At 38.7% G+C, this 72,089-nt stretch overlaps 1 protein-coding gene across 6 annotated transcripts; it reads left to right on the top strand.

Moving 5' to 3' along the window:
- Positions 1-21,703: 21,703 nt before the first annotated feature.
- LOC143032132 (glycoprotein-N-acetylgalactosamine 3-beta-galactosyltransferase 1-like) lies at positions 21,704-62,177 on the top strand. 6 transcript variants are annotated; one of them, XM_076196592.1, is made up of 8 exons: positions 21,714-22,040; positions 29,687-29,822; positions 35,990-36,303; positions 40,204-40,370; positions 42,283-42,439; positions 53,463-53,605; positions 55,621-55,808; positions 56,033-62,177. In XM_076196592.1, exons 1-7 carry the CDS (start codon positions 21,929-21,931, stop codon positions 55,777-55,779), a joined length of 1,188 nt encoding a protein of 395 aa, XP_076052707.1. In that variant the 5' UTR covers positions 21,714-21,928; the 3' UTR covers positions 55,780-55,808; positions 56,033-62,177. The 6 variants fall into 6 exon arrangements, with proteins under 6 accessions (XP_076052721.1, XP_076052707.1, XP_076052744.1 ...); XM_076196614.1 differs by having other exon boundaries at positions 21,718-22,115; XM_076196600.1 differs by having other exon boundaries at positions 21,719-22,040; positions 29,690-29,822.
- Positions 62,178-72,089: the final 9,912 nt, after the last annotated feature.

Genomic DNA, 72,089 nt, shown 5'->3' with positions numbered 1-72,089 from the left:
TGGTGACCATATCGTTGCTGCATATTCTAATCTTGGTCTTATCAGGGTGATTAGGATTTTCCTCACCATTTCTTCATCCAGGTATGTAAATGCCACTTTGATTGTTCTTATTAAATTATAAGTTTCTCCAAAAATCTTATTTATATGTTTCCCAGGTGACATATTATTCATAACAATGACTCCCAGGTCCTTCTCATTTTCTACTTTTTTTATTCCTTCTTCTCCCAAATTATATGATCCTGTTATTCTGTTTTTGCTTTTTCCAAATTCCATTATACTACACTTTTTTGTATTGAACTCCATCTCCCACTTCCTACTCCATTCTTGTACTTTATTTAGATCCCTCTGTAGTGATTCACAATCTTCTTCAGTTTTCACTCTTTTCAGTAGTTTTGCATCATCTGCAAAGAAGCTCATATAGCTTTCAATTCCTTCATCCATATCATTAATATATATAGCAAACATTATTGGGGCCAGAACTGTTCCCTGCGGGACACCGCTTATTACTTCATTCCATTTTGAGTGCTGATCTCTTATCACTACTCTCATTTTTCTTTCTTGCAAAAAGTCTTCCATCCAATTTAGCAATTTACCTTGTATTCCTCCTTCATATTCTAATTTCTTAAGCAACTTCTTATGTGGTACTTTGTCAAAAGCTTTTTTTAGGTCTAGAAATGCACAATCAGCCCATCCATCTCTTTCTTGTATTATATCTATTAGCCTTGAATAGAAACATATTAAATTGGTGACGCATGATCGTCCTTGTCTGAATCCAAATTGCCTTGGATTTAGTACGTTGTTTTTTTCCAAGTATTTTACCCATCTACTTTTGATAATTCTTTCACAAATTTTTGCTATTGTACTTGTTAGAGAGACTGGTCTATAGTTGGTAGGTTCTTCTTTATTTCCTCCTTTATATATAGGTACTATATTTGCTTTTTTCCAATCTTCTGGAACTTTTCCTTCTTTTAAGGAACTGCTTATTATGCTATGTATTTTGTCTGCCAGTTCATTCCTGCATTCTTTCAGAATCCAGTTTGCTATTTCATCTGGCCCATGCGATTTTCTGACATCAAAATTACCCAAGTGTGTCAATATTTCATTCTTTGTTACTTCTATTTCTTCCATAGGGGGGACTTTTTCTTTCCACTCAATCTCTTCAGGTTGTATATTTTCCCTTGTAAACACTGATTTAAAATGTTTGTTCATAATTTCTGCCATTTCCATTTCCTCAGTGTATTCAACTCCTCCTTGTCTCAATTTCTCCAAGTCTTGTTTGTTTTTCAGTTTATTGTTTACAAATCTGTAGAATAGTTTTGGTTGATCTTTACACTTTTCTATAACATCTTTTTCATATTTTCTTTTTTTCTCTCTGCACTTTTGTACATATTCATTTCTATAACCAGTATATATTTTCCATTTTTCAGGTCTTCTGTCTTTTTTCCATCTGGTCCAGGCTTTGTCTCTTTTGTCTTTTAACTCCCTACAACTTTTGTTGTACCAGCATTTTACATATTCTTTTTCTTGTTTTTGTCTTGGGACATACTTTTCCACTCCTTTTTTGTAAATTTTTGTCAAAATATTCCATTTCTCTTCCACTGATGTTTCTTCTTTGTATATTTCTTCCCAGTTTTCTTGTTGGAAGAATTCTCTTATTTTATCAAAGTTTGTTTTTTCATACATCATTCTTCCTTTTCTATATTGTTCATTTCTTTTCATATTTTTTCTTCATTAAGTTCCAGTTCAATCAATATGTGGTCACTTTTACCTATTGGTGTTTTATATTCAATCTTGTCCACTATTCTAGGTTCAGATGTAATTATTAAGTCTAGCCTCGATGGTTCTTCTTCATTTCTATACCTAGTGTTCTCTTGTATCCATTGTGTCATTGAATGGTCAGTAATCATCTCAAGTAGAGCATTTCCCCATGAGTCATCACCACTCTTTACTGTCATTTCTTCCCAGCAGATTTCTTTGCAATTAAAGTCGCCCATCATAACTATTCTTCCTCCGTCTTCCATTATTTTAGTTAATGCTATCTTTGTGTCCTCTAGCATACTTTTATATTCACTCTCCTCCCATGAGGCTGTTTTCGGAGGCACATAATTGATCACAAATTTTCTGCTCTTCTTATCTCTGTCTTCCACTTCTATCATAATCATCTCTACTGTATTCTTTCCATATATGACACCTTTCACGTTTATATCCTTCTTAGTCAGGATCATAACTCCACCCCCTTGCTTTTTCTCTCTGTTTCTAATCCAATAATTGTATGCATCATGTCCTACACTGTTGGGTGGTAGTGGGCCTTTTAATTTTGTTTCTACAATTCCCATTATGTCCGGTTCTTTTTCTTTCAAATAATCATTCAGCTCATTCAATCCTGTTATTAATCCATCTATATTTGTGTAAGACACTCTTAGTTTTCTGCCAATTCCATTGTGTTCTCTGTTTCCCTTATGTTTTTCTTTTGTATGTCGAACTTCCTTAGTTTCATGTTCACTACTCTCCAATAGAATCTCTCTTTCTCTGACTCCGTTCTGTTCTCGTTTTTTGTCTTAGCTTCCAGTCTTTTCTGCTTTTCTTCCTCTCTTTCCTCTTTATTCATTTCTCTTTTTATCCATATCTTTTTGTGTTGTTCACTTGTTGCTAGTTTCCCTGTTTTGGATAAGATATTCTCTGCCGTTGTTTGTGACTTGAATTTAATCTTAATTGGTCTGGTCTTGTCTGTGCTATACTTTCCGAGTCTAAATTTCTCTTCGATTTGTTTCATAATTTCTGGTTCATCTTCCTGAACTGATTCTAGTAATTGGCTTACTTTTTCATTTTCCTCTTTGATTCTTGTGGTTCTATCTGTGTTGTGTTTCTCTTCCATTCCTAATATAATTATACATTTCTTCTTGTCTGCTAAATCCCTTACTATATTCTCCTTTTGTCTCATCACTTTAATAACTGAGTCTTCAGTATGTTCTTTCAATTGCTGTTTGACTATGTCAGTGAATGAAATCTTATTTCCTTCTTGGGTTTGCTTCCAATTTTTACTTTCTTTAGCTATTGTTTCTCTGTTTTCTTTACTATTCTTCTTCAATTCCTCATTCTCTCCCCCGTTACCTCTCTTAACTGTCTTTTTAGTTCTTCTATTTCATCAGTTAAGTTTTTATTCGCCTTTTCCAGTTCTTCCAATCATTCAACCCTTTTTAAAATGGTGTTCATATGACCTAACCTACTCTCCAAGTCCTCGATCACCTTATCAACCTTCTTCTCTAGTCTTGTCAGTCGGGGGGGGTTTGTGTCCCCCCCACTCTCTTTAAATCCCTTGAAAATATTCTCATCACTTTCTGCTATATTGCTCCTATCTATACCTCTAATCTTCACATTCCTATTAGACATGTTATCATCCAACTCGTCTTGGGGTCGTTTGTCTACCTTACGGCGGCCCGTCAGGGCCATTTCCTCCACCTCCTCATTACCTTCCATTTCCCCAGCAATCCCTCCCCCTCTCCTCTTTCCTTACTTTCCCACTACCCCACGAGCAATTTCCCCCCCCCCCTGCAAATACAAAAAAGGCACTTCTCTTTGCGTTGGTATCCACAATCTGCACTTTTCTTCAGAGCGTTCTTCAAGCCGTCCGTTCGTTGAAAGTGTGTGTGTGTGTGTGTGTGTGTGTGTGTGTGTGTGTGTGCACGCGCGCATGTTTGTATGTATGTGTGTGTGTGTGTATTTACCTAGTTGTATTTACCTAGTTGTATTTTACGGGAAGGGGAGCTATGCTCGTGGGGTCCCGTCTTCATATCTCATTTTATCTAAACTATTTTTAAATTCATGTATTGTTTTTGCACACACCACTTTCTCATCTAACTTGTTCCAACTGTCTATTACTCTGTGAGGAAAGCTGTTCTTTTTCAAATCTCTTCTATAGCTGTCTTTTTTTATTTTCTTTCCGTGTCCTCTTGTATTTCTGTCATCCCATTTTATCAGATTCTCTCTATCAGTAATTTCTATGCCTTTCATGATTCTGTAAATAGCTATCAAATCTCCTCTCTCTCTTCTTTGCTCTAGTGTCTGTAGTTTAAGTTTTTGTAGTCTCTCTTCAGATGATAGTTTTGAGAGTGTTGGTGCTAGTTTTGTGATTGCTCTTTGTATTCTTTCAAGTTTTTTTTATACATTTTTTTGTACTTGGTGACCATATCGTTGCTGCATATTCCAATCTTGGTCTTATCAGGGTGATTAGGATTTTCCTCACCATTTCTTCATCCAGGTATGTAAATGCCACTTTGATTGTTCTTATTAAATTATAAGTTTCTCCAAAAATCTTATTTATATGTTTCTCAGGTGACATATTATTCATAACAATGACTCCCAGGTCCTTCTCATTTTCTACTTTTTTTATTCCTTCTTCTCCCAAATTATATGATCCTGTTATTCTGTTTTTGCTTTTTCCAAATTCCATTATACTACACTTTTTTGTATTGAACTCCATCTCCCACTTCCTACTCCATTCTTGTACTTTATTTAGATCTCTCTGTAGTGATTCACAATCTTCTTCAGTTTTCACTCTTTTCAGTAGTTTTGCATCATCTGCAAAGAAGCTCATATAGCTTTCAATTCCTTCATCCATATCATTAATATATATAGCAAACATTATTGGGGCCAGAACTGTTCCCTGCGGGACACCGCTTATTACTTCATTCCATTTTGAGTGCTGATCTCTTATCACTACTCTCATTTTTCTTTCTTGCAAAAAGTCTTCCATCCAATTTAGCAATTTACCTTGTATTCCTCCTTCATATTCTAATTTCTTAAGCAACTTCTTATGTGGTACTTTGTCAAAAGCTTTTTTTAGGTCTAGAAATGCACAATCAGCCCATCCATCTCTTTCTTGTATTATATCTATTAGCCTTGAATAGAAACATATTAAATTGGTGACGCATGATCGTCCTTGTCTGAATCCAAATTGCCTTGGATTTAGTACGTTGTTTTTTTCCAAGTATTTTACCCATCTACTTTTGATAATTCTTTCACAAATTTTTGCTATTGTACTTGTTAGAGAGACTGGTCTATAGTTGGTAGGTTCTTCTTTATTTCCTCCTTTATATATAGGTACTATATTTGCTTTTTTCCAATCTTCTGGAACTTTTCCTTCTTTTAAGGAACTGCTTATTATGCTATGTATTTTGTCTGCCAGTTCATTCCTGCATTCTTTCAGAATCCAGTTTGCTATTTCATCTGGCCCATGCGATTTTCTGACATCAAAATTACCCAAGTGTGTCAATATTTCATTCTTTGTTACTTCTATTTCTTCCATAGGGGGGACTTTTTCTTTACACTCAATCTCTTCAGGTTGTATATTTTCCCTTGTAAACACTGATTTAAAATGTTTGTTCATAATTTCTGCCATTTCCATTTCCTCAGTGTATTCAACTCCTCCTTGTCTTAATTTCTCCAAGTCTTGTTTGTTTTTCAGTTTATTGTTTACAAATCTGTAGAATAGTTTTGGTTGATCTTTACACTTTTCTATAACATCTTTTTCATATTTTATTTTTTCCTCTCTGCACTTTTGTACATATTCATTTCTATAACCAGTATATATTTTCCATTTTTCAGGTCTTCTGTCTTTTTTCCATCTGGTCCAGGCTTTGTCTCTTTTGTCTTTTAACTCCCTACAACTTTTGTTGTACCAGCATTTTACATATTCTTTTTCTTGTTTTTGTCTTGGGACATACTTTTCCACTCCTTTTTTGTAAATTTTTGTCAAAATATTCCATTTCTCTTCCACTGGTGTTTCTTCTTTGTATATTTCTTCCCAGTTTTCTTGTTGGAAGAATTCTCTTATTTTATCAAAGTTTGTTTTTTCATACATCATTCTTCCTTTTCTATATTGTTCATTTCTTTTGATATATTTTTCTTCATTAAGTTCCAGTTCAATCAATATGTGGTCACTTTTACCTATTGGTGTTTTATATTCAATCTTGTCCACTATTCTAGGTTCAGATGTAATTATTAAGTCTAGCCTCGATGGTTCTTCTTCTTCATTTCTATACCTAGTGTTCTCTTGTATCCATTGTGTCATTGAATGGTCAGTAATCATCTCAAGTAGAGCATTTCCCCATGAGTCATCACCACTCTTTACTGTCATTTCTTCCCAGCAGATTTCTTTGCAATTAAAGTCGCCCATCATAACTATTCTTCCTCCGTCTTCCATTATTTTAGTTAATGCTATCTTTGTGTCCTCTAACATACTTTTATATTCACTCTCCTCCCATGAGGCTGTTTTCGGAGGCACATAATTGATCACAAATTTTCTGCTCTTCTTATCTCTGTCTTCCACTTCTATCATAATCATCTCTACTGTATTCTTTCCATATATGACACCTTTCACGTTTATATCCTTCTTAGTCAGGAACATAACTCCACCCCCTTGCTTTTTCTCTCTGTTTCTAATCCAATAATTGTATGCATCATGTCCTACACTGTTGGGTGGTAGTGGGCCTTTTAATTTTGTTTCTACAATTCCCATTATGTCCGGTTCTTTTTCTTTCAAATAATCATTCAGCTCATTCAATCCTGTTATTAATCCATCTATATTTGTGTAAGACACTCTTAGTTTTCTGCCAATTCCATTGTGTTCTCTGTTTCCCTTATGTTTTTCTTTTGTATGTCGAACTTCCTTAGTTTCATGTTCACTACTCTCCAATAGAATCTCTCTTTCTCTGACTCCGTTCTGTTCTCGTTTTTTGCCTTAGCTTCCAGTCTTTTCTGCTTTTCTTCCTCTCTTTCCTCTTTATTCATTTCTCTTTTTATCCATATCTTTTTGTATTGTTCACTTGTTGCTAGTTTCCCTGTTTTGGATAAGATATTCTCTGCCGTTGTTTGTGACTTGAATTTAATCTTAATTGGTCTGGTCTTGTCTGTGCTATACTTTCCGAGTCTAAATTTCTCTTCGATTTGTTTCATAATTTCTGGTTCATCTTCCTGAACTGATTCTAGTAATTGGCTTACTTTTTTCATTTTCCTCTTTGATTCTTGTGGTTCTATCTGTGTTGTGTTTCTCTTCCATTCCTAATATAATTATACATTTCTTCTTGTCTGCTAAATCCCTTACTATGTATTGTTTTTGCACACACCACTTTCTCATCTAACTTGTTCCAACTGTCTATTACTCTGTGAAGAAAGCTGTTCTTTTTCACATCTCTTCTATGGCTGTCTTTCTTGATTTTCTCTCCATACCCTCTTGTATTTCTATAATCCCATTTTATCAGATTCTCTCTATCAATAATTTCTATGCCTTTCATGATTCTGTAAATAGCTATCAAATCTCCTCTCTCTCTTCTTTGCTCTAGTGTCTGTAGTTCAAGTTTTGCTAGTCTCTCTTCATATGATAGTTTTGAGAGTGTTGGTGCCAGTTTTGCAATTGCTCTTTGTATTCTTTCAAGATTTTTTATACATTTTGTTGTAATGGGTGACCACATCGTTGCTGCATATTCCAATCTTGGTCTTATCAGAGTGATTAGGATTTTCTTCACCATTTCTTCATCCAGGTATGTAAATGCCACTTTAATTGTTCTTATCAAATTATAAGTTTCTCCAAAAATCTTATTTATATGTTTCTCAGGTGACATATTATTCATAACAATGACTCCCAGGTCCTTCTCATTTTCTACTTTTTTTATTCTTTCTTCTCCCAATTTATATGATCCTGTTATTCTGTTTTTGTTTTTTCCAAATTCCATTATACTACACTTTTTAGTGTTGAACTCCATCTCCCACTTCGTACTCCATTCCTGTACTTTATTTAGATCACTCAGTAGTAATTCACAATCTTCTTCCGTGTTCACTTTTTTTAATAGTTTTGCATCACCTGCAAAGAAGCTCATATAGCTTTCAATTTCTTCATCCATATCATTAATATATATAGCAAACATTATCGGTGCCAGAACTGTTCCTTGTGGAACACCGCTTATTACGTCATCCCATTTTGAGTGTTTGTCTCTTATCACTACTCTCATTTTTCTTTCTTGCAAAAAGTCTTCCATCCATTTAAGCAGTTTGCCCTGTATTCCTCTTTCTGTTTCTAATTTCTTAAGCAACTTCTTATGTGGTACTTTGTCAAAAGCTTTTTTTAGGTCTAGAAATGCACAATCAGCCCATCCATCTCTTTCTTGTATTATATCTATTAGCCTTGAATAGAAACATATTAAATTGGTGACGCATGATCGTCCTTGTCTGAATCCAAATTGCCTTGGATTTAGCACGCTGTTTTTCTTTTCTAAATATTTTACCCATTTACTTTTGATTATTCTTTCCCAAATTTTTGCTATTGTACTTGTTAGAGAGACTGGTCTATAGTTGGTAGGGTCTTCTTTACAAAGGATTACAAAGGATTACAAAGGCGGAGCATGCCGACAGGAGACCTTTTGATCCATATCTAGGTCGGATGCCAAAAAAGAAAAAAAAGAAAAAAAAATCATATTAATAATAAATAAAAACTATAATAATGTAGATAACAAATAAAATACATAAATAAATGCATAGGTATAGTTGAATAACAAATAAACAGGTAAATAGTAAATGATAATAAATTGACATATAACTAATATTAAATGAAAATCAGACGGACAAATTATAACAAAACAAAAACAAATAATATAACATAAATTATAATCATTACAGCATCTTACTTAGGTATTTATCTAAATGATTCTTAAAGCTTCGAACTGAACTACATTGCACTACCTGTGCAGGAAGTTTATTCCATTCATTAACTACACGGTTGGCAAAGTTGTTTCTACCTACTTCCAAATTGAATCTATTTCCGGACGGTTTGAGACCATTGTTTCTTGTCTGATTCTCATTCAATGTGAAGATTTGGTCACTTTTGATGTTGTCAATTCCCTTTAGAATTTTAAAGACCTGTATCAAGTCACCTCTGAGTCTACGCTTTTTTAGGGAAAACAGATTCATTTGTTTAAGTCGATTTTTGTATGATATATTTTTTATACTTGGAGTCAGTTTTGTGGCTCGCCGTTGTACTTTTTCCAATCTGTCAATGTCTTTAATGAGATTCGGTGACCATACGGAAACAGCATATTCCAAATGTGGACGAACTAACGATTTATATAGCTTGTTAATGAGTGATGGACTTTTGAAATCAAAAGATCGCGCAATCAATCCCAGAATCTTATTTGCTTTCTCAGAGGCTGAAATACACTACTTGGATGATTTGAGGTCGTTACTGATAATTACGCCGAGATCTTTTTCACTATCCACTTTTGTTAACGAATTTCCAAATAACTTGTGATCGTACTTACTGTTATTTTTACCTATGTGCATTACCTTGCATTTACTTGTGTTAAATTTCATTAGCCACTTTTCAGACCATTGCTGTAATTTATCTAAATCTTCTTGAATATCTAATTGGTTTGAGTGATCATTTGCCACTCCGCACAGTTTTGTATCATCAGCAAATTTGGAAACAGTAGATTTTAGTCCATGGTCTATATCATTTATATATACTATGAATAGAAGTGGCCCAAGAACGGAACCCTGAGGAACTCCACTTGCAACACTTTTCCATCCAGAAGTTTTTCCATTTAAAACAACTCTCTGTTTTCGACCTTTCAACCAATTACTAGTCCAACCTAATAGGCTACCACTTATTCCATGCAAAGCTAATTTAGTAAGTAGTCTTTCGTGTGGGACGGTATCAAAAGCTTTTGCAAAGTCTAGATATATTAAATCTATATTGTTTCTTTTGTCAATTATTACTCCTTTATATCTAGTTACTATATTTGCTTTTTTCCAATCTTCTGGAACTTTTCCTTCTTTCAAGAAACTGATTATTATGCTATTTTTTTTTTTTTTTTTTTTTTTTTTTTTTGTCTACCAGTTCATTTCTGCATTCTTTCAAAATCCAGTTTGCTGTTTCATCTGGTCCATGCGATTTTCTAACATTAAGATTACTCAAGTGTTTCATTATTTCATTCTTTGTTACTTCTATTTCTTTCATAGGGGGGACTTTCTCTTTCCATTCGATCTCTTCCGGTTGTATATTCTCCCTTGTAAACACTGATTTAAAATGCTTGTTCATAATTTCCGCCATTTCTATTTCCTCTGTGTATTCAACTCCTCCTTGTCTTAATTTCTCCAAATCTTGTTTGTTTTTCAGTTTGTTGTTTACAAATCTGTAGAATAGTTTTGGTTGATCTTTACATTTTTCTATGACATCTTTTTCATATTTTCTCTTTTCCTCTCTGCACACTTGTACATATTCATTTCTATAACAAGTATATATTTTCCATTTTTCAGGTCTTTTGTCTTTCTTCCATTTGGTCCAAGCTTTGTCTCTTTTGTCTTTTAATACTCTACAACTTTTGTTGTACCAGCACTTTACATATTCTTTTTCTTGTTTTTGTCTTGGGACATACTTTTCCACTCCTTTTTTTATAAATTTTTGTCAAAATATTCCATTTCTCTTCTACTGTTGTACCGTCTTTGTGTATTCTTTCCCATTTTTCATTTTGAAAGAATGCTCTTATTTTATCAAAATTTGTTTTTTCATGCATCAATCTTCCTTTTCTATATTGCTCATTTCTTTTCATGTATTTTTCTCATTTAGTTCTAGTTCTATCAATATGTGGTCACTTTTACTTATTGGTGCCTAGTATTCTATCTTTTCCACTATTTCAGGTTCTGATGTGATTATTAGGTCTAGTCTCGATGGTTCTTCTTCATTGCTATACCTAGTGTTCTCTTTAATCCATTGTGCCATTGTGTGGTCAATAATCATCTCAGGTAGAACATTTCCCCATGAGTCTTCTCCACCCTTTACGGTCATCTCTTCCCAGCAGATTTCTTTGCAATTAAAGTCGCCCATCATAACTATTCTCCCTCCATCTTCCATTATCTTGTTTAATGTTATTCTTGTGTCTTCTAACATACTTTTATGTTCACTCTCTTCCCACGAGGCTGTTTTTGGGGGCACGTAGTTTATTACAAAATTTCTGCTCTTCTTATCTCTGTCTTCTACTTCTATCATAATCATCTCTACTCTATTCTTTTCATATGTGACACACCTCACGTTTATATCCATCTTAGTCAGGAACATAACTCCACCCCTTGTTTTATCTCTCTGTTTCTAATCCAATAATTAATTGCATTGTGTCCTATGCTGTTGGATGGTATTGGGCCTTTTAATTTTGTCCCTACAATTCCCATTATGTTCGGCTCTTTTTCCTTCAGATACTCGTTCAATTCATTCAGTCCTGTTATTAATCAATATATATTTGTGTAGGACACTCTTAACTTTCTGATATTTCCATTGTATTCTCTGTTTCTTTTTTGTTTCTGTTATGGTCCATTTCCTCAATTTCATATTCACTACTCTCCAGTAGAATTCTTCTTTTTCTGACTCCGTTCTGGTCTCGTTTTTTTTTTTTTTTTTTTTTTAGCTTCTTGTCTTTTCCTTTTTTCTTCCTCTCTTTCCTCTTTATTCATTTCTCTTTTTATCCATACCTTTTTATATTGTTCACTTGCTGCTAGCTTCCCTGTTTTTGCTAAGATATTCTCTGTTGTTGTTTGTGATCTGAACTTAATCTTAATTGGTCTAGTCTTATCTGTACTATATTTTCCGAGCCTAAACATCTCTTCGATTTGTTTCATTATTTCAGGTTCATCTTCCTGAACTAATTCTAGTAAACTGCTTACTTTTTCTTTTCCCTCTCTGATTCTTGAAGTTCTATCTAGGTTATGTTTCTCTTCCATTCCCAATATAATTATACATTTCTTTTTATCTGCTAAGTCTCTTACTATATTCTCCTTCTGTCTCATCACTTTGATAACTGAGTCTTCAGTTTGTTATTTCATTTGTTGTTTATTTATATCAGTAAATGCAACTTTACTGTTTTCCTGGATTTTTCTCCAGCCCTGTGCTTCTTTTACTATGGCCTCTTTATTGTCTTTATTGTTCCTTTTTAATTCTTCATTCTCCTCTTTTACTTCTTTTAACTGTCTTTGTAATTCTTCTATTTCATTAGTTAAATTTTTGTTCGCCTTCTTTAGTTCTTCCAATCTTTCAACTCTCTGCGCAATGTTGGTTACGTTACCAAACCTATCTTCCCAATGTTCGATCATCTTATCAAGTTTCTCCTCTAGTCTTGTCAATCGGGGGAGGTCGGTATCTCCCCCACCCTCATTAAATCCCTGGAAATTATTATCCTCACCTTCCATTGTGCTGCTCTTATCTATATTTCTAATCTTTACAATTTTGTTAATCCTTCGTTTGTTTACAAGACGTCTGGCCTCTTGGGCCAAGTCCTCCCCTTCCACATTTCCTTCCATTTCCCTCAGTAATCCCTCCCCTTCCCCTTTTTCCTCACTTTCCTACGACACCACGAGTTATCCCCTTCCCTGTAAATACAATAGGTACTTCCTTTGCATTGAGGTCCACGAATATTTCACTTTTTCTTCAGAACTCTAATCTTGGCCGTTCATCCGACAAAGGTGTGTGTGTGTGTGTGTGTGTGTGTGTGTATTTACCTAGTTGTACCTAGTTGTATTTTACGGGAAGGGGAGCTATGCTCGTGGGGTCCCGTCTTCATTTCTCATTTTATCTAAACTATTTTTAAATTCATGTATTGTTTTTGCACACACCACTTTCTCATCTAACTTGTTCCAACTGTCTATTACTCTGTGAGGAAAGCTGTTCTTTTTCAAATCTCTTCTATAGCTGTCTTTTTTTATTTTCTTTCCGTGTCCTCTTGTATTTCTGTCATCCCATTTTATCAGATTCTCTCTATCAGTAATTTCTATGCCTTTCATGATTCTGTAAATAGCTATCAAATCTCCTCTCTCTCTTCTTTGCTCTAGTGTCTGTAGTTCAAGTTTTTGTAGTCTCTCTTCATATGATAGTTTTGAGAGTGTTGGTGCCAGTTTTGTAATTGCTCTTTGTATTCTTTCAAGTTTTTTTTTATAAATTTTTTTGTACTTGGTGACCATATCGTTGCTGCATATTCCAATCTTGGTCTTATCAGGGTGATTAGGATTTTCCTCACCATTTCTTCATCCAGGTATGTAAATGCCACTTTGATTGTTCTTATTAGATTATAAGTTTCTCCAAAAATCTTATTTATATGTTTCTCAGGTGACATATTATTCATAACAATGACTCCCAGGTCCTTCTCATTTTCTACTTTTTTTATTCCTTCTTCTCCCAAATTATATGATCCTGTTATTCTGTTTTTGCTTTTTCCAAATTCCATTATACTACACTTTTTTGTATTGAACTCCATCTCCCACTTCCTACTCCATTCCTGTACTTTATTTAGATCTCTCTGTAGTGATTCACAATCTTCTTCAGTTTTCACTCTTTTCAGTAGTTTTGCATCGTCTGCAAAGAAGCTCATATAGCTTTCAATTCCTTCATCCATATCATTAATATATATAGCAAACATTATTGGGGACAGAACTGTTCCCTGCGGGACACCGCTTATTACTTCATTCCATTTTGAGTGCTGGTTTCTTATCACTACTCTCATTTTTCTTTCTTGCAAAAAGTCTTCCATCCAATTTAGTAATTTACCTTGTATTCCTCCTTCAGATTCTAGTTTCTTAAGCAACTTCGTATGTGGTACTTTGTCAAAAGCTTTTTTTAGGTCTAGAAATGCACAATCAGCCCATCCATCTCTTTCTTGTATTATATCTATTAGCCTTGAATAGAAACATATTAAATTGGTGACGCATGATCGTCCTTGTCTGAATCCAAATTGCCTTGGATTTAGTACGTTGTTTTTTTCCAAGTATTTTACCCATCTACTTTTGATAATTCTTTCACAAATTTTTGCTATTGTACTTGTTAGAGAGACTGGTCTATAGTTGGTAGGTTCTTCTTTATTTCCTCCTTTATATATAGGTACTATATTTGCTTTTTTCCAATCTTCTGGAACTTTTCCTTCTTTTAAGGAACTGCTTATTATGCTATGTATTTTGTCTGCCAGTTCATTCCTGCATTCTTTCAGAATCCAGTTTGCTATTTCATCTGGTCCATGCGATTTTCTGACATCAAGATTACTCAAGTGTATCAATATTTCATTCTTTGATACTTCTATTTCTTCTATAGGGGGGACTTTCTCTTTCCATTCAATCTCTTCAGGTTGTATGTTCTCCCTTGTAAACACTGATTTAAAATGTTTGTTCATAATTTCCGCCATTTCCATTTCCTCAGTGTATTCAACTCCCCCTTGTCTTAATTTCTCCAAGTCCTGTTTGTTTTTCAGTTTATTGTTTACAAATCTGTAGAATAGTTTTGGTTGATCTTTACATTTTTCTATGACGTCTTTTTCATATTTTCTCTTTTCCTCTCTGCACGATTGTACATATTCATTTCTATAACCGGTATATATTTTCCATTTTTCAGGTCTTCTGTCTTTTTTCCATCTGGTCCAGGCTTTGTCTCTTTTGTCTTTTAACTCCCTACAACTTTTGTTGTACCAGCATTTTACATATTCTTTTTCTTGTTTTTGTCTTGGGACATACTTTCCCACTCCTTTTTTGTAAATTTTTGTCAAAATATTCCATTTCTTTTCCACTGATGTTTCTTCTTTGTATATTTCTTCCCAGTTTTCTTGTTGAAAGAATTCTCTTATTTTATCAAAGTTTGTTTTTTCATACATCATTCTTCCTTTTCTATATTGTTCATTTCTTTTCATATATTTTTCTTCATTAAGTTCCAGTTCAATCAATATGTGGTCACTTTTACCTATTGGTGTTTTATATTCAATCTTATCCACTATTCTAGGTTCAGATGTAATTAATAAGTCTAGTCTCGATGGTTCTTCTTCATTTCTATACCTAGTGTTCTCCTGTATCCATTGTGTCATTGTGTGGTCAATAATCATCTCAAGTAGAGCGTTTCCCCATGAGTCGTCTCCACCCTTTACTGTCATTTCTTCCCAGCAGATTTCTTTGCAATTAAAGTCGCCCATCATAACTATTCTTCCTCCATCTTCCAATATTTTATTTAATGTTATCTTTGTGTCCTCTAACATACTTTTATGTTCACTCTCCTCCCATGAGGCTGTTTTTGGAGGCACATAATTTATCACAAATTTTCTGCTCTTCTTATCTCTGTCTTCCACTTCTATCATAATCATCTCTACTGTATTCTTTCCATATATGACACCTTTCACGTTTATATCCTTCTTAGTCAGGAACATAACTCCACCCCCTTGCTTTTTCTCTCTGTTTCTAATCCAATAATTGTATGCATCATGTCCTACACTATTTGGTGGTAGTGGGCCTTATAATTTTGTTTCTACAATTCGCATTATGTCCGGTTCTTTTTCTTTCAAATAATCATTCAGCTCATTCAATCCTGTTATTAATCCATCTATATTTGTGTAAGATGCTCTTAGTTTTCTGCCACTTCCATTGTGTTCTCTGTTTCCCTTATGTTTTTCTTTTGTATGTCGAACTGCTTTATTTTCATGTTCACTACTCTCCAATAGAATCTCTCTTTCTCTGACTCCGTTCTTTCCTCGTTTTTTGCCTTAGCTTCAAGTCTTTTCTGCTTTTCTGCCTCTCTTTCCTCCTTATTCATTTCTCTTTTTATCCATACCTTTTTATATTGATCACTTGTTGCTAGTTTCCCTGTTTTGGATAGAATTTTCTCTGCCGTTGTTTGTGACCTGAATTTAATCTTAATTGGTCTGGTCTTATCTGTACTATATTTTCCAAGTCTGAATTTTTCCTCAATTTCCTTCATAATTTCTGGTTCATCTTCCTGGACTAATTTTAATAAACTGCTTACTCTTTCATTTTCCTCATTGATTCTTGAGGTTCTATCTGGGTTATGTTTCTCTTCCATTCCTAATATAATTATACATTTCTTTTTGTCAGCTAATTCTCTTACTATATTCTCCTTCTGTCTCATCACTTTAATAACTGAGTCTTCATTATGTTCTTTCAATTGCTGTTTGACTATGTCAGTGAATGAAACCTTATTCCCTTCTTGGGTTGTTCTCCAATTTTTAGCTTCTTTAGCTATTGTCTCTGTTTTCATTACTATTCTTCTTCAATTTCTCATTCTCCTCCTTTACATTTCTTAACTGTCTTTTTAGGCCCTCTATTTCATCAGTTAAGTTTCTGTTTGCCTTCTCTAGTTCTTCCAACCTTTCAACTCTCTGGAAAATGGAGTCAACATTACCTAACCTACGTTCCAAGTCCTCGATCACCTTATCAACTCTCTCCTCTAGTCTTATCAGTCGGGGGGGGGGGGTTGTGTCCCCCCCACCCTCTTTAAATCCCTGGAACATATTCTCGTCACTTTCTACTGTATTGCTCCTCTCTATACTTCTAATCTTTACATTTTTATTAGCCATTTCGTCGTCACTGAGTTGGTCCGGTGGTCGTTTCATGTTGACCTTACGCTTGTCTGCTTGGGCCAAGTCCTCCACTTCCTCATTTCCTTCAATTTCCCCAGCAATCCCTCCCCTTCTCCTCTTTTCCTACTTACTCACTGCCCCACGAGCAATTCCCCCCCCCCCACCCTGTAAATACAAAAAGGCACTTCTCTTTGCGTTGGGATCCACAATCGGCACTTTTCTTCAGAACGTTCTTCAAGCCGTCCGTTCGTTGAAAGTGTGTGTGTGTGTGTGTTATACGGTTATGTACATATATATAGATATATGTTAATAGTACTCATATTTACGACATATTTAAAAAATGTATATATATACAACTTATTCAGTAATAAGAGATGAATTATTTAAAAGTATAGAATTAACTTGAAATAGAAAATAAATTTATCGAATGTATATTGTGGCAAAATTCGTTCGACGAATGCTGTATGTAAACATTGCTAATTTCTCTTACGCGAAAAAACTTTTCTCACCAGTTGCTTGGCATCTACACTTTTCGCCGTGATGGAGAGGAATACTGAAGTTATCCAGGTTCTAATAGAGAAGATACGACCACAAGAGGTCCTTTGGGATGTGAGGCATCCCGACTATATTAAGAAATAATAATGATATGATATCTCTCGCTGAGTCAGGCCTCCAATTACCATTTTCTGTGGATGACAAATGACTTCTGCCTAGTACTCGATATTCTATGTGTGTGTCGCCTTTGTATCTTGCAGTGTCTAGTTTGCTCTTAAATTCGTGTATGGTTTTTGCACACACTATTGTTTCGTCCAGCTTGTTCCAAGTATCCACTACTATGAATGGAAAACTGTTTTTCTTCGGATCTCTTCTATAACTATCCTTTTTGAGATTCTTTTCGCGTCCTCTTGTGTTTTTGTCCCAATTTAGTAAGTCATCTCTATCAAGTATTTCTGTGCCTTTCATGATTCTATAGATGGTCAGTAGGTCGCCTCTCTCTCTTCTTTGTTCCGAAGTCGGTAATTTCAGTTTAGCCAGTCTCTCTTCATATGACAAGTCAAGTGTTGGGGCCATTTTCGTGGTTGCTCTCTGGATTCTTTCAATTTTCTTTATATTCTTTATAGTACTGGGTGACCATAATATCACAGCATACTAGACCTTATTAATGAGACTGATATTTTTTTAATTATTTCTTCGTCCTAATAGGCAAACGCCTCCTTTATTGATCTTAGCAAGTTATAGGATTCTCCAACAATTTTGTTTATTAGTTTATCAGAGGACAAGTCTTTTGAGATAATTACTCCCAGGTCTTGATGTATCCCATTGTAGTCGTCTTAACTTGTTTACAGTGGGAAACAAAGTTATTTACTAGCCGCCATATGCACAAAATTGTACGCGGTCAGGCATCTAAATACTTCAAACAAAATCTAGTTTATGCACGATCAACACACTCTCACAAAACACGTTTCAAAGGAGCCCCTGTTGCATTACCTCGTTTTAGGTCTGTTTTGGGCAGAAATTCCTTCAAGTTCACAGCTTTGCTTTTATAAAACAATATTGTGGTATCAATCAAACAGTTCAAGGTGGCATGTCATTCAAAGTATGTTGTAGGACATTTCTTTCATATGCTTACTTGTCTAGCAGTCATAGCAATTATATTTACACTTAGTTATATCATCCAGTCAACTTTCGTTGTCTTTCAATTTAGTTAATATTGGTGTAAAACCTATACAAAAATGAAAGTAGGAAATAATACTATAATACATATAGTAACATGTATTATAGTATTATTTCCTATTTGCATTTTTGTATACTTTTGCTATCTTATTTCTTAAGGGGCCTCAATGGAAATAAGCCCAGTTTATTGGTCATTTTTGAGTTATCATATTCTTACCTGTGACTCAGTCTATATTCCTTACATTTGTTGATTAATCCCTTTGCACTGGTTATTGACTTAAACTGTTTGTAAAATCATTGTATACTGAAATCAATTTATCTATCTATCTGTCTATAAGGCAAACAATGTAAAAAATACGTGAACTTGTCTACGAGAAAACAGAAGTAGACGAGTCTGAAAAATACAGTTATTCTAATTTTGGATTATTCTTTATATATATAATAGTATGATCTTATCAAAATTTATTAATTGCTAGAGTGTTGAAGCACTATATTTTTATGAAGTTGTTAGTATGTTGATACAGTGGTGGGGGGGGTGTAAATAGGGAATATATATTAAAGTCTTCCCTGAATGCATCAACTTAAATTTTGTGTTGTACTAAGCCAAAAAGGCTCTTTATCTATTCATGCTATATATTTTGCAATGTGATAAGTAATGATATGATCGTATAACTCTAGTGAAAGCTTATTGTATGACAATTTAACATTACCATGAAGAAGAATTAATTCAATAAAAATATACGATAACATTCTCTTTGATTACAGAATAAATGAGAAAGAACTAAATTTATAGAGGAATAACTAAAAAATATTTTCATTCGAAGTCAATATCAGGATATGATAACATAAGAATATGAATAGTCAGCTCTTTCAAACTACTTGAAACACTAAGCTTCATTAACTTGTAAATGTGTCAGTAACAGTGAAGCGAGTCTTTGGCTACCTTTGAACCTCTGACACGAAATGCAATTTGTTACATATTTATACACGTCAGCTTTTAAATTTGCCCAATATTACAATTCCTCGGCCTTCCTGATTTTTTTACCTAAATGATCAGATAATTCAAAGCGTGTCTCATTGCCTATCGGACCAGAAAATGAGCGATTATTAATGTATGTTGCAGCCCACTGTCTGATCTTTCTTTCACATGATATAGAATTTCACCGAGAAGAGCGAACTGATCTAGGGTAGACCTTAGTAGGAGTTTCGAGGGTATTTTTCCACCTCCGAGATATTCGGCCAATTCCCTCCAAACCGCGTCTTCTTCTTAAAGACACTCGTGAATGGTTGCTAATTAATCAGTTACTAAATGGGTTTATTGCTGCCGTCGTTCTGGACTTGACTCAATACTCCCCTCCACTGGAGTCAGTGGTAAGTATGAAAGACTGATTAATCTGGGCTTTCGCGAGAACAGGAGCGCCAACTAACGACTCCCTGAGCTTCTCAAATGCGGCCTGACGATTCCAATCACAGCTATATGTGGAGCTCGATTTTGTCAGAATGGTGAGGGAGGTGGCTGTTTTCATCTAACAAAATTTGGAAATAGGCTTCCGCATACCTAAAGTTATGTAATACTCGTCACATGCGACTCATTCCACTAGTTCCTCCAAAAAGGGGGAGAGGTCAGATATCAGCGGCTAAGTATGTATTTACGTGACGGTGGTCCAGACACATCCGGCTCGTTAACTAATACGATGGGTGACAGCCAGGCTGCCGAAGACCACTTTATAATACCTCTTTGTTCCATGTCAGTTAGCATATCGATGACGATACTCTTCACTTGTTCGGGGTACATAGGAACTCGACTCGGCTGGGGGTCCGTTACCTTAATAAGTGCTGGGAAGACCTTCGATTAACCCTAACTCCTTGTCCTCCAAAATGAATACGGGGATCGTGATTGAGAATCGGTTGCTTCAACCCCTCTCGTTCCGTCTCTACAGGCTGATTCCAATCCTGCTCGCCAATTTTCTCGGACAGTCTTCCAACTCGCGAGCCCTCGGCTACCACCTGATCCTGGTATTAAGTTATTGTAATTATTTTGGGTAGTATTAACTCTCAGCAAGGGTGGATCATCAGCGTATTCACATGACCCGATAATGGTTCCCTTTTGATAGAGTTTCGACCTCCTAGTGTAACTGACTAGTGGTAGGTAAACATAGTTCCCCTCATCTACCTGGACCAGATAGGGATGACTATTACTGAAATGAGCCGTCTGGAATTTTCTCAACCTCCTTATTTCCTATTTATTTGTTTATTTATTTTTTCAACTGAGTTTTGTACCTCTATAATTTTGTTCTCCTTCCAGAGGCCTCATATGGGAAAGAGCGGGGGCACATGTCTGAGGTTGGCAATTCTATCCTGGGCTTTCAGCCCACAGGCCTGACGAAATAATGATAATAAAAAGGAGTTCAGAGAAGTCCTGGATATTTTACCGCAATCGACGATTTTTGCGTTAGAATAAACAAAATATGAAATATCTTCCCTTATCCTTTCTGTAAAAGGGACATTAAATACAAATCTTAAAATCTGTATAATTATTTTGCAAGCCAATAGCTAAAATGTCTACGTGAAAAAATGTTAAGTTTGACTCAGTTTCCACTGAAAATTATGGCAAAGGATTTTCCAACCTTTGTGTTGCACTGAGTCTTTTACTGACTGTGAGAATATTAGTTGCCTATTGTGAAAGGTCTTTCGGCAAATTGAAGCTTAAGACATACCTGAGGAGTTACATGGACTAAGACTGACTGTCAAGTCATATAATTCTCTGCATTGAATCTGACAATCTGTTTTTTAGTTAGAGGGCAGGATAGATAAGATGGGGGAGAGGAAGGGAGGGAGGATTTGGGGATTTAGTGGAAGGAAAGAATGAAATGGAAGGAAGTCAGGGATATGATAGATGTGGGGCAGACCCTCTTGCTCAGTTCTTGTTATAATCACGTGCATTGTGGCGCTTGTAGGAAATGAGATCTGATAACACCATTCATGAATTTGCCAGAAACAAAGCAAGGAAATTCCTTATGTAATCTTATCAATATGATCAATCATTATATTCTGATCTTATCATTCTTATGGATTTGTTTTATTTTTAAATCAATATTTTTTTCAGAAAATACTAAGACAACCACATTGCAGTCTAGGGAATTATTTTTTCTATCATCTATGAAAAAATATTCTTTAATTTTCTCTTAATTATACGGTACACAACAAATATATGTTTTATTGTGTATACCGGTATCCTATAATCACGCTGCACAAATTAGGGTCATAGGCAGTAAGGATGCTGGGGTTAGAAGTGGTGAATTTCGCAACGGAGTAGCACGTCCGTATGCAAATGATCTGACTCATTCCGGAAGCGTTCTTGGTTCGACAAGACCTAGGCATACCTCTGCCTCACAATCCCTCTTTTTCATTACTGCAATCTCAACTATGCCATTAGTAAGTTTCCTAGAATCTGTATCATCCTTTATGTCATTACTTCCTATATATAAAATACATAGATCGTGTCTCCATTCAAATATTCTATATAGTCGGTCAGTGACGAAGGACTATTCGTCCTCCCCGCTGTATTTTAGAATGGTGTGAATATTTCATTGATCTCGTACATATTCTCAGCTATCATCACCACGTTGCCTGCATACTCTAGGATGATTGATGCGTACTCAAGATAAGATATATCTTTACCTCGGTCAGCCCGCGGAAATTATTTCGGTCTCTTCTGTTTCCTCGCCCCCTACCTTTACTATGCACCTGCTATCTGCATGGCATGCCTTTATTAGTTTAGAAGACCAGTTTCTCTGTTATATAGATATAACTAAGTGAATTATCAAATAAGTAAAATAGAACAGTTGCCGAGATGCGTGTTGCACAACGCTTTTGTTATGCGTTGTCTAATAATTGTTTACATTCAAGGAGAGACAGGTGTTCAAAAGGTTGCGACGTGTTATCTACGAAAGTGTACAAAAGTGTGCAACGAGTTAGTCACAGCCCAAGGTGAGGGTGTGAACCAAGCTGACATTATACTGTAACACAGCTGCTTTAGTTCTCGCATGCTGTATTCCACATGCAGTAAGTACTAACATGTTACTGTCAACAATTAGCTATTGTTACACTAATATAATTTGATTTATCGGTGTATCAAGAAAATATTGTCATATCTTTGGTACTTCAAAGTAAAAATACTCGAGGTGTTGCAATTCTACCATACGACTCTGTTCTTTGCAGTTCTCTAGCACATACTAGTACTGCACAGTCACAGTGACTTATTAAGTTATTTAAATATCTGCTGTGCTAATCCACAGTTGACAGTTGTGGTTGCAGACAGGGTGTCTTCCAACAACATGATTTGTTCCCCCTTCCCCTCTCATTCTTATGATTCTAAGTACTAGCACTTGTAGGACTTATTATATGTAAATTTTGGTGTTAGCACCATGGCCAGTCTAGAGACACACCCCTCCCACATCTCTGCCTGAGGCTGAGCCTCATGTATTGGAACTGGTTTGCTATCAAATTTGTTGCCGCTCCTCATGAGGTTTGGCCTATGCAGATTTGGAGGTTCATGTGGGATGCTGTCCAGGAGTTTGTCTAACCTCCTCTTGAAAGCCTCCATGCTTCTGTTAGGTCCCTTCTCTTGGTTAGGAGACAGTTAAAGAGTCGGGCCAGCACAGGTGAAGCTTTCCACCAGGATCATCTTCAGTCGCTGGGACCAGCTGCTTATGGACCTCCTTTCACAGGTCCTACCAAAAGAGGGGTGGTAATTCCCTTGGTAAATCTAAAAAAAAAGTGCACACCTGAACAGTATACTAGTTTAAGTTTTGTAAATTATATCAATATATGTCATTATTGGTAGAAATCAATAACAAAAAAGTTTCTAGAAGCAATACAATAGCGACAACTCAGATGTCAGTGAGCTTAAGACGCCACGTTTGTTTTTGTTTGTTGTAAAAGATGAACTAATGGAAGTCTAATAAATTAGTCGAGTCTAACCTAACTTAGCCTAGCCTGACCTCCTATGGGGTATGCATTTAGCATCCTTAGAGGTTAGTTAGTTAGTTAGTTAAGGTTTATTCAACAATATGAAATACAATTAGACATACATATACACAAAAGTTTCACAAAATTAGTTGTTGGTCATCATCGTCAGGGAAGTATATGATTGTATGGGACTGAACAGACAACACATACATGGTGTCTTGAAGCTTGTGTTGCAGCTCCTCTTAGTAGTGTATCCCTTTCAGCAAGCTTTTTTTTTTTTTTTTTTTTTTTTTTTCTTCTTCCTCCAAAATTGATTTCTGCCAAGAAAAATGGGTAGATTTTTAGAAGTGCATAAAATTTTAGAAGTGCACACCTACATAATATAGCAATAGAAAATGAAATATTAATTTTGTAAATTATAGTACATCAATGTAATGTACATTTTTCTTGGTGGAAGTCAATAACAGAAAAAGTTAAAGTGATACACAAAGGAATGTAGCCACTGCAACTGGATGAGATGCCATCCTTGTTTTGGTAGATGTGGAGATATAAAGAACTAAGTATGATAATTTTGTCTATTAAGTAAGTAACTAAGTAAGTATTCTAACTTAACCTACCTACCTAACCAAACATATCTGCCTAACCTATCTACCTGACCAAACATACCTGCCTAACCTACCTACCTACCTGACCAAACATACCTGCCTAACCTACCTACCTAACCCAACCCGCATTTAGTAATGCAGTACCTGTAGTTCTAGAGATCATGCGGGTCATCTTCGACCTCCAAATCTGTTGAAACAAAGGTGGCATCTCAAGGAGTCACCATGACTGTTCGTTTGTGTATCACTTTTAGCAATTTTTTCTGATATTGATTTCCATCAAGAAAAATGCATATTATGTTAATGTATTATAATTTACAAACTTAATGTTTAATTTTCTAATGCTATATCATGTAGGTGTCCATTTCTAAAAAAGAAAAAAAAATACCAGAAAACAGATATTATGTTGATGTACTTTAATTTACCAAATTTATATTTAATTTTGTATTGATATATCGAATAGGTGTGCAAGTCCTTTGTAATATCTTTCCTTTTGATACCACCTTCATTTAGTGATGGGTTTGGTGCTGTGCCCTCTTAGACTCTCCAGTTACAAGTCACTATACAGCACTGTGTCACTCCAGTGAATAGAGATTAAAGATTTCCAGCCTCTCCCAGTAATTCAGGGAGTCCCTATCTAACCCCTTCATGAATACCCTCTGGGGCTGTTCAAGTTCTCGTATCTCCTTGACTTTGTATGGAGACCATAGTTGGCATACATACTCCAGCTTTGACACTATCAGGGTCATCTACAGAGGTAGCAGGTGCTCTGACTTCCTGGTCTTAAAGGTCCTGAGGATCCACCCACTCATTTTACGAGGAGCACTAGTATTTACCTAGTTGTATTTTATGGGAAGAGGAGCTATGTTCATGGTGTCCCGTCTTCATATCTCGTTTTATCTAGACTATTTTTTAATTCGTGTATCATTTTTGCACACACCACATTCTCATCTAACTTGTTCCAAACGTCTATTACCCTGTGGGGAAAGCTGTTCTTTTTTAGGTCTCTTCTATAACTGTCTTTCTTGATTTTCTTTCCGTGTCCTCTTGTATCTCTACTATCCCATTTTATTAGATCCTCTCTATCAATAGTTTCTATGCCTTTCATACATACATACATATACCAAGGCTTTTTCCCCCTTACAAGGGAGGTAGCCAAAAAGGAAAAGGCATAGAATCATTCCCACCCATTCCATCCCTGAATACACTCCACACACCTCCACCCTCCCTCTTCCCTCTTATCTTAGCACCTCCTGGATGATGGGTAATCCCTGCACCTTGTCCACTGCCCTGGGTCAGAGGCAGTGCCGCAAGACACAGCACATCCACAGCAAGGCCGCTTCATTAAATCGGCGACCCCCCCTCTCCATCCCCCCATGCTTAACAGGAGAAGACGGTGAGAAATCCCTTCAAGCTGTGTCAAATTTTGCTCACACATACTACCTCACCTCCCATCCCCTCCCATTCCACCTCATGCATCACAACATCATCCATAAACAACCATTCTCCATTCACCCCTGTCTTCTGTCCTCTCCCGTCCTTCCTTAACAGACATTCCCCTCTTCCCCAAAGCCCCCTTCACCCCATCCATCCACCTCATCCTAGGACGTCCCCTCATGTTCACTCCCTCCACATCTGCCTTCCATACTTCTTTTACTAGTCTTTCTTCTCTCATTCTTTCTATGTGACCAAACCATCCTAATACTCTATCATCAACCCTATCTCCCAACTCCCTTTCCACCCCTATTCTCCTCCTCACCTCCTCATTTCTCACTCTATCTAGCCTAGTAACCCCCATCATACTTCTCAGACACCTCATCTCAAACACATTAAAACTCCTCTCTTCCTCTCTTATGTTCCATGTTTCTGCCCCATACAGTGCTGTTGGCACAATCACTCCTTCATACAGTCTCCTCTTAGCATCCATTCCCAAATGTCTATTCCTCATTACACTTTTTAATCCACCAAGGCATTTACTTGCTTCTCTCAATCTACATTCTACCTCCACCTTCATGATTCTATAAATAGTTATCAAGTCTCCTCTCTCTCTCTTCTTTGCTCTAATGTCTGTAGCTCAAGTTTTGCTAGTCTCTCTTCATATGATAGTTCTGAGAGTGTTGGTGCCAATTTCGTAATTGCTCATTATAGTGATGTGAGTTATGTGTGCTTTGAAGCCACAGTCATCACTCATCCACATCCCTGGGTCTCTCAATGTTTCCTTTGTTTTTATTTCCTCTGCACCCTCTGTACCAGTACTCTTTTAGATTTTCATCTAAACATGTTAAAATAAATTACAAACATTCCTTGTATATTCAAATTAAGCTAAAATGAACCTGTGGTGATAAAGCATATTGTTGATAGATTAGCCTGCTATACAGGAGGGGTGACTTGTGGCTGCTGACTGCTTGGGTAAATGTGCATGTTTATTTCAAGAATGATAGCTTGTTTGTATCCACAAGTTCAGTCCACCTTCAAGGTAAACTTTAAGGTTTACCTTCAAAGTAAACTAATGTAGGTAAGAACACTCGTTTTTTCATCTCAGCAAGTTAAGATCAGTTTAAAAAGGACAAAAGTAAAAAAAAATAATAATAATAATAATAAGTTCTGCTCCAATAACTTGCAAATACATTTTTCACTTTTTTTCTATTTTGTATTCAAAAATTCTATTTTTTCTGTGGAATGGTTAGGTTAGGAGATATTGGACAATGTAAATTTTATGTTAGATATCTGTGGTCATGTGTTTCTGGAATTTTACAAAAAAAGTAAATAAAAAATAGGATACTAATATATTCACTTTCATTTTCTCTGAAGTGAATAGATATAGATCCCCATACCTTCCCCCATCTCTCTGCTATCGTTGTTGAACACCACTTCATTATCCCCTCCACACCTAAGTGCTGTCTCGTATGAAGCAGGGATATTATGTATTTGCTTAAATGTAGCATATAAGAAAGGAGTGATGCAAAGAGGTGATTAAAAACCATGTAGAAACCCTGATCAGTCCTAGAATAGAATATGCATCAGTGGTAGCCCCCATACAGAGTGGACATAAGCAAGTTCAAGAGAATACAAAAGGCAGCAACCAAATTGGTTCCCAGCTTGGCGGATAAGCCATACGAGGAAAGACTAAATGCATTAGGTCTGCCAAGTTTGAAAGATGAGAGGTACACAGAAAATAGAAGAGAAGTAAAGCATAAGATAAAGGGGAGCAGATGTGAAATGAGAGAACAGTATGACAGAAAAAATTGAAAGTAATAGAAAAATGATTTGGAAGGAAATTAAGAGAGGTGAATCAAATAGAGAAGAAAAGCTAAAAGGTGCAGATGGAGAGATGATAACAGAAGAGTCAATGGTAAGAGGAAGACTGGATACTTGTGGGCAAATGTGGCAAGAAAGGGAGGAGTGGAGGTGGAGTTAAAATGTAGATTGAGAGAAGCAAGTAAATGCCTTGGTGTATTAAAAAGTGTAATGAGAAATAGACATTTGGGAATGGATGCTAAGAGGAGATTGTATGAAGGGTTGATTGTGCCAACAGCATTGGACAGAAACATGGAACATAAGAGAGAAAGATTTTAAATGTATTTGCAATGAAATGCCTAAGAAGTATGGTAGGGGTTACTAGGCTGGACAGAGGGAGAAACAAGGTGAGGAGGAGAGCAGGGGTGGAAAAGGACCTGAGAGATAGGGTTGATGAATAAGTATTGGGATGGTGTGGGCACATGGAAAGAATGAGTGAAGAAAGATTAGTAAAAGAAGTGTGGAAGTCAGAGGAGGATGGAGTGAACATGAGAGGGTGACCAAAGATGAGATGGATGGATGGGGTAAAAAGGGCATTGGGAAAGAAGGGGATGTCTATTGAGGAAGGAAGGGAAAATACAGGAGATAGGGGTGAGTGGAGAATGGTTGTATATGGATGATACTGTGATGCATAGAAGGGAGTAGGAGGGGGGTTAAGGAGTATGTGTGAATGATATTTTGTCACAGCCCAAAGGGATTCCTCCCCATCTTCTCTTTTTATGCACAAGGGGATGGAGAGGGGGGGTCACAGATTAAATGAAACGACCTTGCTGTGGATGTGCTGTGTCTTGCTGCATTGCTTCTGACTCAGGGCAGTGGGCAAGATGCAGAGGTGATCCATTATCCAGGAGGATCCAAGAAAAGAGGGAGTGGAGTGTGTGGGGATGAAATGGGTGGGAGTGGATTTATGCCTTTGACCTTGGCTGCCTCCCTTGTAAGGGGAAAAAACCCTTGGTATATGTATGTACCAGGTTAGGGTATTAGCCTCATAGCTGCTGGTTGGTTTGTGGGCCCTCCCATAGACTTCTTTACTGATAACTGCCGTAGAGGCTGGGTTTGAGGCAATTAGTGACAGTTTGGGACAATATGTGATTGGAGGAAGTTGAAAATGTGGGTAAAACAAGATACAGGAGAGGGTGGTAGTAAGTTGGATGTAAGTCTTAAAGGAGAGAGGTTGGAGAAAATGGACTGCTTTAGGTATTAAGTGTCACATCAAGGAGTTGGGGTGGAGGTAAATTATAGACAGAGAGAATCAAATAACTGTCTTGGAGGAGTGAAAAGTGGCATGAGAAATAGGTATCTGTGAATGGATGCAAAGAGAAGATTATATCTAGGGGTTATTGTACTTTCAACACTGCATATGGTGGAGACTTGGGATTGAAGGGATGCAGAAGTGAAATAGGTACATATATGAGGAGGTGAAGAGGAGACTAGAGGTGAAAATGGAGCTGGTAGATAGGGCTGATGAAAGATAATGAAATGGTTTGAGCACGTGGAAAGAATGAGTGAGGAAAGATTAGCAAAAAGAGTATAAAGTAAAGGTGGATGGAGTGAACCTTGGGGAAGACCAATGAGATGGATGGATGGGGTAAAGGGGGCTTTGAGGGAGGGGAGAAAGCAAGAGATAGGTGTGAGTGGAGAATGGTTGGGAATAGACTATAAATTGGCACAGCCAAAAGGGATTTCTCCTCATCTCTATTTTTGTATAAGGGGATGAGGAGTGAGGGTTCCTGTGTAAATGTGAAGGTACTATGTCTTGCTGCATTGCTTCTGACCTGAGCAGTGGGCAGGAGACAGGCATGACCCTTCATCCATGAGGAGCTCAGATAAAAGGAAAACAAAAAGGAAACATATGGAAGTGGAATGGGTAGAGTGGGTGTGTCCCTTGGGAGGCTACCTCCCTTATAAGGGGGAAGAAGTCTTTGGTATATAGATAGATAGGAGGGGAACAGTCATTGGTTATCAGCTCTCCTTGCATGAAAATATGGAAGAAATACAGTTGCAGTTGTTAGAGATTCCTTGGGCCCGTTCCAGAGACTGAGTATCAGAGATAAGGTTGAGTTTTGAAGACAGTGCTGGGAGATGGTTCTCTTTGACATCTGGCTCGCAGGGTCACCACTTCCAGAGGGGACAGTAGGAGTGGGTTAACTGTAGATGGATTGCTGAACAGTGGATGGGAAGGGGAAGGATCAGCAGATGAGTAAAGCAGGATTTTATAGGCTGTAAATTAGGCAATAAAGTGATGTAGATGGATGTTTACCTAGATGTAAGTTATGCTGTCCCTTATGACAGGAAAGTGGGTGATTTGGTAGTTTGTGGAATAATCCTTATAAAGAATGCTCAGCCATGTAGTGATCGAATCCATAGACTAATAAAATTTTGTCGATGATATTTCCTCTGTCAGATTCATATTGAAGATGGCTTCATCCCTGCCAGCCTGGTCCACAACTTGGCTTGTGGGGCTAGTCCAATTTAATGTATGGGAAGAAATCAGTCCTTAAGAATAGAATTTTCTTAAACAAGTCTTGTCAGGTGTGTTTACAGTTTGAGAAAAATGGACATCTAAGCAGTGTGTATCACAATGTGCACTTTGGTAGACAAATACCCTGATAGTGATGGCTATCTGTAAACAAAGTAACTGTTATCTGTTATAAATGAAGGACCAACTACAGTACTCACCATCTTACTGACATGCCAGCTGCCCATTATCTCCACATTGCTTGCTGCCAGTTCAACTACCTCTTCCTTCCTCTTCTTCCTCCTCAGCAGTTACCACCCTGCTCATGGTCCTCAACATGCGATTTATCTTAGGCCGGATGAGGTCCTTGTTTATACCCGTGCTGGTCTTCGTCATTGTGGTCTTCGTGGTCTATAAATGTGCCATTCTTATACAGATTTATGGGTAAGTACTGTGCAATATCACTAATCATAAGGAGCTTCTGATGTTAGGGTTCACTCATGAGACTTGATATTTCTTAATTTCTTTGATATGATGACGCCAACACATCATGAGGTGCGAGTGGGTATACAAGGCTGCCAGCGTCAGCATCTTGATTATGTTTATTTTGTAGTTGTAGCTGAGTGACCCCCAAATTCTGTGAACTGGTTTGATCACATTTTCTGTGTTTATTATTACTCAGGATGAAAGAGAATGGGTAATACAGCAGTGACTTTTACCTAGTTGTATTTTGCAGGAAGGGGAGCAATGCTCGTGGTGTCCTGCCTTTGTATCTCGTAGTGTCTAGTTTACTAGACACTCCAAGTAGTGTGATGCATCATACATTAGGCATCCAATGCTGCACATGAGAATTTGACTTGTATTGAAGAGGTTAATTCTAAGTTGACAGTCTGGTATAATTGTACAGTTGATGGACCTATACGGATCTATGTATATGTTGTACTAGCAAAGTGATATATAGTATAGTCTGCTTCAAGGAGTCTATTCAAGGTGTGCCATATGTTGTGGTTTACTATTAGCCATTCTGCCAAATCAACCTTAGTATATATGCCTCTTTCATATTTCCCACCTATGTGGTATTTGATTTTTAATGCATACACTGAGTATCACTTTTTAGGATTATAACACTATGGATAAATTCCATGACAAGTGGCAACAGTGCTTTTTCCCCAAGTTTCCACTCTGAGGTGTCACAGGTGAGAGAGGTGGCATTTTTATAACCTTCAGAAGTGATACTTATTGTACCATACGGCTTCCTTTAATACATACACATACATACATATACCAAAGGCTTTTTCCCCCTTACATGGGGGGTAGCCAAAAAGAAAAAGGCATAGAAATCACTCCCACCCAATTCATTTCCCATATATTCCACTCCCCTCCACCCTCCTCCCTCCCTCCTATCTTGGCACCTCCTGGATGACGGGTCATCCCTGCATCCTGTCCACTGCCCTGGGTCAGAAGCAATGTCGCAAGACACAGCACATCCACAGCAAGGCTGCTTCATAAATTCAGCAACCCCCCCTCTCCGTCCCCTCATGCAGGAAAGGAGAAGACAGGGAGAAATCCCTTCAGGCTGCATCAAATTTCTTCTCATACATACTTCCTCACCCCCCCATCCCCACCCACTCCCCCTCATGCATCACAGCCTCATCTATACAAAACCCTTCTCCATTCACCCCTATCTTCTGTCCTCTCCCATCCTTCCTCTACAGACATTCCTCTCTTTTGTAAAGCCCCTTTCACCCCATCCATCCATCTCATCCTAGGACACCCCCTCATATTCACTCCTTCCACCTCCGCCTTCCACACTTCTTTTACTAATCTTTCTTCACTCATTCTTTCCATGTGTCCAAACCATCCCAATACTCTTTCATCAACCCTATCTCCCAGCTCCTTTTCCACCCCTGTTCTCCTCCTCACCTCTTCATTTCTCACTCTATCCAGCCCAGTAATCCCTATCATGCTTCTCAGACATTTCATCTCAAACACATTCAAACTCCTTCTCTCTTCCTCTCTCATGTTCCATGTTTCTGCCCCGTACATTGCTGTTGGCACACTCACTCCTTCATATAACCTCCTCTTAGCATCCATTCCCAGATGTCTATTTCTCAATACACTTTTTAATCCACCAAGGCATTTACTCGCTTCTCTCAATCTACATTCTACCTCCACCCCCACTCCTCCCTTTCCTGTCACATTCGCACCCAAGTATCTGAAACTATCCACTTCCTCCAGTTTCTCACCCTTAATGCTCACTTCCAGCCTACTGTCACTCTCTCCCCTTGTACATCTCATCACCTTACTTTTGCCCACATTTATCTTCAGTTTCCTTCTTTCACACACCTCAAACTCTGTCACTAACTTCCTCAATCCCTCCTCTGATCCTGCTACAAGCGCAGTGTCGTCCGCAAACAACAACTGGCTCACCTCCCACTTTTCTCCATTTTCTTTAATCATCTCCAACCCCTGACCCACTACCCTTGCATTCACCTCTCACACCACCCCATCCATGTAAAGATTGAACAGCCAGGGCGACATAACACATCCCTTACGAAGTCCCACCTTTACCTCAAACCATTCACTCTCTCCATTTCTAATCCTAGCGTAAGCTCTACTACTCTCATAAAAACTCTTGACTGCTCTTAACAGCTTTCCTCCTATCCCATATATCTGCAGTACCTCCCACAGTGCCCTCCTGTCTACCCTGTCATAAGCCTTTTCCAGATCCATAAAAGCCCAAAAAACATCCTTACCTTTTCCTATAGCTTTCTCACATACCTGTCTTACCACAAAAATCTGATCTACACATCCCCTACCTGTCCTAAAACCACACTGTTCCTCACCAATTACTCCCTCTGTTCCTCTCCTAATCCTCTCAATCAAGACCCTCCCATAAGCCTTCCCAACTACACTCAACAAGCTGATCCCTCTGTAACTACTACACTCACACTTGTCCCCCTTTCCTTTGTAAAGCGGAACTATACAGGCACTCCTCCAGTCCTCTGGCACTCTACCCTCTCTTAAACAAACATTAACCTCTTCACTCCGGGGAACATCGCAGGTCTGGCAGCATTAGCTGCCCGATGTGCGATGTTGCGTCATAATAATCGCAAATGTCTGCATGCTCTCAGGAGTTCTCTATGATATAGCTTACCCCTGAATACCATGAATCTAAGAACCACCTATTAGATTAAAGAGCCAACCACTCCTACTGGACAAAAACCCTAAAATATTGGGGCTCACATTTGATGGACGCATGACCTTCACCGTACAAAAGAAAGACCTCACAGTGAAGGGCAGATAAGAAATTAAATGTACTTAGAAGAAAAAAATAGGCAGACTCTTAGAGATGGATGGTGTCTTGAACATAAGTATCTTAGTGTGGTTTTTGTTTCTTGTTTAAGTGATAGGTGCCTTGTCTATTTTTTACTTCATATTAGTGCATGTTGACAAGATATCAGCATAGTTAATTTGATCCTGCAAAGTTCTTTGTAAACTAGAAGCATCTTGACATTTTAATTAAATTCAAATTAAAGCAACAGACAGTCCAAGGCTTTCATAAAAGCTTCATGATTTCCTCTCATCGCATTCTCTCCACATCTCTGACCACCACAATCAAAATTTAGTACACCTCTGTATTTAGCAACTCCTTGAAATATTCCACCCATCTCCCTCTCAGCCTTCTGTCTCATTAACTATCCATCCATTCCCCTTACCTCTGCTCTTTACCTGAATCACCTCTTCACACTTTTTCACTTCCCTCCAAAAAAAATTATTTACTTGTTTTATTCTTATATATATATATATATATATATATATATATATATATATATATATATATATATATATATATATATATATATATATATATATATATATATACATACACATACAGTACTACCTCTCATTAACGGACTAAAAAGGGAGTAACGGTGTCCGTTGGTGTGGATAATCCATTGATTTGGAGTGGTTTTTGGGTGGCATAGTAATGGCACAGCACCAAAAACACAGCAAAAACACAGCTAATTAATGTCTGTTAATGAGAGGTAGTAATATATATATATATATATATATATATATATATATATATATATATATATATATATATATACATATCAATTTATTAATTTGTTATGTATTTTGTATTATTTTATTTATTAGAATTAGAAATGGAGAGATTGAGTGGTTTGAGGTAAAGGTGTGACTTCACCAGGGATGTGTCATTATCACCACGGTTCAATTTATACATAAATGGGATGGGGCAAGAGGTAAGTGCAAGGGTAATGGGCCAGGAATTGGAGATAGTTAAAGAAAATGGAGAAAAATGGGAGATAAGCCAGTTGTTGTTTGTGGATGACACTACTTGTAACAGGATTAGAGGAGAGATTAAGGAAGTGATGGAGTTTGGGAAGATGTGCAAAAGAAGGAAGTCAAAAGTAAATGTGGGTAAAAGTAAGGTGATGAGATGTACAAGGGGAGAGGATGGCAGCAAATTGGAAGTGAGTATTAAGGGAGAGAAACTGGAGGAATTGAATAGCTTTAGATACTTGGAGGCAAATATGGTGGGAAAGGGAGGAGTTCAGGTGGAGGTAGAATATAGATTGAGAGAAGCAAGTAAATGCATAGGGGAATTAAAAAAAGTGTAATGAGAATTAGACATTTGGGAATGGATGCTAAGAGGAGATTGTATGAAGGGTTGATTTTGCCGACAGCACTGTATGGGGCAGAAATGTGGAACATAAGAGAGGAAGAGTTTAAATGTGTTTGAGATGAAATGCCTGAGAAGTATGGTAGGGTTTACTAGGCTGGATAGAATGAGAAGGAGAGGAGGAGAGCAGGGTAGAAAAGGAGTTGGGACATAAGGTTAATGAAAGTGTATTGGGATGGTTTGGACATACAGAATGAATGAGTGAGGAAAGATTAGTAAAAGAAGTGTGGAAGGCAGAGGTGGATGGAGTGAACATGAGGGGATGACCAGGGATGAGATGGGTGGATGGGGTAAAAGGGGCTTTGGAATAAAAGGGGATGTCTGTTGAGGAAAGAATGGAGGGTGGGGAATGGTTGTGTGTGAATGATGCTGTGATGCATGGAAGGGAGTGGGTTGGGGATGGGGGGTTAGGGAGTATGTTCACATACTTTCATCTTTTCTCTGCCTCCCTGCCTTCTTGTCATTCTCCATCTCACATTTACTCCCAATCTTCTTCCACCAAATGATGATGGGACATTCCATCAAACCTCTCCCACAAAAACATTCAGGTCCAGAATTCTTCCAATCATCCTTTTGGGCACCACTGCATAATCTATTAATGCTCCTTTGACTATCCTCCCACCAACCATCCTAACGCATTTATGATTTTTTGTTTTTCAATGCTCTTCAACACTTTCTGTTTTCTTTTCTTTCCAGTATACCATATTTTCCTATTAGTCCATCCACTGGATAATCTACTCTAGAATTTAGATCCCCAACACCACTACATCCATATTTCTTCAAAAGTCCATGTACTTATTTAACTTGTTTAGAATTTCATCTCTTTATTTTTCTCATTATCAGGAGCATATGGTGAAAAGTAGATGCAAGGAAGCAGCAGACAGGAAGGATAGCAAAAGTTTAAAAAAACTCTTATAAGTAGGGATTCTTGTAAGATATAGATAACTTCTGTGTGGTTTTGATCTGTAAGGGTGCCTCTAAAGTCCCTAAAATATTAACCACATATCACTATGCACTCAGTAACCCTTTACAGCAAAGAGGTGTTAAAATAGTTTTAATTGGCCTGAAAAGGAAATACAAGGAAATTTACCTACAGTATATACCAATCATGTAGCGTGTTTTTATGGTTGGAGATTAACCCCACTCGAAACAGAATGCACAGTCACTTTTTAACTTCTTCCACCCCTTTTCTGCTAGCCTCCTTAAATCTCCCCTAGCACCCTGTAATGGGAGGAGAAAAACTTGCCTCTGTTTAGAATTGGTAAATAAAAGTGAATTTAGTGTTTACTATTAATTTGGACAAATTGGACTGTGTTGGCAAAAGAAATTTTGATTAAGATACAATTTTTTTACTTACTGACATTTCAGGAAATTAAAAGCCCATATTTTGTAGTTTCCTTGTATTCTAGTGTTTAATATTTCTTTAGTCTCTTCAATATTAGTCCAATATTCATGCACACATTAGGTTGCCTGATGTGCAGTGATGCATCACAATATGTGCATCACAAAATATAACATCACAGAAAATGTGATCAAGCCTGTTCACAGAATATGGAGGTCACTCAGCTACAGCAAGATAATCAAGAAACCAACACCAGCATCCTCATATACCATATACCCTACTTGTGGCTCATGACATACATAGGTGTCATCATATTCAAGAGGTTAAAATCAGGAATGTTATAATCAGATTATATTTACTAAATGAATTGCCTGAATGTGAGAAAAGATAACTTTCCTCGAAAATGTGCACAAGTATAAAAAATTCCTCTTAAATTTGCATTCTCTAAAGTTGCTCACCATGCTTACCAGTAAAATTGAATATACTGATAAATGTTATTAAATTTGCTTCTTATAATATCAAAAGGTATAAGATTTTTAATTAAGAAATTTCTTTCAGTTCACTGTTTTTCTGGGAAACCTATGTGCCCAGTCCACCAATTCCTTCTCAGTTACGCCTGTGGGAGGACACACCAGGTCTTAATGAGGGTGATGGTGCTGCAGACCTGAGATCATCCCGTCCAAGACTGCTGTGCATGATTATAACATCTCCAAAGTACCATTCAACCAGGGCAGTGCATGTTGCTAACACATGGGCACGGCATTGCACACGCCATGTGTTTCTCACCTCTCAGCATGATCCTAGTCTTGGTGAAACAATCATGTCACCTGGGCAAGACACGTATGACCGGCTGTGGTACAAAGTCACCTCAGGTATTCATCATTTGTCCATTCTACTATAATTTATGTTCATTATTTACTTAATATCTGCAAAGAATATTACAGACGCTCCTCAGCTTACGTTTTAGTTAGGTTCCGAACGGCCGAACGTAACATGAAAATGAACGTAAGTTGTTACTGTACTATACATCCATAAATTCTATTACCGTATCTTATAAAACACCCCTAAATCATTAATTATAAACATAACATTGTAGAATAACAACATTAATTTCAAATAAATTAAATTCAAGCTACATAAATTGAGAGGGTGGAGGAGAAGGAGGAGGGGGAGGAGGAGGCAAGGCACGTTCAGTCTGTCGTTTGTGCCATGTAAACAATGGACACTGCGTCGTGCGTAAGTATCGTTTGAACTACGGAGAGCGCGCTAAACTACAAAAAATTTTTTAGTCAGTTCAAACGTAAAATCGAAAAAACGTAAAACGAATGAACGTAAGTAGAGGAGCGTCTGTATTCACCTTGTCAGATAAGGTAGATTAAAGAGTGTTGATATGGTGTGGGTATATAGCCAGAGCCAGTAAAGAAAGACTAACATAAAAGAAATGAGCTTGAGAGGAACACCAAGAATGAGTTGGATGAATGGAGTAAAGAGTGCTTTAAATGTACGAGGAATGTCTCTTCAGCAAGAAGAAAAAAAAGAGAGAGAAAACAAAAGATAGGAGTGAATGAAGAGAGATTGTGAATGAATGGAAGGATGGTACAGCCTAAAGGGATGATCTATTCATCTATTCATCCTTCAGTCAATCCATTGCCCCAGGTCTCTCCTGCAGGAGATATGGCTCCCAGGTAACTGGCTTCAGCCACAGGGGGTCATGAATCACTCGAGAAAGAAATATTGATTTGTCACGTGGGTATAACTAATGTAAGGCAGTGGAAGGTGACAATTTGGTTTCTCTGTATAAGTTGTTCTATTGGTGGGACTTTGGTGCATCTTGTTATTATTCTCAACGCTTTATTTTGTAGTTTGTAAGATGCCTGTTTTCCTGATTGTCAGGAACCAAACTGTGGAAGCATAGTTGAGTGTGGATCTTATGTACTATTTCTAGACTATGATCAGTGTTTCTTTCCATTGTTCAAAGCTTGTATTTGCAGTCAAATTTAGTATGTTAATTTTCATGTTGATTTTCATTGTCGCATCTGTGATGTGTGAGCTCAAGGTAATGTATCAAAAATGAGGCCTAGAATTTTTTAGTTCTCTTCCAATGAAAGGATTATTTATATATTTATTTTTATTATTATTATTATTATTATTATTATTATTATATTTTTTCTTTTCTTTTTCTTTTCTTTTCATGGTTGTCTGGAGTGAGCAGTGTTACTAATTTCTGGGGCGAAGATTCCATTCAAGTATTTGTGAGCCATTGTTATGGGTCATCTGTGTAAGGGATGGAGAGAGAGGGTCACCAATTAAGTGATTAAGTGAAATGGCCCCTTGCTGAGGATGTGCTGTGTCTTGCTGCATTGCCTCTGACCTAGGGCAATGGGCGGGATACTGGGATGACCCGTCATCCATGAGGAGTTAAGATTAGAGGGAGGAAAGGGTGGTGGATTGGAGTGAAATAGTTTGGAGTGGGGACATGCTTTTGAGTTAACTACTTCCTTTATAAAGGGGAAAAAGCTTGGTATATAAATAGACAGATTTGCTCTCATAAAAACTCTTGACTGCTCGTAACAGCTTTCCTCTCCCATATAACCAGTCAAGAGTTTTTACAGGAGTAGTAGAACCTGTGTTAGAATTAGAAATGAAGAGAAAGCAATTGGTTGGACTTCACTAGGGATGTGTCATGTTGCCATGGCTGTTCAATGTGTACATGGAGTTTTATGAAAGTAGCAGTTGCCAACAAGACTGACGAGTTAAACACCATATGAGGACGGAGCCTTTATTTGTACAATGTTTTGCATATTACAGTTTTTTCAAGTACTTGAAAAAGCTGTAATAAGCAATACGTTGTACAAATAAAGGCTCCGTCCTCATATGGTGTTTAACTTGTTAGTGTACATGGATTTTGTGGTGCGAGAGGTTCCAAGGGTATTGGGCAGGGTATTGGAGATGGTCAAAGAAAATGGAGAAAAGTGGGAAATAGCCAGTTGTTGTTTGCTGACAACACTGCACTTCTAGCAGGATCATAGGAGGGATTAAGGAAGTTAGTGATAGAGTTTGGGAAGGTGTGCAAAAGAAGTTGAAGATAAATGTTAGTAAAAGCAAGGTGATAAGATGTACAAGAGAAGAGGATGGCAGTAAATTGGAAGCGAATATTAAGGGAAACTGGAGGAAGTGAATAGCTTTAGATACTTGGGTACGAATGTGGCAGGAAAGGGGGGAGTGGAAGTAGGGGTAGAATGTAGACTGAGAGAAGCAAGTAAATGCCTTGGGGGATTAAAAAGTGTAATGAGAAATAGACATTTGGGAATGGATGATAAGAGGAGATTGTATGAAGGGTTGATTGTGCTAATAACACTGTATAGGGCAGAAATATGGAACATAAGAGAGGAAAATGGAAAGAGTTTAAATGTGTTTGAGATAAAATGTCAGAGAAGTATGGTAGGGGTTACTAGGCTTGATAGAATGAGAAATGAGGAGGTAAGGAGGAGAGTGGGGGCGGAAAAGTAAACGGGAGATAGGGTTGATGAAAGAGTATTGGGATGGTTTGGACACATGGAAAGAATAAGTGAAGAAAGAGTAGTAAAAGAAGTGTGGAAGGCAGAGGTGGATGGAGTGAACATGAGGGGATGACCAAGGATGAGATGGATGGAGGGGGTAAAAGGGGCATTGGGTAAGAGGGGAATGTTTGTTAAAGAAGGAAGGGAAAAGGAGAATGGTTGTGTATAGATGATACTGTGATGCATGGAAGGGAGTGGGAGGGGGGTGAGGGAGCATTTGTGAATAATATTTTGATCCAACCCAAAGGGATTTCTCCCCGTCTTCTCTTTTTATGCACGAGGGGACAGTAACGGGGGGGGTTGCCGATTAAATGAAGCAGCCCTGTTGTGGATGTGCTGTGTCTTGCTGCATTGCTTCTGACCCAGGGTAGTTGGCAAGATGCAGGGATAACCCGTAATCCAGGAGGAGCCAAGAAAAAAGGGAGGGAAGTGTGGTGGATGGGAGTGGAGTACATGGGGATGAAATGGGGGCGAGTAGATTTATGCCTTTTGACTTTGGCCACCTCCCTTGTAAGGAGGGAAAAGCAGTTGGTAATTGTATGTATGTATTTATTATTGCATTATTTGTATGTATTGTATACCACTTTTATTCTTCCAGAGTTGAGAATTTCACAATGGAGTAGCAGAATGGAGATTGGGAGGGACAGTACCTTGCATAACCAAATACTCCCCAGATCTAAACATCCTGTGGCCCAGTTAGTTCAGATATGGAGGGGGTTATTGTGTTTGTAGGGATATTACATTACTTCCTTTTTAGTTACACAAGGGCCAAGCATACGCAACAAAAATAAACTGAGGTACTGTGGGATGCTCGCTGGCCAAGCGAGTTAGAGCATCACTACTTGTGGTGGAGATTGAGGGGACAGCAGTTTGAACCCTTCTGTCAGTGAGTTGGACCATGGGCATAGTTCAATAAATTCCCTACTACAAAGTCCTGAGTAAGGGGAATTGTCCTAGACTGATAGGGAGTTCAGGATGCTAAACTAAATCATCATCATCACTGAAATTAATATCTGATTTTGATAAAGTTCTCCTCCCCTCACAAGTTTCCAGTGGGCATACAACAATTTAGAAGACATTGACTGGGTGGTAAAGCTTGATGATGACACATTTTTCTTGGTTGAGAACCTGCAGGAAGCCCTGAAGTCCTATGACCCTGCCAAACCTCAGGCCATGATATCTGGTTTTGATCAAGTTCTCCACCCCTCACAGGTTTCCAGTGGGCATACAACAATTTAGAAGACATTGACTGGGTGGTAAAGCTTGATGATGACACATTTCTCTTGGTTGAGAACCTGCAGGAGGCCCTGAAGCCCTATGACCCTGCCAAACCTCAGGCCATGGGGATGCAGCTCAAGACATGGGAATGGGATCCTCCGGTAAGAATCCTTTGCACGGCTTCATTTTCAATGATAACTTTTTCCCGTAAAGGTAAGAATTCCAGCAGGGAGTAAAATGACAAGATGGTAACTTGAGTTATGGTAATTATTTTCATAATTTCATCAAGTTGATGATACCAAAGGTCCTCTTCCATCTTAAAAATGGGGTGGCTGAATCAGAAGATACAACTAGCTTTTTTCTATCTATATACCAATAGGTTTTTCCCCCCCTTTGAAAGGGAGGTAGCCACACCTACCCCAACTTATGATGATAGAAAAATAGAAAATAGATGATAGCTTAATCTCACCATGGCAGCACAAATGGGGGAAAGGGAGCTTGCCAACTTATAGAATAATCTGACCTACTGGCAGAATGTTCCCTGGCATTCTGGATATCTATGCCCCATAGAAAACAGTTTAAATATCTCGAGTATAATCAGTGGGCAGGAGACAAGGATGGCCTTCATCCACAAGGAGCTGAGATGAGAAGGAAACAATGGGTGGTGGATGAGAGTAGATGCCTTCCTTGACCGGCTACCTCCCCTAAAAGGGGGAAGAAGACTTTGGTATATAATTAATCAGAACAACACCCATAAAACATGTCTAAAACAGTGGAATATCTGTCAGTCCACCTATTGTCCCAGATTTCATTTGCAGGAGATTCATGGATCCCAGGTAACCAACAGCAGCCACTGGATTGACCCATAAGTTACACAAGGAAGAAATACTGTTGTCTGAATATGGCTAGGGTCTGGCATACTAGGATGTGCTTGCTGTCGTCCTTGTGATGGTTACATCTGGGTCAATTTCTTTCTGTAGCCAGGCCAGTTCTCTGTTAGCATTGTTTTAGTACTGGATGACCTGGACACAATCATGATAATGTAGTTCTTGTTTATCTTAGTAGGAATTTGTCTATAAAGCTAATGTCTGAAAGGATATGATAAAATAGGTAGAATAGGGAGTTTGGTGGTCAGTCTTGAAGTGCTAGTTGTGTGATATAACTAAATAATTTTTTGAATTAGTGTTTTGTTTAACGCAGGTAGTTGTTATAGATTTCTCTTTCTCTTTTTCTCTCTCTCTCTCCCACTCTCCCCACTAGACGAAACAATAGTGTGTGCAAAAACAATACAAGAATTTAAGAGCAAATTAGATATGGCAAGATACAGAGACAGGACACCACAAGCATAGCTCCCTTTCCAGTAAGATACAAGGTACAGCTAGGTAAACACACACATGTATAATACAACTAAGTAAATATAGGTGGATTGGACGGGGGAATGGGGGTGAGGTACTGTGTGTGAGCAAAAATTTTTGACGCAGCCCAAAGGGATTTCTCCCCGTCCTCTCCTATATATGGGGGGACGGAGAGGGGGGGTCGCCGATTTAATGAAGCGGCCTTGCTGTGGATGTGCTGTGTCCTGTGACACTGCTTCTGACCCAGGGCAGTGGACAGGGTGCAGGGATGACCCGTCATCTGGGAGGTGCTGAGATGGGAAGGAGGGTGGAGGGGTGTGGAGTGTTTTTGGGGATGAAATGGGTGGGAATGTTTTTGTGCCTTGTCCTTTTTGGCTACCCCCCTGGTAAGGGGGAAAGAAGCTTTGGTATATGTATGTATGTATATAGAAAGGGGTGCCATGTCAAAGCACGGACCCATATGTACACATTTTGAATATGTTTTGTTTAACACACATCCCATCTCAGCACCTTGTGGATGACATGTCACATATCTAACATTATTTGTGAACATTTTTGAAAAAGAAAAAAAACAGAAGATTAGGAACAAGTTGTAAGTAAATATGGTGGATTAATATTTTACTTTGATGTTTCACTTTATATGGAGGTTGTCAAAGTAGCATAAATAAGACAAAGAGAAGCTATTACATATATATTTGCATGTCCCTTCACTTTGCAGATGAGTGTTTACCTGAGTGGTGGAGCTGGGTATGTTTTGAGTCGAGGGGCAGTTACTTTGTTAGCAGAGAAGGGATTACGGGATAAGGAATGCGAGACAGAGATTACAGTCACAAAAGCAGAGGATGTCACGATGGGACGGTGCCTTCATCACTTAGGTAAAGATATATACATTTTTTGTTTTGTTTTATAGCAGAAGTACTGGGAACTCTCAGAAATGTGTTAGTCGAAATTAAATGTACAAATTAGGTACTCCTTGGTCAAATAATTGAATCTCAAGAATGAAATTTTCTGTACAGTTCAGGTTGATTTGATCTGTTCTTTCTCCTAATCCTTTCTGTAACCAGTCTATCCAGTAATTAGTCCTATTATTGATTACTTATTCATATTTGTAATTCTATGCATAATTCTCAAGCATTTGATATCCAGTGCCTCCATGATTATTTTCTTGTATTCATCACTCAGACCTCAGTCCTTACATATCCATTAGCACAAACATTGCTTCATACGTCAGTATCTTAGCTTTACTATCTTCATTTAGCAAGGTGTTTAAGAAGTATGATGGGGGTTATAAGGTTGGAGAGGATGAGAAATGAGGAGGAGAGTAGGGGTGGAAAGGGAGCTGGCAAACAGAGTAACATACATATGACAAGGCTTTTTTCCCCTTACAAGGGAGGTAGCCAAAAAGAAAAAGGCATAAAACCATTCCCACCCATTCCATCCCTAAATACACTCCACCCTCCACCCTCCACCCTCCCTCTTATCTTAGCACCTCCTGGATGACAGGTCATCCCTGCACCTTGTCCATTGCCCTGGGTCAGAGGCAATGTCGCAAGACACAGCACATCCACAGCAAGGCCGCTTCATTAAAACAATGACCCCCCCTCTCCGTTCCCCCATGCAGAACAGGAGAAGACAGGGAGAAATCCCTTTAGGCTGTGTCAATTTTTTCTCACACATACTACCTCACCCCCATCCCCCACCCATTCCACCTCATGCATTACAGCTTCATCCATATACAACCATTCTCCATTCACCCCTATCCTCTGTCCTCTCCCATCCTTCCTCAACAGACATCCCCCTCTTCCCCAAAGCCCTCTTCACCCTATCCATCCATCTCGTCTTAGGACGCCCCCTCATGTTCACTCCCTTCACATCTGCCTTCCATACCTCTTTTACTAGTCTTTCTTCACTCACTCTTTCCATGTGTCCAAACCATCCCAATATTCTTTCATCAACCCTATCTCCCAACTCCCTTACCACCCCTGTTCTCCTCCTTACCTCCTTATTTCTCACTCTATCCAGCCTAGTAACCCCCATCATACTTCTCCGACACCTCATCTCAAACACATTCAAACTCCTCTCTTCCTCTTATGTTCCATGTCTCTGCCACATACAGTGCTGTTGGCACAATCACTCCTTCATACAGTCTCCTCTTAGCATCCATTCCCAAATGTCTATTCCTCATTACACTTTTTAATCCCCTAAGGCATTTTCTCACTTCTCTCAATTTACATTCTACCTCCACCTCCACTCCACCCTTTCCTGCCACATTTGCTCGCAAGTATCTAAAACTATCCACTTCCTCCAGTCGCTCTTCCTTAATGCTCACTTCCAGTCTGCTGCCACTTTCACCCCTTGTACATCTCATCACCTTACTTTTACCCACATTTATCTTTAATTTTCTTCTTTCACACACTCTCCCAAACTCTGTCACCAACTTCCTCAATCCCTCCTCTGATCCTGCTACAAGCACAGTGTCATCTGCAAACAACAGCTGGCTCACCTCCCACTTTTCTCCATTTTCTTTAACCATCTCCAATCCCTGACCCACCACCCTTGCATTTACCTCTTGCACCACCCCATCCATGTATAAGTTGAACAGCCAGGGTGACATAACACATCCCTGACAAAGTCCCACCTTTACCTCAAACCACTCACTCTCTCCATTTCTAATCCTGACACATGCTCTACTACTCTCATAAAAACTCTTGACAGCTCCTAGAAGCTTTCTTCCTATCCCATATATCCACAAAACTTACCACAGTGCCTTCCTGTCTACCCTGTCATAAGCCTTTTCCAGATTCATAAAAGCCCAAAAAACATCCTTACCTTTTCCTACAGCTTTCTCACATATCTGTCTTACCACAAACATCTGATCTACACAACCTCTACCTGTCCTAAATCCACACTGTTCCTCACCAATTGATGAAAGAATACTGGGATGGTTTGGGCACATGGCAAGAATGAATGAAGGAAGACTAGCAAAGAGTGTGGAAGGCAGAGGTGGAAGGAATGAACTTAAGGGGAAGACCAAAAAAGAGATGAATGGATGGGGTGCAGTGGGCCTTGGGGAAAAGGCCCTTCCCTGTTTAACAGGGAAAGTAGAAGGCAAGTGTTAGGTGCACTGAATTAACTTTCATCCCAAAATTATCTAAACACTCATCTAAATCAATCCAAAAAGCCTCCCTTTCTTCTTCACTTTTCTCATTACCAGGACCCCATGCACTCACAAAAGTTCATATCTCTCATAGATTGCATCCCATGAAGCAATGAAAAGAAGCTATTTACCTAGTTTTATTTTACGGGAAGAGAGCTATTGCTAGTAGTGACCCACTTTTGTATCTTTCAGCATCCAGTTTGATCTTAAATTCTTGTATAGTTTTTGCACTCACTGTTTCCTCATTCAGTTTGTTCCAGATATTATCACTCTGTGTGGAAAGCTATTCTTTTTCAGAACTCTTCTGTAACTATCCTTTTTTAAGTTTCTTTTCATGTCCTCTTGTTTTTCTTCTATCCCACTTTAGTAAGTCATCTCTATCAAGAACTTCCATCCCTTTCATAATTCTGTATATAGTTAGACTCCTCTTTCTCTTCTTTGTCCAGGGTTGGTAGTTCGAGTTTGTCCAATCTTTGTTTGTATGTCAATTTGGAGAGTATTGGTGCCATCTTTGTTGTTGCTCTTTGAATTCTTTTTTAATTTCTTTCTTTTAATACTAAGTGTCCATAGTGTCACAGTGTACTCCAATTTTGGTCATATCAATATAACTAATATTTTCTTTACCATTTCTTCATCCATGTAGTCAAAGGCCACTTTCATTGATCTTAATAAAGTGAAAGTTTTTCCGACTGATATGTTGATATGTTTGTCTGGTGCCATGTCATTGGTGATAATTACTCCTAGGTCCCTATCCAAGTTGACTTTTTTAATTTCCATCTATACATACATGCATATACCAAGGCCTTTCCCCCCTTTCAAGGGAGGTAGCCAAAAAGAAAAAGGCATAAAATCATTCCCACCCATTCCATCCCTAAATACACTCCACTTCCCTCCACCCTCCCTCTTATCTTAACACCTCCTGGATGACAGGTCATCCCTGCATCTTGTCCACTGCCCTTGTCAGAGGCAGTGTCACAAGTCACAGCAAGGCCGCTTCATTAAATCGGCGACCCCCCCCCCTCTCTGTGCCCCCCCCATGCATAAAAGGAGAAGACGGGGAGAAATCCCTTCGGGCTGCGTCAAATTTTGCTCACACATACTACCTCACCCCCCATCCCCATCCATTCCACCTCATGCATCACAACATCATCCATATACAACCATTCTCCATTCACCCCTGTCTTCTGTCCTCTCCCATCCTTCCTCAACAGACATTCCCCTCTTCCCCAAAGCCCCCTTCCCCCCATCCATCCATCTCATCCTTGGATGCCCCCTCATGCTCACTCCCTCCACATCTGCCTTCCATACCTCTTTTACTAGTCTTTCTTCACTCATTCTTTCCATATGTCCAAACCATATAATATTCTTTCATCAACCCTGTCTCCCAACTCCCTTACCACCCCTATTCTCCTCCTCACCTCATTTCTCACTCTATCTAGCCTAGTAACCCCCATCATACTTCTCAGACACCTCATCTCATACACATTCATACTCCTTCTCTCTTCCTCTCTTATGTTCCATGTTTGTGCCCCATACAGTGCTGTTGGCACAATCACTCCATCATAGTCTCCTCTTAGCATCCATTCGCAAATGTCTATTCCTCATTACAATCTTCAATCCACCAAGGCATTTACTCACCTCTCTCAATCTACATTCTACCTCCACCTTCACTCCACATTTTCCTGCTACATTTGCACCCAACTATCTAAAACTATCCATGTCCTCCAGTTGCTCTCCCTTTATGCTCACTTCCAGTCTACTGCCCCTTTCACCCCTTGTACATCTCATCACCCTACTTTTACCCACATTTATCTTCAGCTTTCTTCTTTCACACACTCTCCCAAACTCTGTCACCAACTTCCTCAATCCCTCCTCCGATCCTGCCACAAGTGCAGTGTCGTCCACAAACAACAGCTGGCTCACCTCCCACTTTTCTCCATTTTCTTTAACCATCTCCAATCCCTGACCCACCACCCTTACATTTACCTCTTGCACCACCCCATCCATGTAAAAGTTGAACAGCCAGGGCAACATAACGCATCCCTGATAAAGTCCCACCTTTACCTCAAACCACTCACTCTCTCCATTTCTGATAATGACACATGCTCTACTACTCTTGTAAATACTCTTGACAGCTCCTAGAAGCTTTCCTCCTATCCTGTATATCTGCAAAACCTCCCACAGTGCCTTCCTGTCTACCCTGTCATAAGCTTTTTTTAGATCCATAAAAGCCCAAAAAACATCCTTCCCCTTTCCTATAGCTTTCTCACATATCTGTCTTACCACAGAAATCTGATCTACACAACCTCTACCCGTCCTAAATCCACACTGTTCCTCACCAATTTTTCCCTCTGTTCCTCTCCTAATCCTCTCAATCAAAATAATCCCATAAGCCTTCCCAACCACACTTAACAAGCTAATCCCTCTGAAACTACTACACTCACACTTGTCCCCTTTTCCCTTGTAAAGTGGAACTATACAGGCCCTCCTTCAGTCTTCTGGCATTCTACCCTCTCTCCAGCAAACATTAAATAACCTCACCAGCCAGTCCATATGTATATGTGCATATATATATATATATATATATATATACATACATACATATACCAAAGGCTTTTTCCCCCTACATGGGGGGTAGCCACAAAGAAAAAGACATAGAAACCACTTCCACCCATTCCATTTCCTATATATTCCACTCCCCTCCACCCTCCTCCCTCCCTCCTATCTTGGCACCTCCTGGATGATGGGTCATCCCTGCATCCTGTCCACTGCCCTGGGTCAGAAGCAGTGTCACAAGACACAGTACATCCACAGCAAGGCCGCTTCATAAATTCGGCAATCCCCCCTCTCCGTCCCCTCATGCAGAAAAGGAGAAGACGGGGAGAAATCCCTTCCCCCACCCACTCCCCCTCATGCATCATAGCATCATCTATACACAACCCCTCTCCATTCACCCCTATCTTCTGTCCTCTCCCGTCCTTCCTCTACAGACATTCCTCTTTTGTAATGCCCCTTTCACCCCATCCATCTATCTCATCCTAGGATACCCACTCATATTCACTCCTTCCACCTCTGCCTTCCATACTTCTTTTACTAATCTTTCTTCACTCATTCTTTCCATGTGTCCAAACCATCCTAATATCCTTTCATCAACCCTATCTCCCAGCTCCCTTTCCACCCCTGTTCTCCTCCTCACCTCCTCATTTCTTACTCTATCCAGCCTAGTAACCCCTATCATACTTCTCAGACATTTCATCTCAAACACATTCAAACGCCTTCTCTCTTCCTCTCTCATGTTCCATGTTTCTGCCCCATACAATGCTGTTGGTACAATCACTCCTTCATATAACCTCCTCTTAGCATCCATTCCCAGATGTCTATTTCTCATTACACTTTTCAATCCACCAAAGCATTTACTCGCTTCTCTCAATCTACATTCTAACTCCACCCCCACTCCTCCCTTTCCTGTCACATTTGCACCCAAATATCTAAAACTATCCACTTCCTCCAGTCTTTCACCCTGAATGCTCACCTCCAGACTGCTGTCACTCTCTCCCCTTGTACATCTCATCACCTTACATTTACCCACATTTATCTTCAGCTTCCTTCTTTCACACACCTTCTCAAACTCAGTCACTAACTTCCTCAATCCCTCCTCTGATCCTGCTAGAAGCGCAGTGTCGTCAGCAAACAACAACTGGCTCACCTCCCACTTTTCTCCATTTTCTTTAATCATCTCCAACCCCTGACCCACTACCCTTGCATTCACCTCTCGCACCACCTCATCCATGTAAAGATTGAACAGCCAGGGTGACATAACACATCCCTGACGAAGTCCCACCTTTACCTCAAACCATTCACTCTCCATTTCTAATCCTAACACAAGCTCTACTACTCTCATAAAAACTCTTGACTGCTCTTAACAGCTTTCCTCCTATCCCATATATCTGCAGTACCTCCCGCAGTGCCTTCCTATCTACCCTGTCATAAGCCTTTTCCAGATCCATAAAAGCCCAGAAAAGATCCTTACCTTTTCCTATAGCTTTCTCACATATCTGTCTTACCACAAAGATCTGATCTACACAACCCCTACCTGTCCTAAACCTGCACTGTTCCTCACCAATTACTCCCTCTGTTCCTCTCCTAATCCTCTCGATCAAGACCCTCCCTACGCCTTCCCAACTACACTCAACAAGCTGATCCCTCTGAAACTACTACACTCACACTTGTCCCCCTTTCCCTTGTAAAGCAGAACTATACAGGCACTCCTCCAGTCCTCCAGCACTCTACCCTCTCTCCAGCAAACATTAAACAACCTCACTAGCCAATCCACCATCACTGTACCTCCTTTCTTCAGACATTCTGCATGGCATCCATCCAGACCAGGTGCCTTACCTGCTCTCATCATCTTAACAGCTGTTTTCACTTCATCCTTCCCTATTTCTCCTCCATTTTCCTCACTCATCACTCTCATTTTCTTAGCACTTCCCACTGCAACTACCTTTCCCTCCCTATCCTCCTTCACATTTAGCAACTCCCTAAAATACTCTGCCCACCTTCCTCTCCAAAGGTAAGTCATGCGTGACTAATCTACTATCCTTTTACACTAAGGTATATAAGGCGTCAGACAACAATGAAAATTACGATGTTATTTACCTTGACTTTAGCAAAGCATTCGGTAAAGTGCCACACCAGAGACTACTAAATAAAATCAAAGCCCATGGCATAGGAGGAAAAGTGTTATAATGGATTAGAGCTTGGATTAGTAACAGAAAACAGCGGGTCACCATAAATGGAATAAAATCTAGGTGGGGCAATGTTACTAGCGGGGTCCCCTAGGGCTCGGTTTTGGGTCCCTTGTTGTTCATTATGTATATAAACGACTTAGACGATGGGTTAAATAGTGATGTTAGTAAGTTTGCGGACGACACTAAAATAGGATGCCTAATTAGGTCAGGAGAAGACGCCCAGATTCTGCAGGATGATCTTAATAAACTGTTAACATGGTCGGTGAAATGGCAAATGAACTTCAATATCTCTAAGTGTAGCGTGTTAAACGTAGGGCTACACAACCCCGAAAATAGATACAACTTAGATAACACGTTTTTAGAAAAATCTGAGTGCGAGAGGGACTTGTGAGTTCTGGTGAGTCCGGACCTTAAAACCAGGAAGCAGTGCATTAGCGCCAGAAATAAAGCAAACAGAGCATTAGGCTTCATTGCTAGGACGGTAACGAATAGAAGTGCAGAGGTAATTATTAAACTCTATCTAGCGATAGTTAGACCCATCCTTGACTATGCGGTACAGTTTTGGTCTCCGTCCTACAGAATGGACATAAATTCACTAGAATCAGTACAGAGAAGAATGACCAAAATGATACAAGGACTCGGAAATTTGCCTTACGAAGAGAGGCTTAGGCACCTAAACTTACACTCTCTGGAAAGACGCAGAGTGCGGGTTGATCTAATAGAAGTGTTCAAGTGGATCAAGGGTTATAACAAGGGTGATGCAAATAAGGTCATCATAATAAAACAACCGGGCAGGACTCACAGTAATGGGTATAAACTGGACAAATTTAGATTTAAGAAGGGAATAGGCAAGAATTGGTTTACCAATAGGGTGGTCGATGAATGGAATAAACTTAGTAACCATGTAGTAAGCGCTGAAACTATCAGTTGTTTTAAAAAACGATTAGACAACTTTATGGATGGGATGACAGGTGGTGATGGATTCTGAGCTGCCTAGTGTAGGCCTTATGGTCTCTTACAGTCTCCTTTATTCTTATGTTCTTGTGTTCTCTAACTGCCTTTTCTTCCATTATCATCTCTCCATCTGCACCTTTTACCTTTTCCTCTCTACTTGGTTCGCCTCCTTTTTCTTTTTTAATTTCCTTCCAAAACATCTTTTTAATGCTTTCAAAATGTTCTGTAATACTCTTACCCCATTTCACATCTGCTCTTCTCTTTGCTTCCTTTATCTTATGCTTAGCTTCCTTTCTCTTTACTTTGTACCTCACATACGCTTTTCTCGTCCTAATTTGCAGCCAATCTATGAATGCCTGATTCTTTTCTTCTACACATTTCTTTGCTTCCTTATCCCACCACTCACTACCCTTCCTTCTTTTTCCTCCCGCCCTCCTTGTTCCACACACCATCTTTGTACACCTTATGACTCCCTCCTTGAACCATCCCCATTCCTCCTCCACTCCTAGTTCTACTCTATCCTTTACTCCCTCCTACACCTCTTTCAGTTTCTTCTAAACTCACTCTCCTCTTTTTCCTCATTTAAGCAGTTCACTCTAAGTACCTCCCTACCTTCTGCCCTTTTCCTCTTCCTCAACCTATTCTCCCCTCTCAATTTACCTTCCACCAGAAAATGATCTGATATTCCCCCACTCTCTCTCCTTAGAACATGTACATCTTTAACTCTTCCCATCATACTCCTGGTCACCATTATATAGTCCATGTCACCCTTCTATCCACCACCCTGTCCCATGTGTACTTATGCTTGACTTTCTTCCTAAACACTGTATTTGCTATCATCAACTCTCTTTCAAGACACATCTCCATCATCAATTCTCCACTATGATTATTACCTGGAAATCTATACTTCCCAATCATTCCGTCTATTGGTTCATTTCCTACCCTAGCATTAAAATCTCCCAATACAACTACATTGACATTTCTCCCTATTCCCTCTATGCACTCATTTATATCTACCCAAAAAGCCTCCCTTTCCTCTACGCTCTTCTCACTACCAGGTCCATACGCACTTACAAAAACCCACATTTCCCTTCCCAGTATCACCTTCATCCACATCAACCTTGATGAAACCTCCTTCCACTCCACTCCCCGTTTACTTATCTCTACACTTACTAGTATAGCCACCCCTTCTCTCCCTCGTCCCCTCTTCAGTCCTGAGTACCTCCCGGCTGCACTCCCAAACTCACAGTTGCCCTTTCCTTTCATTTTAGTTTCACTCAAAGCCAGCACATCCATCTTTCTTCTCACAAACATACTGCCTATCTCTTCCCTTTTACTCTCATCTGTACCACATCCACGCACATTAAAAGACCCAAACCTTAGGGTACTGTTTGGAAAACTCCCAGACCCTCTTATGCCTTTTGTTTTGTTTTTAGGAATGTCCCCTTTCGGGGCTACAGGTAGTAGGACTCCTAATCCCATCCCTCATCCCTTTTTTGTCACCTTTTATGACTCAAGTGGGAAAACTTGGTGGTAGTATTCTCTTCCCCCACCACAGGGTCGGCAAAAACAGAAAATGAATACTCAGAGAAATGGTACAGGACAGCAACAAGGGGTTGGGGGACAGCATAACGGAGGGATAGTCGTAGTATAAAAGTGTCATCATTTCTCTATGAACAGAGTTTTCCTCTATCATAGACAAAATGATGTGTAGCTCTGGTCCGTAGGGGTGCCCCATATAGACCCTAAAGTATCAACTGCATGCTACTTTGCCACAATAACATGCAGCCAATACCCCAGACGGGGTATATATATATATATATATTGTCAGGCAGTTGCAGTCGCCAGCGACACATACTCAGGACCCAGGCACAGACGTCTGCCTCATTTCTTCATTTCTCACTCTAGCCATCCTCATAACTCCTACCATACTTGTTATGAGGAAACATTTAAATTCCTCCTCTCTATCTGTATACCAAGGGCCCCCCCGCCCCCTAATAAGGGAAGTAGCCAGCCAAGGCATGCTCCCACCCCCACACATTCCACTCGGATCCACCACCCTTGTTTCCCTCTTATCTTAGCTCCTCATGGATGAAGGGTCAGAAGCAGCACAACAAGACTCTTTCTGCCTCCCTTAAATTCCAAGGCTCTTCCCCATGTTATGGCAATGGCACAATCACCCTTTCATATAGTCCTTCTCTAGATACTTATTCCTCATGACACTTTTTATTTCCTCGAGAATTCTACATGTTTCCTTCACCCAACAGTTGACATCCAACACCCTTTCCTCCATTCTGTACTATATGTAACCCTAAGTACTTAAGACTTCAGTTCTTCAAGTCCCAGTTCCAACTTATGCCACTCTTCTTTTGTACAACTCATCACCTTACTTTGACTCACCTTGTGAATAATGTTCCCTCTCATTTTTTGTTATGAGTGTGCTCAGAGATTTGCTTGTATGCAAAATTTGCCCTCTCTGAAAAGTATGTGCACACCCATGCTGGTCATCTCTGATCATTTAAGCAAATTGGCACAATTTGTAAGTTTGTATTTTATATTACCTCCAAGCAGTGACAGTTGGCTAGTTACCATATTTTTAGAGAATTTATAAGTTGATGTTTTGGGTGGAACTTCTTTATTGAATGGATTTAATATCATTTGAAAACCTTGTGTGTGCACATTTTTTCTTTATGTGTGCTAGTTGTAAAACATGTGCACGCGCACATATGCATAGCTTAAAGGGAATGTTGATTGTGAACTACCCTTCTCCAATCTCCCATCCCCAATACTGAGTCTTGCACTTCATATGTGCGTGTTAGGGCGTCGTTACTTGCGGTGAAGGTCAAGGTGAGGGCAGTTCGAATCCTGCTACCAGCGAAGTTGAATCAAGGGCATGGTTCATTACATCCACGCTACAAAGCCCTCTGTGAGGGGCACTGTCCTTGCCTCCTGATAGGGGGGAGTGTGTGACGTTAAACCAAACCATATATTTCCTTCCAGTTAAGATTTTCAGTATGTTGTTATTTCTATATTCCATAGGTATAAGTCTGTTGAACTCACTGGATGAGAAAGGTCGGCAGCGCTTCCACGTATATCCACCACTTGATGTTGTTGACCCTCGGCAGGAGCTATTCTGGAAACATCTCTGGCTGAGAAAAATTTCTGTGCACCCCTACAAGTTTGTAAGTATTCCTTTGCATGCATTTCCATGTTCCTTTCATATTATCAACCTCACATAACCTTTTCTGATGTTGTTACCTGTAATAAGTAATCTGTCTATATACCAAGGGCTTTTTCCCCCTTATATGGGAGGTAACCCAGTCAAAAAGCACATACCCACTCCAACACATTCCACTCCTATCCACCACCCTTTCCCTGCTTTCATCTTAGCTCCTCATGGATGACAGGTCATCCCTGTATCTCACCCACTGTCAAGTAATAAGTAGTGCATGTGCTTTATTGTTGTTTCAATTTACCACATATCAAAGACTGTCATGATATTGTAACAGAGGGAGATGTGTCGTTTCTCAATAAGAAACTCGGAAGACCTCTTTAAATTCTTCAACCTTTCCAAGGGTTGACCTGTTAACTGTGACATAACTTCCAAATAGGGTGAGTAGCTATGTCATACCTTCCCATCTGTTTATATACCAGGAACCACTTGTATATTATAAAGGAGGTAGCCAAATCAAGACATGTACCCACCCCCACCCAGTCCACTCTTATCCACTACCCATTGTTTCCTTTTCATCTTTGCTCCTTGTGGATGAAGGGACATACCCTCCTGAAGACAGCAAATATTTTAAACAAGGCATACCTTCTTTAGTGACATTTGGCACTTCATAGGTTGCCCCCTTGCACTTTTCTTGCTAATCCGTAGTCCATAGTTTGTCCCTTGTCATCACCCCTTGTGTCTCCCTTCCGTCTCCCTCACTCCTAACATGAGAATTGTCCACAAAGATAGAAGCACTGGTGAATTACAGCCCCGTCACTCCCACTCACGTACCACCCAGGAGAGCCAAACCATTCTGACTCTATGAAACCTCCAACTCATCAACTCAACTAAACTAAACTTAACTAAACTAAGGTAGATATTTGGTTTACATACATACCTTAATGTATTTTGTCATAATACATACATATACCAAAGGCTTAACTAAACTAAGGTAGATATTTGGTTTACATACATACCTTAATGTATTTTGTCATAATACATACATATACCAAAGGCTTTTTCCCCCTTACACGGGGGGTAGCCAAAAAGACATAAAAATCACTCCCACCCATTTCATTTCCCATATATTCCACTCCTCTCCACCCTCCTCCCTCCCTCCTATCTTGGCACCTCCTGTATGACGGGTCATCCCTGCATCCTGTCCACTGCCCTGGGTCAGAAGCAGTGTCGCAAGACACAGCACATCCACAGCAAGGCTGCTTCATAAATTCGGCAACCCCCCTCTCTGTCCCCTCATGCAGGAAAGGAGAAGACAGGGAGAAATCCCTTCAGGCTGAGTCAATTTTTTTTCTCGTACATACTTCCTCACCCCCCATCCCCCACCCCCTCCCTCTCATGCATCACAAGCCTCATCTATACACAACCCTTCTCCATTCACCCCTATCTTCTGTCCTCTCCCGTCCTTCCTCTACAGACATTCCTCTCTTTTGTAAAGCCTCTTTCACCCCATCCATCCATCTCATCCTAGGACGCCCCCTCATATTCACTCCTTCCACCTCTGCCTTCCACACTTCTTTTACTAATCTTTCTTCACTCATTCTTTCCATGTGTCCAAACCATCCTAATACTCTTTCATCAACCCTATCTCCCAACTCCCTTTCCATCCCTGTTCTCCTCCTCACCTCCTCATTTCTCACTCTATCTAGCCTAGTAACCCCTATCATACTTCTCAGACATTTCATCTCATAAAAAAAAGTTGCATGCTGGGGTAGTGTCATTGAGTCCTAATACAAAACCTTTGTCAATACAAATAAACTTAAATTTATATTAAACTCAGATTTTGTCATTATAATCCTTGCTTTTATCCACATTCACCTTCAGCTTTCTCCTATCACACACCTTCTCCTATGGATCCTATTTATTAATTTCCTACCCTTCAATGTATTTGTCATTCACCATTTCGTTTATGTAGTATACAGCATTTCTCCATTACCAAAATTAACAGGACTTTCCTTCCTGCAGGGCATAAAAGACTTGAGTGCAAATCCCATTAGTTTCCACTATGTGGATGCTGAAACTATGTACCTCATGTACTACCTGGTGTATGTCATCAAGCTCTCTGTTCCCAATATTCCATCTACATTAGAGAAGCAGGAGCATCAACAACAGCTGGAGACATGAGCATAGTGGTGAACTTCTTTTGGAAACAGGTAAATTTGAGAATCTGATGGTGGTCACAAGCAAGTTTAGGGAAGGCGTGATGTATGGAGTACTCCTTTAAAAAATGTAGTTTGAAGCACTCCGTGTGAGGAAGCAAGTTTTGTAAAAGTTAAAGGAAAGCAAAGTGTCAAGAAATATATCTCAGAAGAACTGAAATTGATACAAACATTTTTACTCTCATTCTTATGATTAATTATTCATACTGTTGTTCCAGGTCTCTTGCCAGAAACCCACTACAACATTGAATGAAGGCCAACAAACTATTCCTCAGGTAGACACATGCAATCTGCTTCAGCAACATCTTGCACTAAAAGTATACCTAGCAGTCCCACAAAAATCAGTTGTCATACCTGCACTATTCAACCTATACATGCATGACATTCCAACACCCAAACATGCAGAGAATATCATATACTCTGCAGCTTATGCTGACGGTATTGTACTTACATGCACTCATCACAACCAAGAGGTAGCCACCACTGGTTTCCAGCTGTACATATGGAGACTAGAGCAGTGGCTAATCATTAACCAAGTGAAGGTAGCACCAGCCATGTCCACAGTTGCATTATCAACTTATATATGCATGACATTCCAACTCCCACACAGAGATGGCAGAAGTTATGATCAGACATTTTAGATCTGTTTTTACAATCGAGAGCTCACAATCTTGGGAAGATGGACAACAAGAAAGATCACCCATGATGAAAGAAATAAAGGTAACACAAAAAGAAATAAGAGACCAGATAAAAAACCTAGATGTCAGGAAATCGCATGGACCAGATGGAATCGCAAATTGGATACTGAAAGAGTGAATAGATGAACTGACAGATAAACTATACAAGATAATCGACTTCTCACTCAAGGAGGGAAAGGTACTGCAAGATTGGAAAGATGCAAACATCCAATATATAAAGGAGGAAATAGGGAAGATCCTACAAACTTCAGACCAGTATCCCTTACAAGTACAGTAGCAAAAATATGCAAAAAGGTCATCAGAAACAAATGGACCAAACACTTGGAAGAAAATAAAATAATAAACCCCAAACAATTTGGCTTTAGAAGTGGAAGATCATGCACCACAAACCTAATCTGCTTTTACTCGAGATTAATTGAGATAATACAAGAAAGAGATGGCTGGGCAGATTGCATATTTTTGGATTTGCAGAAGGCATACGACAAAGTACCACACAAAAAATTAATAAGAAAATTTTGAAATAATAGGAGGAGTACAAAGTATACTGCTGTAATGGATGAAGGATTTCTTAACTGGGAGAAAAATGAGAGTGGTACTTAGTGACAAAAATTCAAACTGGGAAGATGTGAAAAGTGGCATCCAACAAGGCTCTATACTGGCTCCTGTAATGTTTGCCATATATATAAATGATATGGATGAGGGAATTAACTGTTGTATGAACTTCTTTGCTGACAATGCCAAATTACTCAAGAGAGTAAAAACAGAAGAAGATTGCATATTGCTACAAGAAGACCTAGACAAAATATGGGAATGGAGTTGGAAAAATGAGATGAATTTCAACATTAAAAAATGTATCATAATGGCATTTGGAAAAAGTAAAAATAGAGTATCGGGACAGTACAAAATTGGAAACAAAGAAGTCAAAAAAGTCAATTCAGAAAGGAACCTGGGAGTAATCATCTCAAGTGACTTGACACCTGATAAACATGTCAATAGATTATTTGGAGAGACTTATAACTTACTGAGGTCAATGAAAGTGGCCTTCGATTACATAGATGAGGAGATGGTTAAAAAAATAGTTGTTACACTGATAAGACCTAAACTAGAATATGCTGCAACACTATGGGCACCTAGCACAAAGAAGGACATACGAAAGTTAGAAAGACTGGAAAAAAGTACAACGGCGAGCCACAAAACTGATTCCAAATATCAAAAATAAATCATACGAAAATCGACTAAAACATATGAATCTGTTTTCCCTAAAAAAGCATAGACTCAGAGGTGACTTGATACAGGTCTTTAAAATTCTAAAGGGAATTGATAACATCAAAAGTGACAAAATTTTCACACTGAATGAGAATCAGACAAGAAACAATGGTCTCAAACTGTCTGGAAATAGATTCAATTTGGAAGTGGGTAGAAACAACTTTGCCAACCGTGTAGTTAGAATGGAATAAACTTCTTGCAGAGGGAGTGCAATGTAGTTCAGTTCGAAGCTTTAAGAATCATTTAGATAAACACCTAAGCAAGATGCTGTAATGATTATCATTTATTTTATGTTATTTGTTTTTTTGTTTTGTTATCATTTGTCTGATTCTCATTTATTATTAGTTATATGTCAATTTATTATTATTTACTATTTACCTGTTTGTTTATTATTTAATATACCTATGCATTTATCTATGTATTATTTACATTATAGTTTTTATTTATTCATTTATTTATTTATTTATTTTTTTTTTTTTTTTTTTTTTTTTTTTTTATACATCTGACCTAGATATGGACCAAATGGTCTTTTGTTGGGATGCTCTGCCTTTGTAATCCTTTGTAATACAAAGAGCAGCAACAAAGTTGGCGCCTACACTGACCTGACATACAAACAAAGATTGGAAAAATTACATCTGTCATCACTGGAACAGAGACAAGAAAGATGCAATATGTTGACCATTTTCAGAATTATGAATGGGATGGAAATTCTCAACACAGACAACTCATTAAAGTGGGACAGAAGAGAAACAAGAGGACACGAAAAGAAACTAAAGAAAGACAGCTACAGAAGAGACCTGAGAAAGAATAGTGATTGATGTGTGGAACAAACTGAATGGAGAAACAGTGAATGCCAAAACTATACACAATTTTAAGAATAAACTGGATGTGGAGAAATATAAAAACAGTCACTACAAGCATAGCTCTCGTCCCGTAAAATACAACTAGGTAAATACATGAAGAAAATGTCATACACTGCAACCTATCCTGACAGCATCATACATACAATTATCACAAGCATGGAGTAGCCATCAGTTGTTTCTATTGATATATATATGCAGACTAGAGCCATAGCTAATCACTAACCAACTGGAGGTAGCACCAACCTACTTCTTAGTTGCCCTCGTCACAAGTGACAACTTCAAACAATATATCAATCTATACCTCACACTCAACAACACACATACCACACACACTATGCAAAAATACTTGGTTTTGCATACAACACCTCAATGACATTTGCATTACACATAATGGGTATTACCTAGAAATTTAATATATTCCTTATCCTTAAAGTAATCATTAGGCAGACTGCAGACAAGACAGTAACACCAATAGACATATACAAACAGTACATAAGATCCAAGCTGGGCTTGTGTAACCCATTATGGGTATCACCTGTCTCAAAAATATCTATCACCAACCTCAGATCACACAAACCAAGGCATTATGAATAGCACACATAGATTAGCTACATGCAGGCCAAAGTTTAGCATCTCTGCAATCATTTTAAACATCAATGACACACAGTAACAGTACCCATGCACTACATGAGAGACCAATCACTCTAGAACAGTAATTCAGTTCATTAGACACCCCTAGCACACAGTACTTACATTTGCCAAGGAAAACTCATTGCATACATACACAACTTTAGAGACTATCCACTAACACTTATGCTGTATATGTCAGATGGATTCCAGAATCATACAATACATGGCACAATCCCACCAACCACACCAACACAAACATACAGTTACCACAGACCATTTTGCAAACTTTTTGAGTATGCATAACGGTCCAGGTTTTTGGGACCCGTGTGATATATTTCACAAAAAATATGCAGGAGAAAATGACTAACTGGTAATGTTAAGCCATCCAACCACACAATAGCCACGTGAGGCAAAGCCAGTCACTGTGTGACTGTCCTTCAGTGGAAGTGTTCCCCACTCCACCCCCGCATTGTCACCAAGTTTCCTCGTTTTTCCTTATGGTGTTCACTGACTTTTGGGGTGTGCTCTGCCCTTTGCATGTGTTTGTGTTTGTATCACCAGTTAAGTGAAGCAGTCTTGATGTGAATATACTGTGTCTTGCTACATTGCTTCTGATCCAAGGCAGTGGGTGGGATACAGGGATGACCCATTATCCAGGAGGAACTAAGATGAGAAGGAGGAAAGGGTGGAGTGGAATGGGTGGGAGTAGGTATGTACCTTTGACTTGGCTACCTTCCTTGTAAAAGGAAAAAAGCCCTTGGTATGTGTGTGTGTGTATATATATATATATATATATATGTTTATGTATGTATTTATATATATAGATACTCTATACTGGGGTAATGATTGCATGGTAGTATACAGTCAGTAGTTTAGTAACTGTTTTGGGGTGACTGCAGACTGGAGCTACATATCATTTATCAGTGTTAAAGTGAAATCTCTATTGATAGAGGAATGGTGCTACTTTTACACTATGACTGTCCCTCCTCTATGCTGTTCCCTTGAAACTCCTTTACCACTTCTATGACTACCTCTTATCTCCTATGGTAAAAGGGAAGAATTTTGCCACTGTGTTTCCCAAACAAGTCATTAAAGTTGACAAAGTGAGATGTAGTGATGGGAATAGGGATCCTGTTCTCTGTATGTCCATCCTATGAAAAATCAAGGTGTAAGAGGGTCTGGGAAGAAAATTCCAACCAGAACCCAAAAACTTGAGTCACAAAATGTGTGGTTTTGGTAAAGATGAGATTAAATGTGAAGAGGTCGGTAGTGTATGTGAAGAGGAAGATAGATGTGTTAGCACTAAGTGAAACTAAGTTGAAAGGGAGGGTGATTTTGAGTTCGGGAGTGCAGTGGGGAGATTGTCAAGAGTGATGAGGGGCAAGACAGGGAATGAGTGGCTGTGTTACTAGGTAATGAAATAAAGGGCATTGTGGAGTAGATAGAAGTGTCTTCAAAGTTAACCTCTTCAATATGGTGATGCCTACATAGGCATCATGAGGCACGAGTGGGTATGCAAGGATGCCGGCATCAGCATCTTGATTATATTTATTTTGTAGTTGTAGCTGAGTGACCCTCGAATTTTGTGATCTGGCTTCATCACGTTTTCAGTGTTTATTATTACTCAGAGTAAAAGAGAACGAGTAATACAGCAGTGACTTCATATTTTATAACATGAGTAGTGTGATGTATCGTACATTAGGCATCCAATGCTGCGTGTGAGAATTTGACTCGTATTGAAGAGGTTAATGCAGGTGAAGGTGAAACTGGGATGGGAGATATAAGGTTTTTGCGAGTGCATGTGGTAGCAAGAAATAAAAGAGTAAAGGAAGGCTATTTGGATAGATTTAAATGAATGTTTAGAGAGTTTTAGGAGAAATGATGCTGAGAAAGCGAATTGATAATAGCAAACAGTGTTTAAGGTGAGAGCCAAGCATAAGTATACATGGGAAAGGGTAGTAGATGAAAGGGTGGTTGATAGGGCATTAATTGGTCATGTAACGGTATCAAAAGGAAGGATAGGAGTTAATGCCTGCTTGTAGATCTCTCTGGGGAGAAGTTTTGGACTATTGTCTGTGTTGTATAAGTGTAGGCCTGTATCTGTATCACTGGCTCAATATATGAAGGAATTTATGAGGCCTACATAAATAGTGCAGGCTCTACTAGTCATTATGAACTCAGATCCCAGCATCAGGAATGGAAACCTGAACACTAGATACAGCATTGTGCCATAACACCCCCAAAGTTGTCCTGAAAAGCAGGTAACCAGTCCTCATGTTTGGGAAGGACTCTAAATTTCCAAGTAAAAGGGTAGGTTGTCTGCCATGGAACTGTGATTCTATAATATGCCATATTTGCGTTCAGGTTTGGAGTGGATGCACTGGAACCAGACCAAAGATATTCAGGCTTTATAATAATGTACACTCAAGAATATATGGGTAGTTTCAAACTCAATTAATCTTGGTCAATCTATAGCCTCAATTTTTTCTTACAGGAGACCCACAGCCCTAAGTTATTCAGCCACGGCCACTAGTTGGTCATGAGTCCTTTAAAAAGGAAATCTTGTATGTTGCCTATATTTTCTGTATTGGACATTGCAAGGTGACATCATTTGTGTCTTCTCTGTAGTAGCTGTACCTGGGCATATGTATGTTATCAAGCTAATTTTTTGTGTTGGTATTCTAAGCAAATGTTGGCTAGACTGGACCTCATGTAAGGGTCTGCAGGTCTTTATTATGTAAGTATACCATACTATGATTCTCATGTATAACAATCATATAAAAGTATTAATTGTTTATTGATGCAAGGCAAGTGGATTACCACAATACTGTTATGATTTTTAAGTCTGATTACAATCTATTACTGTACAATCACATGTAATGATATTAAACTAAAATTCAACTGAACTTAATGTTTTTCTTAATCCGATGAACTAGAGTATAGTTAACAAGAGGGCTGACATGTGTTAACCACTTCAGTACAATGACATCTATGTAGGCATCATGAGGCGCAAGTGGGTACACGTGGATGCCGGCATCAGCATCTTGATTGCACATTTTTTTTTGTAGTTATACATGAGTTTCCCCCAGATTCTGTGAACTGGTTTGATCATGTTTTCTGTGTTTATTATTATTCAGAGTAAAAGAGAATGAGTAATACACCAGTGATATTATGTTTTAAAATGCAAGTAGTGTGATGCAAATTACCGGTACATATGGCAGCTCATGCTGCATGCGAATTTGAGTCATACTGAAGTGGTTTAGTTGTTTATTTTTTTATCCTAGCAGTTCTAAGGTGGAAATTTAGAAGCTTAATCATGTTAAAAAAAGTTTAAAAATAAGTATATATATATGTATATATATATATATATATATATATTTTTTTTTTTTTTTTTTTTTTTTTTTTTATGTGTGTATTTACCTAGTTGTATTTTACGAGAAGGGGAGCTATGCTCGTGGTGTCCCATCTTCATATCTCATTTTATCTAAACTATTTTTAAATTCATGTATTGTTTTTACACACACCACTTTCTCATCTAACTTGTTCCAACTGTCTATTATTCTGTGAGGAAAGCTGTTCTTTTTCACATCTCTTCTATAGCTGTCTTTCTTGATTTTCTTTCCGTGCCCTCTTGTATTTCTGTTATCCCATTTTATCAGATCCTCTCTATCAATAATTTCTATGCCTTTCATGATTCTGTAAATAGCTATCAAATCTCCTCTCTTCTTTGCTCTAGTGTCTGTAGTTCAAGTTTTGCTAGTCTCTCTTCATATGATAGTTTTGAGTGTGTTGGTACCAATTTTGTAATTGCTCTTTGTATTCTTTCAAGTTTTTTATACATTTTTTCGTACTTGGTGACCACATCGTTGCTGCATATTCCAATCTTGGTCTTATCAGAGTGATTAGAATTTTCTTCACCATTTCTTCATCCAGGTATGTAAATGCAACTTTGATTGTTCTTATTGAATTATAAGTTTCTCCAAAAATCTTATTTATATGTTTCTCAGGTGACATATTATTCATAACAATGACTCACAGGTCCTTCTCATTTTCTACTTTTTTTATTCCTTCTCCCAATTTATATGATCTTGTTATTCTGTTTTTGCTTTTTCCAAATTCCATTATACTACACTTTCTAGTGTTGAACTCCATCTCCCACTTCCTACTCCATTCCCATACTTTATTTAGATCACTGTAGTGACTCACAATCTTCTTCCGTGTTCACTTTTTTTAATAGTTTTGCATCATCTGCAAAGAAGCTCATATAACTTTCAATTTCCTCATCCATATCATTAATATATATAGCAAACATTATTGGGGCCAGAACTGTTCCTTGTGGAACACCACTTATTACGTCATCCCATTTTGAGTGTTTGTCTCTTATCACTACTCTCATTTTTCTTTCTTGCAAAAAGTCTTCCATCCATTTAAGCAGTTTGCCCTGTATTCCTCCTTCAGTCTCTAATTTCTTAAGCAACTTCTTATGTGGTACTTTGTCAAAAGCTTTTTTTAGGTCTAGAAATGCACAATCAGCCCATCCATCTCTTTCTTGTATTATATATATATTAGCCTTGAATAGAAACATATTAAATTAGTGACGCATGATCGTCCTTGTCTGAATTCAAATTGCCTTAGATTTAGCACGCTGTTTTTTTTTTTCTAAATATTTTACCCATTTACTTTTGATAATTCTTTCACAAATTTTTGCTATTGTACTTGTTAGAGACACTGGTCTATAGTTGGTAGGTTCTTCTTTATTTCCTCCTTTATATATAGGTACTATATTTGCTTTTTTCCAATCTTCTGGAACTTTTCCTTCTTTCAAGGAACTATTATGCTATGTATTTTGTCTGCCAGTTCATTTCTGCATTCTTTCAAAATCCAGTTTGCTATTTCATCTGGTCCATGCAATATTCTAACATCAAGATTACTCAAGTGTTTCATTATTTCATTCTTTGTTACTTCTATTTCTTTCATAGGAGGGACTTTCTCTTTCCATTCAATCTCTTCCGGTTGTATATTCTCCCTTGTAAACACTGATTTAAAATGCTTGTTCATAATTTCCGCCATTTCTATTTCCTCTGTGTATTCAACTCCTCCTTGTCTTAATTTCTCCAAATCTTGTTTGTTTTTCAGTTTGTTGTTTACCAACCTGTAGAAAGTTTTGGTTGATCTTTACATTTTTCTGACATCTTTTTCATATTTTCTCTTTTCCTCTCTGCACGCTTGTACATATTCATTTCTATAACAAGTATATAGTTTCCATTTTTCAGGTCTTTTGTCTTTCTTACATTTGGTCCAAACTTTGTCTCTTTTGTCTTTTAACTCCCTACAACTTTTGTTGTACCAGCACTTTACATATTCTTTTTCTTGTTTTTGTCTTGGGACATACTTTTCCACTCCTTTTTTATAATGTTTTGTCAAAATATTCCATTTCTCTTCTACTGTTGTATTTTCTTTTTGTATTCTTTCCCAGTTTTCATTTTGATAGAATTCTCTTATTTTATAAAAAAAAAATAAAAAAAAAAATCATACATCAATCTTCCTTTTCTATATTGTTCATTTCTTTTCATGTATTTTTTCTCATTTAGTTCTAGTTCTATCAATATGTGGTTACTTTTACTTATTGGTGCCTGGTATTCTATTTTTTCCTCTATTTCAGGTTCTGATGTGATTATTAGGTCTAGTCTCAATGGTTCTTCTTCATTTCTATACCTTGTGTTCTCTTGAATCCATTGTGTCATTGTGTGGTCAATAATCATCTCAAGTAGAACATTTCCCCATGAGTCTTCTCCACCCTTTACGGTCATCTCTTCCCAGTAGATTTCTTTGCAATTAAAGTCACCCATCATAACTATTCTTCCTCCGTCTTTCATTATCTTGTTTAATGTTATTCTTGTGCCTTCTAACATACTTTTATGTTCACTCTCTTCCCACGAGGCTGTTTTTGGGGGCACGTAGTTTATTACAAACTTTCTGCTCTTCTTATCTCTGTCTTCTACTTCTATCATAATCATCTCTACTCTACTCTTTCCATATGTGACACTCTTCACGTTTATATCCTTCTTAGTCAGGAACATAACTCCACCCCCTTATTTTATTTCTGTTTCTAATCCAATAGTTATATGCATTGTGTCCTATGCTGTTGGGTGGTAGTGGACCTTTTAATTTTGTCTCTACAATTCCCATTATGTCCGGTTCTTTTTCCTTCAGATACTCGTTCAGTTCATTCAGTCCTGTTATTAATCCATCTATATTTGTGTAGGACACTCTTAACTTTCTGTTATTTCCATTGTATTCTCTGTTTCTTTTTTGTTTCTGTTATGGTCCATTTCCTCAATTTCATATTCACTACTCTCCAGTAGAATTCTTCTTTTTCTGACTCCGTTCTGGTCTCGTTTTTTTCTTTAGCTTCTTTCCTTTTCATTTTTTCTTCCTCTCTTTCCTCTTTATTCATTTCTCTTTTTATCCATACCTTTTTATATTGTTCACTTGCTGCTAGCTTCCCTGTTTTTGCTAAGATATTCTCTGCTGTTGTTTGTGACCTGAATTTAATCTTAATTGGTCTGGTCTTATCTGTACTATATTTTCTGAGTCTAAACATCTCTTCAATTTGTTTCATTATTTCAGGTTCATCTTTCTGAACTAATTATAGTAAACTGCTTACTTTTTCTTTTTCCTCACTGATTCTTGAAGTTCTATCTAGGTTATGTTTCTCTTCCATTCCCAATATAATTATACATTTATTTTTATCTGCTAAGTCTCTTACTATATTCTCCTTCTGTCTCATCACTTTGATAACTGAGTCTTCAGTTTGTTCTTCCATTTGCTGTTTAATTGTCAGTAAATGCAACTTTACTGTTTTCCTGGATTTTTTTTCCAACCCTGTGCTTCTTTTGCTATGGCCTCTTTATTGTCTTTATTATTCCTCTTTAATTCTTCATTCTCCTCTTTTACTTCTTTTAAGTGTCTTTTTAATTCTTCTATTTCATTAGTTAAAATTTTGTTCGCCTTCTCTAGTTCTTCCAACTTTTCAACTCTCGGCGCAATGTTGGTTACGTTACCGAACCTGTCTTCCCAATGTTCGATCATCTTATCAAGTTTCTCCTCTAGTCTTGTCAATCGGGAGAGGTTGGTATCCCCCCCACCCTCATTAAATCCCTGGAAATTATTATCCTCACCTTCCATTGTACTGCTCTTATCTATATTTCTAATCTTTACATTTTTGTTAATCTCATCACCAAAATCATCGGTCCTTCGTTTGTTTACAAGACGTCTGGCCTCTTGGACCAAGTCTTCCCCTTCCTCATTTCCTTCCATTTCCCTCAGTAATCCCTCCCCTTCTCCTTTTTCCTCACTTTCCCACGACACCACGAGTTATCCCCTTCCCTGTAAATACAATAGGTACTTCCTTTGCGTTGAGGACCACGAATATTTCACTTTTTCTAAAGAACTCTAATCCTCGCCGTCCATCCGACAAAAGTGTGTGTGTGTGTATCATTCACCATGGTCATAGATCATGTGTTGGACTCTTGACCAACAGCTATTTCCCTCCTGGAAGAGAGTCAGAGCTCATATATGACTGATCTATGGGTAATGGTGTGACCTTACAAGCACACACACACCCAACTCCTTGCCCACGAAAGTTGGAGTAACAACTTGCAGCACAGGGACGATACTGAAGTTATTTCAGCCTTGGGCGGGATTCGAACCTGGACCGCCATATAACTATCCTTTTTGAGTTTCTATTAATGTCCCCTTGTGTTTCTTTTAGCCCGCTTTAATAACTCTTCTCTGTCAAGGACTTCCATGCCTTTCATGATTCTGTAAATGGCCAATAGATCACCTCTTTCTCTTTGTTCCAGGGTTGGTAGTTCCAGTTTAGACAATCTTTGTTCATATGTCAATTTTGAAAGTGTTGGGGCCATCTTTGTCATTGCTTTTCAGATTCTATTTTCCTTATATTCTTTTTTGTATTGGGTGTCCTTAGTGTTGCAGCATACTCCAGTCTTGGTCTTATCAGTGTGACTAACATTTTTTTTACCATTACTTCATCCAAGTAATTAAAAGCTACCTTTCTTGATCTTAGTAAGTTGTAGTTTGCTCCGACTATTTTGTTTATATGTGTGTGGAACTCCAAAAGAAGCTTAATCATATTATAAAGGGTTAGAAAATTAATATATACCTTGTATATATATATATATTTAGTAGTATTGGGAGACCTTAATGCTAGGGTAGGAAACGAACCAATTGATGGAGTGGTTGGGAAATGTGGAGTTCCAGGAAAGAATCGTAGTGGAGAGTTGATGGTGAAGATGTGTCTAGAGAGTTCATGATAAATACAGTGCCTCAGAAGAAAGTCAAGCATAAGTACACGTAGGAAAGGGTGGTAGATAGAGTGTTAATGGACTATGTAGTGGTAGATAGGAGTATAATAGGAAGAGTTAAGGATGTACATGTTCTAAGGGGAGAGAATGGGGGAATATCAGATCATTTTTAGGTGGAAGGTAAGTTGAGATTGGAGAAAGATGAAAAGGACAAAAGGTAGGGAGGTGGTTAGAGTGAACTCTTTAAATGAAAAGAAAAAGGAGTACAAGAAGCTGAGAGAGTAGTGGGAGGGAGTGAAGGATAGAGTAGAGCTAGGAGTGGAAGAGGAATGGGGATGGTTCAAGGAGGAAGTCACAAAGTGTGCAAAGATGGTGTGTGGAACAAGAAGGACGGGAGGAAATAGAAGGAAGGGTAGTGAATGGTGGGATGAGGAAACAAAGAAGGTTGTAGAAGAGAAGAAGTGAGCTTTCACAGATTGGTTGCAAAATAGGACAAGGAAGTCATTTGAGAGGTACAAAGAAAAGAAGTAAAGCACAAGGTAAAGGAGGCAAAGAGGAAGATGGGCAAAGTATTTTAGTGAGTTGCTAAATGTGAAGGAGGATAGGGAGGGAAAGATAGTTGCAGTGGGAAGTGCTAAGAAAATGACCATGATAAGTGAGGAAAGTGGAGGAGAAATAAGGAAGGATGAAGTGAAGGCAATTAAGATGATGAGAGCAGGTAAGGCACCTGGTCTGGATGGATGCCATGCAGAATGTCTAAAAAAAGGACTGGCTGGTGAGGTTATTTAATGTTTGTTGGAGAGAGGGTAGAGTGCCGGAAGACTGGAGGAGTGCCTGTATAGTTCCACTTTACAAGGGAAAAGGGGACAAGTGTGAATGTAGTAGTTTCAGAGGGATTAGCTTGTTAAGTGTAGTTGGGAAGGCTTATGGGAGGATCTTGATTGAGAGGATTAGGAGAGGAACAGAAGGAGTAATTGGTGAGGAACAGTGTGGATTTAGGACAGGTAGAGGTTGTGTACATCAGATTTTTGTGGTAAGACAGATATGTGAGAAAGCTATAGGAAAAGGTAAGGATGTTTTTTGCGCTTTTATGGATCTTGAAAAGGCTTATGACAGGGTAGATAGGAAGGCACTGTGGGAGGTTTTGCAGATATATGGGATAGGAGGAAAGCTTCTGCACTGCAGTGCGACAGGGCTCTTCTGACGTAAGCGTCAGAAGAGCCCTGTCGCACTGCAGTGATTGGAACCGTACCCATGCCGAGCTAGACAGGATCACACAAGTCCTGGTCAACAACGGTTTCTCAAACAAAGAGGTACAAAATGTCATCAACACACACCTGGACAGATGGTACAGACCCCCGACCGACAACATTCAAACAGGACAAAAGATCATCATATTTTACAAGAACATTATGTCCTCCCAATATAAAGCAGACGAGGACGCCATCAGGAAGATCATCGGAAAAAACGTCAGACCCTCCAACAGTGACGACAAAATCCACATAAACATTTGGTACCAGAATAGAAAAGCGTCCCACCTCCTCTTTAAGAATAGCCCTAGCCAGCGAACCCCGGTATTCCAATGTAGCCACCTTGTGTACGAATACACATGTAAAAAAGGGAACTGTGAAACCCTCAATGAAAAGTACATAGGGTCGACTACAACAAAACTATCAAGACGCCTCACCCTTCACCTTTCTAATGGAGCCATAAAACAACATCACATTGACACACATCAATCCCCAGTCACAAGGAAGGATCTGGAAGAAGGAACCATCATTTTACAAAAGGAATCAAACTACAGGCGCCTTCTCATCTTAGAAGCACTTCACATTAAAAGACAAAACCCCACCATGAACAAACAAAATCCCGACCAATTTATCATTCCCACTTCTAAGTATTTAGATCACAGGCATAGGTTCACCGTTGACCCAGCGGGCGGAGCTTCAGATCCTGTCTCCTGAGTAACTGTCCGAATTCCCACCTCTCCTAATGATCCATATGTTCTTTGTATATATTGTCACCTTTACTATTTGTATCCAATTTGTACTGAAGATGCCTAAAGTTAGGCGAAAGCTCTACTAGTAAAATTAAGAAGTTAGTATTGTCTTTACATCCATTCCAAATGAAGTTTGGACATATAATAAGACAACTCAACGATATTCAACGTTCAAGTATTAGAAAAGTTGAACACGTCAGCAAGAAACTCGTGAATGCAGAAGCTGCTGCAAAATTTAATCATATATATATACATATATATATATATATATATATATATATAGTGAATGGATTTCACAGTTGAAAGTGTGGGTGGAGGAAGAACAAGCCAAGATGTGCTTGGAACTCCTTAACTGCTTATTATAACGTTTCGACCGACTCGGCCTTCTCCAGTAAGCTGTCTACAAACAGCTCGAACCTTACAATTATACACTCGAAGTTGGAAACTCGGAAAGGTCATCCCCAGACAGCCAGCGGGATGACTTGTCCGAGTTTTCCACTTCAACTGTGTAATTGTAAGGTTACAGTCGTTTGTATACAGCTTACCGCAGAAGACCGAGTCGGTCGAAATGTATAAGTAATAAAGGAATTCCAGCCCATCTTCGCTTGTTCTTTCTCCACCCACCTCATATATATATGTATATATATATACATATATATACATATATATATATATATATATATATATATATATCTGTTTGTGTCAATTGACAATTGGAATTAAACTCTTCTGCTGGGATTCGAACCCTTGACTGAGCGGCTTGCGTCTTTACAAGACAAGGACCGTTGCCACTACGGTCCTTGTCTTGTAAAGACGCAAGCCGCTCAGGCAAGGGTTCGAATCCCAGCAGAAGAGTTTAATTCCATATACATATATATATACATATATGCATATATATATGTATATATATACATATATATACATACATATATATATACATATATATATACATATATATATGTACATTATATATATATATATATGTGTGTGTGTGTGTGTGTGTGTGTGTGTGTGTGTGTGTGTGTGTGTGTGTGTGCAGGAAAAACACTGGAAGCGTGTATTCTTGAAAATGCAAGGTTGACCACGAAGAAAAACTATTAAAGCAGAGCGTTTTCGTGTATTCACATCTTCAGTGTATTATTTGCACTGAAGATGTGAATACACGAAAGCGCTCTGCTTTAATAGTTTTTCTTCGTGGTTAACCTTGCACACACATAATATATATATATATGTGTGTGTGTGTGTGTGTGTGTGTGTGTGTGTGTGTGTGTGTGTGTGTGTGTGTGTGTGTGTGTGTGTGTATGGGGAAGGTAGAAGAAGAAGACACGGGTCTAGGACCAAATTTATTCCTGGCCGGTTTCGCTTTAACTTCTTGAGAGGAATGATATTCCTGGATAAAGCTGGCAGTATACATAGACCCGACACCGCAATCCCACCAACTAGGCATGGGACGCGGTGATCTTGTCTCTCTCTCTCTCACACACACACACACACACACACACACACACACACACACACTCACTCACTCACTCACTCACTCACTCACTCACTCACTCACTCAGTCTTTTAGCCTTGGTCTGGAAATTAATGCCACAGGTAAGAAAATAAGACGCTTGGTAAAACCAACTACGAAAGTAGCGACCGATAGTTTCAGCGCTCACATGGCTACTAAGTCTATTCCATTCGTTGACCACCCTATTAGTAAACCAATTCTTGCCTATTTCGCTTCTTAAATCTAAATTTCTCCAGTTTAAATCCGTTACTGCGAGTCCTCTTGTCTTAATATGATGTCGCGATCCGTGTCTTTGGCAGAACCATTTCCTCCTCCTCCTCCTCCTCCTCCTCTTCCTCCTCTCCTCCTCCTCCTCTTCCTCCTCCTCCTCTTCCTCTTATTCCTCCTCCTCTCTTATGAGCAGTAGTTTCCCAGCGCTTCTACCCTTTCCCGAGTAATCTGGTGCGGGGTAAGGCCGGGTTTAAGTCGGAGGGAAAATGGACATCACGAGAAATCGGTCACGTAGGAGCATATCACCAACTGGAAGCATCACACGCCACGGAACGCGTTCTTTCACTCACACACCCACGCCAGATCCCACGATCTCTCCGAGCAATCTCCCATGCAACGACCCTTCCCATCCCAAACAACGCTGGACCTACGACGACGTGAGAATTTAGCTCCAGACTGACCAGAAGCATCAGAAAGAAAATCGGCGCAAAGATTTTCTTGAAGTGGTCTCGTTCGTTCTCTACCCATCCACCAACCCTCCTTGAGCTATCTGAGAGTCACTTCCCCCATTATTCACTGTCTGCAGGTGATTTTAATCACCTCAGTCGCAGAGGAACTTCTTGTGTCGCTTGATCAGTTAATGAATGGGTTCATTAATTACCTAAGTACGTTACTGCCGTATTGCTTGCTTAATGAAATTCGTTCCTACTCACGCAAATATTGAGGAAAAGTTGGCTTATAATTCTCCTCTTTTTCTTAATCAATTACT

Source organism: Oratosquilla oratoria, chromosome 1 (assembly GCF_046742065.1).
Source record: "Oratosquilla oratoria isolate Oo_2021 chromosome 1, ASM4674206v1, whole genome shotgun sequence".
Taxonomy (NCBI): domain Eukaryota; kingdom Metazoa; phylum Arthropoda; class Malacostraca; order Stomatopoda; family Squillidae; genus Oratosquilla; species Oratosquilla oratoria.
The sequence above is the reverse complement of the archived record's forward strand: the minus strand, read 5'-3'. Positions and strand labels throughout refer to the sequence as shown.

Coding starts and splice junctions, on each gene's coding strand:
- LOC143032132 (XM_076196592.1), top strand. CDS start 21,929: ATGCGTTGTCTAATAATTGTTTACATTCAAGGAGAGACAGGTGTTCAA. Junction 22,041..29,686: donor CGAGTTAGTCACAGCCCAAG/GTGAGGGTGTGA, acceptor CTTCCTCCTCAG/CAGTTACCACCCTGCTCATG. Junction 40,371..42,282: donor CATGGGAATGGGATCCTCCG/GTAAGAATCCTT, acceptor TTCACTTTGCAG/ATGAGTGTTTACCTGAGTGG.